Genomic DNA, 72089 nt, shown 5'->3' with positions numbered 1-72089 from the left:
CCCTAAACAGCCTGTGTGGTGTGGCTTTTCTGGAAGTGCAGCGTGATGATCATTTCATCATCCCCTCCCAAAGACACGCTGAAGGCAGATTGTGAAGGAGGCTCACACGCTTCCTGTAGGAGGCAGCTGCAGAGCCACGGACGGACGTGGAGTCAAAACGCTTAGACACTCCCACTCTGCAACTCACCATCCCTACGGCCTTGGGCCAGGCATTAACCCCGGGGAGTCTCAGTCTTCTTAGCTGAAAAATGGCAGCAGTTATCCTTATTTTATTAGATTGTCGTAAAGTGTTATCGTCCAGCAGGAAGGAGAGGAATAAAGGGATGAGACACAGTGCCCAGCAAATGTGATTGGAGGGAAAAAAAGAGGAAGAACCCCAGGGTATTTAGGGTCCCTAAAGAGGAGCAGGCCTCACTAGTATGTATGAGTGGAGAAGGGCATGGAGAAATAAGTTAGAAATTAGCATGAGTCCTGTAAGCACCTGGAAGACAGAAGAAAAGCTCACTCTTTGACCACCTGCTCTGTGCCAAGGACTGTGCTAGACATTTTTGAGTACACTACTTATTCAGTGACTATTTTTTGACCACTTACTGTATGCTGAGCACTGTGTAGGTCTTGGGGATACCCGAGTGAGGAGAGACAGAGCTGATGCTCTGGAGGCCCACCTCCTCCCTTCCCACGGCTTAGGCAGGAGAGTTAGCTCACTGCGACAGGGACCAAAGCAGACAGTCATAGGGCTCTGAGGCTCTGCCATTCTCATGAGGACACTTCTCTACCAGGAAGTTTCTATTGTTATATGGTCACCCCCTCCCACCATTATAAATATGTAAAACTTCAGGAAAGTGGAAACCTCTCACTGGAGCTGTTTTTATGGTGCACCTGACCCAGTCACCCTTCTCTGGGATAATGAACCTTGAAAGACCACATACACTCAACTCCCCTCCTGCTTCTAATATTCCCCAGTACGCTCCCGTTTATATTTATACCACATGATACTGGTGGCATGTGTGTCTATGCTTTTGCTGCAGAACACAGAGACGTTATTCTCATGAAGCTAACATTTCTGTGGACAAGGCAGGCAATGAACAAAACAAAATGTTTTCTGTCGTTGATTCCTCCCAACTGTACCATAACTATCCAGGTTTGAATCCCTGCAGGCGATCTGTGACTCTCACCCAACTATGGCTGACACCCTCACCTGGGTGCTCCCAGCTACTCTTGTGGCTTCCACTATCAACTGTTAGCTTGATGAATCCCCTAACCCTTTATCCCCAGTTTAGGTCTCTCTCCTGAGCACCAGATTCATCCTTTCAGCTGCTTCTCAGACATCCCCACATGCATTCCAGAGACACTGCAAATCCCATCTTCTCCTCCCCTTTCAGTCTTCACTTGTATAGTTCTCCTCGATCCTGCCACCCAGGCTAAGAACCGAGAATCAATCAGCCTCAATCTTTCCGTCACCCTTTCTTCCTACAACCAATCTGTCACCGCGCCCTGTCGAGTCTTGCATTTCTGGCCTCTTCATCTCTCTCTCCACATGCTCTCTGCCTTAGATTCAGCCCTAAACCTGAGCTCACGCTCACAATAGTTTGTTGAGTGACTACCCCCTGTGATTACCCTTCCCTCTTGTGCCCCCTCTGCCCTGCACCACTGTGATCTTACTGGAGTGTACACTTGAGCAGATTCCAAAAGCTTGTAGGAAAAGCCAGACTCCCACGTATTGCTCGAGTCTCTCTCACCTTCCCTCCAACTCCTCTCCCTGGAAGTGGCCTACACTCCCGCCCCATTAAACTTCTCACCAATCTCTATGCATAACTTGCCATTTTGAGATTGTTTAAGTCTGCAAACCCTTTCAAGAATGCCCTGCCTGAAGAACCCAGGTGAGGGTGTCAGCGGCAGTTGGATGAGAGTCACAGATCGCCTGCAGGGATTCAAACCTGAGCAGTCATGGTAATGTTGGGAGGAATCACAAGTCTGAAGAACCCCAACTTTCTATCAAGATCCAGCCTCATGCCACCTCTATTTAAAATTCCTTTCCAACTTCCCCTAGCCTGGGAGTCTGGGTTCTCAAAACTCTTAGAAAGATATATCGTCATGTATCTTCTTTACATGCCTATTTTCCCACTAAACTATAAACTCCTTAAAAAGTTCTTTGTATCCTTAGGGCCTAAGAATAGATACATAATAATAATAATAATAATATTAATAAAAATAACAATAAATAATGATAATATCTATCATTACATAGTACTCACTGTGTTCCCAGCGGTAAGTTTGTGTATCTGAGTGTGTGCGCACATGTGCGTATATTCAAATAATCTGCACAGGAGTTCTGTGAGGTAAATGCTATCATTATTCCCATCTTACAGATGAAGAAACCGAGGCAAACACGTTAACTGACTAAGCAAATATCACAAAGCTAGTACATGGCAAAACTGAGTTTCGAACTCAGGACCAGAATCCTTGGTCTTCTAAGCTTTACTGCATTGCACAGGGCACTCTGAAAATTTTGGTTATGGCTGGGCTGACTGACCAAATGGTTAAAACACAAGGCAAAAAGTGATGAGGATGATGAGAACGATCAACACCAGGAGACCAAGGGCTGTGACACAATTTAACAAAGGCACGCAGGTGATGACATTAGAGTATTTGCCCAGTGGAGAAGATGGTATAGACAGAGGGAGTGGTGTAGACAGTGGGAACAGCATAAGCAGAGAAGACTCTGGAAAGATTGCAGCACTTTTAGAAGAACACAAGGGAGTCAAGTATGGCTGCAGAACTACAGAGCAATATTTAATCCCAGTGAATGAAAGGTCTCTCCTGGAAGTTAAAAGCACTTCATTACTCGATGCTTTTCTCAGGCCTGCATTACGACTTCTGTGGGCCCAAGGCACTTTTGCCTTTGCGGGCTCCTCCTTCATAAACAGTATTAAAAATTATCTTTTGTAACTGCATTTGTGTAAAGACGAACATATTAACATTATATATATTAAAATATTTTATTTCACCTAAAAGTTCATTTTTTTCTTCTGATATTAAAAGAAATTAAAATCAGGCCCTGCAAGTCTTGTGGGCCCTAGATACCATGCCTCTGTGCCTAAGGAATAAATTAGCCCTGAGTTCTCTCTTAATTGTGCAAATCAGCAAGGCCCTCAGATGTTCTCTCTCAGGGGTGAATTGAAGGTGACGCTGGCAGGGTTAGTCCTCAACGATCATTGTTTATTACCAATTTCCTTTTTTGCAAATTGAGATAAATAGTCTCTATCATCCCTGAGGGGCTTTCTGACTAAAATTTATGTGCTATCTGTTGTTTTTGAGGTACTTAACAGGACAAATCTCTTTCAAGTTTATCATCCAATTTAATTCTCATGCATTTCCATTATTGATAGAAAGGAACTGAGGCTGAGGGTGGCAGCCTGCCTGGTTTCACAGCTTCTATGTGGCAGAGGGTGAGGCAAACCTAAGTCTTCTAACACCCATGCACTGCTCAACATCAGTGGGTTTGTTCCAGGAAATAACCTCTGGGATAAAAGAGCTGCTTGTACAGCATCCATGTGCAGTTTACATAGTCACGCATGATTGCTCATGAGCTTGGAGCTGGCCACATGGTGCAGTAGACATTGTCCTGGACTTGGAGTCAGACATGAGATCTTGTCTCAGCTTTACCATTCCACAACCATGTGCCCTTGGGCATGGCGCTTAACCCTTCTGAGCATCATTTCCTGTATTAGTCAGCTCAGCTGTCATAACAAAATGCCATAGATTGGACGGCTTAAAGATCAGAAATTTACTTCTCATAGTTCTGGAGGCTAGAAGTAAAGGTGTCAAGTGACTCAGCTCCTGATGAGAGCGCTCTTTCTGGCTTGCAGCTGGCCGCCCTCTCCCTGTGTCTTCACATGGCCTTTCCTCCAAGTGTGCACATGGAGAGAGAGCGGTTTCTCTCCTGCTCTTTTTATAAGGTCACTAATCCCATCATGAAGATCCCACCTTCATGACCTCATCTAATACTAATTACCTCTCAAAAGTCCTATCTCCAAATACCATCACATTGGGGGATAGGGCCTCAACATAAGAATTTTAGGGGGACATAATTTAGTCCATAATGCTTCTTTAATCCAAGAAGTGGGCATAATAGAATATTTGGGAGAACAAACTACAATTCAATAAGGAAATATATATATATTTTAAGACACCTTCATAAAGAGTAAATATTTGGCTTTAAAAGGATTAGTTTCTTAGATTTTGTCTGTTCCTGTTTCTGTGGCCTGTCCACTATTAGCAGATGCCAAACTGAACTCAGGTACTGACCCCACATCTGGTACTCTCCCGCACCAAATGCAGAGTTGTTGGTCAGTGTGAGGGGTCCAGCCTATTCAAATCCACCCGCATTTTACTTTTAAATACCTACAGCGTTTCAGGCACGGTGCTGGACCAAGCAGGGCAGGGAAAGGAGATAAAGGTACATAACCACACACGAACACCAGTGTTCAGTCTAATGGTGTTTAATCTAAGTGGAATACAGGTCTGATAAGAAGCAAGTGACCAAAGTAACATAGGATGCCGGGAGCCAAACAGAATGAGGAGGAAGGCAAGGCTGTTGAGAAGAAAAGCTGGAGATCTCCCCTCCCTTCCTTAGGGCTGGTCTGCTCTCCCCCTCTTCCTTCTGCACTCCACGAAAAGAGAAATCAGGAATAAAACCACCTAACAGGCAAAGAAAGATTTGTTTGTATAATTTCCTAATAAAGCTGTAAAAGTTGGCCTGATTCTTATCACCTGAACGTTCTCCCCTCCACTGTTGGCCAGGCTAATAAGAAAAGTATTGTATCGAGGATGTTTGGGCGTGAATTTTATCCCTCCCTCAACAGTTCTGAGCAATAGAAGGGGAGGCATTACTATGAAGTTTTAAAACTCATACTACTTTGAAATTATCACGTAAGAATTGTCACAGGGGAATGCAGCAAGACTGCGATTTCTCCTTGTTTTACACCACAGGACTGAAAAGGGAGTTGAAGGAGATTAATTACATTCCCTGCTAATCAATGCAAAGACATATTTTTCTGATTCTCCATCTCATAATTTTTATTTCATCTAGTTTGGGCTTTTTTAGGGTTGCCAGATGTCCCAGTTTCAGTGGGACAATCCTGCGTTTTGAAGGTACGTCCCATCTGCTCTTGAAAATATTCCTGTTCACTGCTCTCTCGTGGACTGTAGGGTTTTTAGAGCTGCCAGCCAGAGTACGGCTGCTGGAGAGAAAATGATAAATTATTGTAACACTATAAAAAAAATCACTCACATCCACCCCCACCCCACCTTAGCAATGCTGTGAATTAATTCTGCAAGAATCTTTGTCATGAAAGATGTCTCTCCAAGTCTCCATATGGGAATTTGAAACTCTTTCCACAATGGCTTTGAGAAGACAGAAGACATAGGCAGGGCAGGAAAGAATGCGTGCAATGATTCCTGGATGTGCCGCCAAAACACCTGGCTCTGCCATTTTCCAGAAGAGTAACTTTGGGCCTGACAGTTAAGAGAAGAAACTGTTTTTTAAGCGCCTACTGTTTACCTGACTTGATGCTAGGCACTTTAGATAAAGTATCTGATTGATTTCTACAATAACGTTGGATAACATAGGTTTTATCCCCATTTCATAAGTAAGGATGTTGCAGGTCTGATCCACTGAATCCAGAACTCCATGGTGCCAAACCCCATGCTCTTTTCACTACAGATAACTCACTTTCTTCATCTATCAAGCAAGAATAATAATACTCTATGCTTTGCAAGATTTGAAACAAGTCGATGAACAGATTCTCTAAAGGTCTCTTCCACGGCTCCAATAACAGGGGTGGGGGAACTTGTCAGTTAACATCCTGTCTGCAGGAGGTTTTAAAAGGACAAGTTCCCCTGAGCAAACATTCTCAGTACTGGTCTAAGTACTTTTTAGCATGACTTGAGCCTAGACGTCAAGGCCGGCACTGTCAGAGATAAGCTACACTATCTCAGGGCCATGCAACCAAATTATCTTCATCCTTTGTATTCTTACATTCCTCATTTCCCCTAATTGAGGCATTGAAACTGCTGCTTCAATTCAGCTGTCATCTGAATAGGGCCACTCATTACATTATGAGCAGCCATTGTAACTTACTGAGAGTAAGTTGACCATATTTATTTTAACAGAACAAGGCCCTAACAGCAGAGGCATGGTGGTTGCCATCCCAGGCAATGGGATAATGTCTGGGAGAGAGACATTCCAGGGGAAGCTGTGTCATCAAGAGGCAGAGGGGAATGTTCTGGAATCCCGTGGGAAAGGCATTGAATGATTTCATTAAAACATGTTGCATGGTTTTCATCACACCAATAGCTTGATTTTTTTTTGCAAGCCCATCGCTTTTTTACTGTCATGCCTTGATAGAAAAGCCTCAATGGAAAGACAGTCGATAATCACCAACGTGGGCCTTTGTCAGCATGTCTAAGTAACAAATGTGCGCGAGGTGGAGGGATCCTAAAATACCGCCAGCACGTCAGCTGTCATCACTTCGGATGCTTTGCTGGCAGCGCATCACGCAGCCTACTCATTTTGTTGTTTTCCTCCTGCCCTTCTCGAAGGCATTTTCTCCCAGTAACGATGAAAATCTTTTTCTTAGATTTCAGTTCCTCGCACTCCTACCCTTCCCCACCTCTCTCTGTCCTTTACTGGGGGTAGGAGTTTTTATCTTATGAACTGTGGAAGTGCTTCAGCGGGTCAATAAACTCACAATTTTTTCAACAGTGTGCATACATATGTACATTCCATCAGATTCTCAAAGGGAGCATCAAAATAGTTAAGGACTAATGCAGTAAAATATCCCTTTCTCTGGGGTTGTAGGGCCAAATACAGCAATCTGGATGGGAGGTAGGAACCCCAGCCAATGTTCTACTAGTGGAGAGAGAGAAGAGTTATTTCTAATCCTGATTCCCTACATTACCACAAGCAAATTACTTTAGCTCCAAATTCCTCTGTTTTCTCAGCTGTAAAATGGGCTCAATCTGTGTCTCACTGACTCCTCAGCCCTCTGTTTTCCCTGCAGCCCATGCTCCAGGCACACGGATTTTCTTACTAGTTCTGAATACTCCACCCACTCAGGGCTCGGGATGAGGCCACATCTTGGTTTCTCCATTTCTGACCTCTAACAGTTCTCCCACCACATTGTATAATAACTATGTGTTGACCTACCAGCATCCTCTCTATTTGAAATATGCTGGAGAGAGGTGGCCGTGGCTTATTCATTCACCACCAGGAGTGGGAATGAAAGAAGGCATTCATCAAGCTGTTGACGAGAGTCAGCTTGTCTGAATTCCCACGCACCCCGCCACCTTGCTATAGAGAGAGAGAAGAAATGAGCTCAGCAGGCACGAGTTTCTAAGGGCGAAGAGAGGGTGGGTGTGTGTGGGCAACCTAATGGCCTCCCAGCTTTTAGTGTGTGGAGTGGCACTCTGCGCTGTTTATTAAAAACACAGATTCCCAGGCACTGCCGGCAGAGATTCTGACCCAGTTTGGGATGGGCACCTGAAAGTGCACTTTTAGCATGTTCCCAGGTCATCTTGCAAGGCTTGGTTTGGTCAGGGTAGGGGGAAATAGGACATTAGTGAACCGAAAGACAACCACATCCTTTTTTTTTGCTGAGGAAGACTCGCCCTGAGCTAACGTCTGTTGCCAATCTTCCTCTTTTTTTTTTTTTCCTGCTTGAGGAAGATTAATCCTGAGCTAACATCTGTGCCAATCTTCCTCTGTTTTGTACGTGGGTTGCTGCCACCAGTGGTGTAAGTCAGTGCCGCGATTCGAACTCATGAACCCCGGGCCCACGAGGCAGAGTGTGCTGAACTTAACCACTGTGCCAAGGGACTGGACCTGCAGCCTCTTTTCCTAAGATCAGAAAGGAGTCTGAAGAGCTAAAGGAACCATTAGATTTCCTTGACCGTCCTCTGGGTGGCAGTGTGCAGAAGCTTCAGTGATACAGAAGGTGGCCCTCCTCTGGGCTCTTGAATATTCACTCCACAGGGCTGGCACCCAGCTGGGGCTTCTGCTGTGGGCTCAGGTTTGCCAGTGCCAGGGATTTATATGTGTGGTAAGTATGAGGTTCTCCTCCAGATTTCTCTGCTCGTCCTGATTTGGGGAGAGAGTATTGTTTCAAAGACAGGAAGGTGTGTCTGGGGCCCAGTGGTGCTTGTCACTTCTCACAGAAAACAGTGAATTCAGAATGGTGGGGGGTTCAGCTACTCCACTAGTTACTTTCCTCCTTGACTGTTATTTTTAATTACAGAGTAATGCATGTTTTTGTAGATGATTTCAAAAAAAAGCATGTAAACAAAAATGATTTTTAAAAGTCACCTGAAATCACACCACCCACAGATAACCACTGTTAACGTTTAGTGCATATCCTTAAAAGGATACTGTTTGGTAACGTGCTTTCTCTAACTTAACAATATAACAAGAACATTTCCAGGCTAGTAATCATATTTAAATAATTTTTAAAAGTTGCATAGTATTATAGTATTTCATTTATAGATGGACCATGGTTTATCTGACCAATTCGACATTGTAGGACCTTAAAGTTCTCGCTCTCTTTCTCTCTCTCTCTCTCTTTCTCTCTCTCTCCTTCCTTTCTCTTTCTCTTCCTCCCTCCTTCTTTCAGTGTCTTTGGCTTTTATGGCCAACTCTGCCGCCAGCATTCTTACGGTTGTCCTTTGTTACACTTGTCCAATAATTTCCTAAAGCGTAACTTCCTAGAAATAGAATGTCTGAGACAAAGGATATGCAATTACAGTTTGCAGTTGCTGCTTTCTGGAAAGGTTGCCCATTTTACACACACCATCAGTGAATGAGAGGGACCAGAGGACCTCCCTGAAGATGCTCTGAAATCTTCTGGTAATTTGTCCTGCTGCTAGTCTGGCAGAATCCAGTGATAAATTAGCTTACAAGCTCTCCATTCTAGGGAGTTAGAGAACTGTGGCTGTAGAATACCTTCACAGAGGGGCTGGGTGATTCTACCTTGTTCTAACAGAGCAGTCTGGATGGCAAGCCTACTCATCCTCTCCACCCTTACCCCCTAGGCTTGGGAGCCTGGAAATTTATTGGAACTACCCTAGAATTACTCCAAGAGAAGATATTGGACGAGGTGGTGGTGACACTGAAAGCAGTGGCTAACATAAATGTAGTGTCAGCCTCACTATCTCCTCATCTCTCTTTGGGACAATGACCATGACTGTCTTTTCTTCCTGCCACACAGAATTCCTCAGGTATGGGCAGTGAGCGAGTGACTGGGACTTCAAGCTATGCCCCAGGGTAGGTTATGAGCAACCCAACGACATTCAAAGGCAAAATGTTGGAATCCACTCCATCCCGACAGGAGGAAGGGAGAATAGGCTCACCATGGCCAGAGTTGAAATTCCAGTATGGCCATGAGAGTAGAACGTAGGAAACCCACGTGGTAACAGAGAACACGTAAAGCTACAGGCGTGAACCAGCCAAAGACTAAGAAGTAAAAAGAGGCGGGAAAGTTGCCAAAGGATACCAGAGGCAGGAATCCAAGGTGGATACATGATCCAGAACCCAAAGCCACGAATCCATTTATAGAGCAAGGAGAGGTGGTTGGAGGGCCTGGGCACAGTCTAGGGCATCTTGTTGCTTTGAGTTTGCTTTTATCAGCCTACGTGGACGTGGCGCTTGGATGGATCACATGCAGCCCCCGCACACAAACTCACATGTCTCCTGCCCAAAGCCCAGGGGCAGAACAAACTGGCCATACAGCCAGATCTTCCAAGTACACAATAGTATGGTCATTATAAAATGGCCAAACAGCAGAAATGAGCTTTGGCACCCAGGGTGGGAGGAACTGTTTCACAGAGTTAGACAAAAACTATTAGGGAAGAAATGTCCTCGGCTAGGGATCTGGAGAAGAGGTGTACAAACACGCCCATTCCATTTCTGAAACTCAGCTACACTACACTGGCAGCAGGGGTGGCCCCAGAGAGAGTCAAGGAGGGACTAACAGCAACAGGCCTGGCAGGCATGTTAGCCCCTGTGCTGGGGATGAGATAGGGCTGGATGTAGTAGGGAGAGACCAGACCCCAGTATACCCCCGAGTTGTTCACCATATGAATATATTTGTTTCACAATTAAAAAAAAACTAATTAAATTTGTTTCCCAAGTTGTTTTCATAAGAACTTTGCATGCCGTAACAATACAATGTTGAGTGAAAAGAAAGCAGAATATAAAATTATGTGCATGGTATAATTTCAACTCTGCAAGAATGTTTATACATGTGCACAGAAAGGTATTAGAAGGAAATAAATCAATATTTTGACAGTATGGGGGAAATTTTAAACTTTGACCTATTTTATCTGTTGATACTGGCCATTCTCTGTCGTTGGTTGTAAGTCTCCAGTTTCAGGAAGCAGGAAGCTGCCACCGCTGTACTGCTGGCCAATCTGTGATAAGAATGGGGTGGAGCCCAGGCGGGGGCATTAGTGGATTCAAGAAATGAAAGAAGAGGCCACAGCACCGCGCAGAGCAGTCAGGTCCTAGCCAAGTCTAATGAGAACTGCTCTCCTTTCTATAGCTTTTTCTCATTTCTTATTTTCGCTCCCTCTGCTTTCCTCTGTAATATTTTTAACTTGTTGAACTGTTTGTGCCCTTTCATAACCAAGGTAGATATCAATCAATTACCCAATTGATTACAAGGAGGCAGTCATGGCAAACAATGTCAGCAGGAATATAATGATTACACTTAGGTTAATTGAAGAGTAAACTGCAGATAGTTCTTATCACATGATACAGATTCAGCCACTTTCAAGTAATCTGTGTTTGTAATTCACTGGTTAAAAAACACCTCCCAGTGCTGTTAGAAAGAGATATCCAAACTAGGGGGACTTGACTGTGTGATGAGAGGCAGTTTGGTTGGAGCAGAAAAATTCATGCGTGATGAGGAATGATAATGGGGTTTGATCCCAGCACCCACCCACCCCTGCCAAAGAGCCAGCTGTGTGACCTGGGATAAGTCACATACACTCTCTGAGCCTTAGGTTTCTCATTTGTTAAACGAGAAGGTAAAACCCATCCTCTAGGTAAATAAAAATTTATATAAAACGATGCTAGACGACCCAGCACCAAGAAGTGAAGTGCCGTTTTCTCTTCCCCTCATATCTCGTCCACACCCAAATCAGGTTACTGCAGTTAAGATTATCCCTAAGAAGATGCTCTCTGTCAAAGTAGAGCTCCCTAGCCCAGAGGCTCATAATGTGAGCCAGTCTTGCCTTCCTTCACGGCCTCTACCTGCACCTGGGTCTAGATTTCTCTCCGTGGAATTCCCTGTGAACTAGTCTTTCCCGCCCCCAGCCTGAAGCTTTAACTTTGCTAAGTACCAGATTTGTTCCCTCATTAGTCCAGGGTGGGAGCCAAGACAGTCATATCTTTCAGATATTTAGAGTGCCTTTTAGAAGAAATTAATTGGTGCTCAGAAACACCGTCACTTAATGTGAATATTTTCTTTACTTGACAATAGTAAAAAAATAAGAGCAAAGCTGTTGTTGCTCTTAAAATATATATTCCATGAACTCTGAATTTCCAAAGATTAATTCATCTGGTTTGAATAACCATGTCCAATAATTAGTCTTTTCTTTTAGTAATTCTTTTTTTCCGTGAAAACTAGGAATTTTCTGCCAGACCATCAAGCTAGATGAGATAAGCTTTTTTCCTTCCTTTTTTTCCCAGAGACCCCAACCTCCAGGAAGCCCTAAATCTATTTGATAACCACCTGAAACTTGAATATCCCCACGAGCTACAGTTCTATTAGTTAATTTTTGATATAACAATTCACCAAACAATCCTCAGCAGTTTCGTTTGCCTACAGACATGCCAAGAGCTGGCCTTACCTGGATGTTCAGGTGTTCAAAGACAGTTTTCCAACTAGAACTGGCCATTTGAATAACAATGACTTTCACAACAGCAGTAGCAGCAACGGTCATTCTATCGCCATATCTAGTACCCTTTAAAGCACAATAGAGGCCGAGCATTCAAGAGATCTCTTGCAATTGTGAACACAGAGATAGAGTCCCCATCACCACTTTCTCCCACATTCAATTTCCATATGCAATTCCTCTTTAGTGACCGTTGTCAAGTCCACTCAGCAGTGGAGAATAAACCAAAACACTTAGATTGTTTTAAGGCTCCAGAATATAAAAAAAAATTAAAAATGTCAAAACAGGGTCACAAAAATGATGCTTTTTAAAAAATATTTACATTTAACAAATTAATATTTCATACCAGAAATATGATGTAATGCGATCATGCTGTTCACAAGCGGCTGTTAGTAATAAAATAATAACAGCTTACATTTATTGAGTTACTATAAGATTACTAAATGCTACGCATTGCTCAAAGCACTTTTCATATCTTATGTCATTTAACTTTTCCAACAACCTGATGAGGTAGATTCCATTACTGATATCTCAAAGACAAAAGAACTGGGGGCACAGAGATGTTCAGTAGCTTGCCCAAGGTGAAAGGGAATGGAGACAGATGTACAGTTTTCAGATGTCTTCCTTCCAATCCTGATAGTGTACTTCTGAAACCATGTGTTGCCTCAGTTAGAGCAGGGACATAAGTCTAAATCTGAGATCTTTGTGATGTGACACCTCTTGTCATTTGCAGTCATCGAGTCACACTTTGCACTAACTCCAGGACCTCGGCACCATGCTCACCAGGCACACAGCCTCGTGGGGGTGTACTCCTGCGCCACATTTACTTTTCAGCTTAAGCACAGGGTCCGTCTTCTTCTGTAAGGCAATGAATACTCCGCTAATCTCTTGGTCTTCTGAAAGGAGGAATGAAGCCCGCTTGCTCAGCACCTTCCGCAGCTTCAAACATCACTCCCAGACCAAGACTTGGAGCAGGGCCAGGAGTCCAGGGAAGTCACCTTTGCTCCTGCCTTTGTCCTCAAACCCTGGAGAAGGTGGGCGCTCCCTGGACACCTGCAAAACATCTCAGCAAAGTGAGTGAGCAGGATGGAGAATCACACGGCTTGATTCTTTGTATCCTTAAACAAGAGAAGGAGCCAGAGGGTAAGAGAAAGGGCGACAGCGAGAGTGTGCATTTTCACATTATCCCATCCCCTTCTGGATCCACCCCGGTCTCGCTTCTGTCCCCTGAACAGCTCTGTTAGTGACACTGACGGCCTCTGTGTTACTTATAATCCAGTGGATACGGTTCTGTTCTCATCTTAGTGCACCTGCTAGTAGTTTTTGGCACCAGTGGCCGTTTCCTCTTCCTAAAATGATCTCTTTCCTTGGCATCTGTTCTCAACACAGTGCAAGCTTTCCTCCCACCTCTGTGGCCCCCTTCTCAGTCACACAGCAGGCCTATCCATTCTGCAAGGATTGGCCATGGGCATCTTCTTCTCTTTCCCATTTATCTTTGCTCAGTCTATGGCCAAGACTTCAATCACCAATTATACACAGATGACTTTCAAATTCACGTCTTGAGACCAGACATTTCCTTTGATCTCCAAATTTGTGTATCCAAAAGATTACTTAATACAGCTCTTTTTAGATATCTCAAAGGCACTCTGGATTCAACTTTCAGTGTGCTTCTGAAATCAAACTCATGATCTTCCCACCATGAACCTGGTCCTTTTACGTTGTTTCCTTTGTCAGTGAATGGCCAGAATTTACCATGTTCCTTCCCTGCTCAAGATGCTTGGCACATGATGCTCCTTTTTTACATTAATAAGTGTTATATATATATTTACATATATATGAATAAACATTGTGTATATATGCATATATACAAAATGGCAAATATGTAGAAATGAATCCCATTTTATCACTTGCTAAGTTTCAGAGTCTTAATGATCATTTTCATTTATGTACAGAGGTAAATAAAAATCAAATCAAATAAAAACTTATTATAAATAAAAAAATGTATGTAATAAATATTACAAAAAAAGATGGACTTGGTGTTGAATTCTGCATAAGTAAAATATTTAACTCAGCACAAACTGCAATTATTTCCATCTCAATTACTGTAATTATAGCCTAAGTTGTAATCTGCCATTCAAACAACTGATTGAGTTTTCTGTTTCTATTTCTTGTTTTCCCATCGGTAGGCAGCTGCTTACATTGATGTTTGGGGCCCTTTCAAGCGTAGGGCACTGGTCACACATCCGTGAATCAGGTTGTACCTATAGCTTTTACAGAGTTTTCCTTCAATTCTTTGTACTCCAAACACTATGTCTCTAATTCTTCTGAAATTTTTATACCTTCGTCAGCTTTTTCCTACATTATCATCCTCACATTTTATTCATTCATTCAACAAACACTGAGGGAATGGCTCCGATATGCCAGGACCTGGGCTAAGTGCTAGAGATGCAGAGATAAATAGGTGATGAATCTTACCTTCAGGGGCCCAGAGGACTTTGGGTACCAACCTTGGAGTTGAAGTCCCTTCACGAGATACCAAAAGTGTTGCTGCCCTTTGCTCTTTGATGGTCAATAAATGTGTGACATGAAACTCAAATGCATTCATAACAAAAAGCAAATTTTATCAAATGAGATATCACTGCTCATGAACCATATTAGCAGAAATTATAATTCCCAAGATAGTCAAGAGTGACTTGCTCTTTCATATTTTGGATGCAATATGCCAACATTTATTAAAATTTTTAAAAAGCACTATTTGATTATATCTCCTTCTTTTACTTTCTCACACAGATGTATTCACACAAGTGCATCAAGACTTATAAAGAATAATACCTATGTGGAAGAGAGGGAAAGATGTTCATTACAGTATTTTTTGTAACAAGGGAAAAATACATAGAAACAACATAAATGCCCATCAAAAGGACATTAGTTAAATGAATTATAGTTCATACAAGCAGAGGGATATTATGCAGCTAATAGGAAGAGTAACGTGGATTTCTTCTTGTTGACAGGATGCCACAGGCATATTGTAAAATGACAAAAACAAATTACAGAATAGTTTGTAGAGTATGATACCATTTGTGATTTGAAAAAATAATATTCAATACGCAGATAAACATATCCATAGCTATCTCTATATCTGATATAAACATTGCAAAGCTCTGGAAGACAAAAGAAACTATAACAGTGATGCTTCTGAGGAACAGACTTGGAGCACTTTGGGCAGAGAAGGAGGAGACTTTTGCTTTTTACTTTATTTCCTATTGAATGGTTTAAACTGAAAATGAATGTTTACTTCTTTCATAATTAAAAAAATACTCAATTAACAACAACTGAGTCAATAACTCTATTTTTCCTTTCCCTCCTTTACCTCTACTATCATTTTGGATAAGACGTGGAGAAAGTGGTTAAAACACTTTAGGAATTCAAAAAGTAGTGACATCTTCTACAATCAAGAGGGCTTGACACAGCCTATCTCCTAACAGCCAGCATTAATTTTGCCCTATCGCCACATGATCCTTATTCACTGCACCGTCTGCCTTTGAAGACCTTATAACTATAGCTATATGAGGCAGAAGTTGTCTCTTTTTTCCTGAGAAGAAAACAAACTCTACGTAACCATTGTAATCTTAAAGAGGACTCCTGAGCATTGAAAATCCTTTACTCTTCCTCTAGCCCTGGTGAAAATCATTTAGAGGGGATATTTTTTTGCCAAGTCCACAGAAACCTCTATAAGGAATAGAAAAACTTCCTTGTCTTCCTCTTCCTTCTTCCCAGAATGGTCTCTTTAGTCAGATAGTTTTTTTAAATCTTATTTTAACTTTTGTTGAAAACCTACATACCAACTTTTGCAAAGATAATGGAAGAGATAAGAAAATGTTCTAAAGAGGCAGCATAGTTCAGTGGAAACATCAAGAGACCAAGAATCAAAAAACTAGATTTGCAGTCTTGTTTGTTTTATCCTCTAGAGCAGCACTATCTAACAGAAATATAATGTGAGCCACATATGTAATTAAATTTTTAGCGGCCACATTAGAACAAAATACAAAGAAACAGGCAACACAAATTTTAATATATTTAATTTAATTTAATATATCCAAAATGTTATTTTAACATAAAATCAATTAAAATTTATTGATGAAATATTTACATTTTTTTCATACTAAGTCTTTGAAATCCAATGTGTATTTTACACTTGCAGCACATCTTGATTTAAATGCTAAATTTTCCTCAGAAGTAATTTGATCCATATCTAGATTTCATAAAGTTTACAGCTGAAAAAGTAGATTAACGTAGTCAAGTTGCTCTAGACATACTTAAAATTTTTCAATGACTGAATCAAATATCAGTTTTTAAATTTACATTAATTAAAATGAAATAGAATTTCTCTAGTCACATTTCAAGAGCTCAACAGCCATGTGTCGCTAGTGTCTACCATATAGGACAGTACAGATTTACAGTGTGACCTTGGAGAGGCCAGTTACTATCTTAAAATTCAGGTTTACCATGTGAATCATGAGATGATTGGACTGACTTACCTCTTATGTCACTTGGAGTTATATCACTTAGTACTTTAAAATGACAAAAAAAAAAAAACAAGGCAGAATAACAGAGCATCTGAGAATCTCCCCTTCCCATCCTTGAACAATTTCTGGGCTGGTTTCAACCTCAATGAGTTTTAGACATTTCTGAGGGTATTTTAAAACCTTAGTATGCTAATCATAAGTGAATAGACCCCATAAAAATTTTTTTTTAAATATTTGCTAAATTAACCTTGAAGTTATACTATCATATTCCTCAAATGCCTTTGCTTTTTTTGTTATATGTTTGTGTGTGCCCCTAAATTTTTGGAAATGTGCAAGGTGGCCGTGCCAGAATCAGTAAGGCCTGGGAACATAACACAACCCACTGCCAACTGCTTCTCTCTATCATTATTCATCTGCTCAAGGATGGTTCTTTTCCGTCGCCACATGAGCTTGTTTTCTACTTCACCTACCTGTCCATATGAGTTAAAGTTAACTTCTAATTTTTTACATTATCTAAGAAGCCAAGAAAGTAAGTTGAGAACCGCATGTATGCTACTTTCATTTTAGATAACTGCATACAATAACAAACTATATATGGATCATACTCTATAAATTTCAAAAATTTTTACATAAATAATTTCACTTAAACATTCATCATTCATGTCAATACAAATGAAAGGAAAAGAGGAGTTTAAAATCATGCAGCCAATAGGTAGAACACCTGTATTACAAAACCAGTTTTCTAAGTCTTAATTGAGTACTCCTTCTAATACATCACTCGGAATACCCCATATCAGATTTCTGCTGGGGCTAACGTGACATTAATTCCACTTGGTATATAATCACCCTTCAACTTAGGCACTTTTCCTATGTGCTCAGGATGTTCTATGATTCAAAGGGCAGCCTAATGGAAAAGTAGGATATTATTCCACTTTTTCAGAGATCAGACTTCTGGCAAGTTCTTTCAACTTTCTAGAACACAGTCCTGAATTCAAAATCAAGAAGAAATAAACCAAAAAAATTCCATTACTTGATACTGAGCAATAAAGGTGATTAAGTGGGTTGTCAGATGCCAGTGTTTCCAAGGAGATGTTACTTGAAAGTTTCCATGGTGCAAAACAACAGGGGTTCATTTTCTGACTCAGATTCCAAATAGGAAGGTCACTCTTCCCTCCCACTGGATGCTTTTCCCACAAAAAAAGAACATGAGAAGGAACAGGGCACAGAGGTACAATCAAGGACAACAAACGGTCCTTTATGAGCACAAGGAATAGGATGAGATGAGGTTCCCTGGAGGTCATGGAGTGATCCCTAGTGGGGAGACTGACCAAGCTTTCGGCATACTTACGAATATGTAATGCAATACGTCAACAGAGAAATAACAGCAACAATGTCATCTCATTGTCACAGTCACTTGAGAGAACATGGACTTAGAAAATTCAGGTTAACGAGACAGAGAACTACAGCTTCTCCCAGCCATTTCAGGGCAATGAAGCACACTAAACTGACATTAATAATAATTGCCTTGAAGCAAGAAAGGAATATTATGAAAAAAATGATAATCACAATAACGTTGATGACATCAGTAATGATGATGCTAGTAATAGTGAAATGTTGATTTACTCTCTTCTTGGTTTTGCTTACTTACAGTTAGTGAACTAAGACAGGCCTGAGAGGGAAGGTCTAGGGCAGGTCATTGTGACTACTCTGGCCTTTGAGACTACTTTGAGACAAAGTCCTGCTCCTACCCTCTATGGCTGTCTGGTTCGTCTTCAGACTGGCCTTTCCTAGCCCTTGGTGTAGGAAGATACTGAGGACCTGAGATTCGGAGGCTTAGGAAGAAGGAGCAAAGGAGGTTACTCCAGTCTCTTTATTCTAGACCAGGGTCTTCTGCATGGTCCAGTCTAACTCCCCAGAGGAACACATTGTGATCCTGGTCCCAAACAAGTCACTCTACAATATAATATCCAATGCAAATGTTAGCTTGCGTTAAGGTGCTCCCTTTCCTGGCCTCGGTGCAGATGGTATACTAGGGAGCAGTGCTCTTGCAGAACAAACCTGCAACCTTTGGTTAACCTCCAACAGACCAAAGCAGTATATGCACAGAGGACTAGAATGTGGGCAGCCAAGTCCCACATTGTGGCAGGTACAACTGGCATTAGGAAAGGTCTCCAGTGCCCTGTTTCCAAGACATTATCCATGGATCTCTAGGATTCCCTCAAGAACTACCCAGGAAAAAGGACAGAGAGGCTATGTATTCAAGTCTTTGGGCCTACGATCCTTATTTCAACCAGAGCAGCTCTCCATTAACTACTTTATATATTGGTCATCTAAGGGAGATTTTTTTTTTTTTTTTGAATAAAGAATTCTGTAGCCTAAAACAACAGAAAAATGGTCTAATAACCACGACTTCAATGTTTACACCCCCAATGGCAAACTGTATCAACCATGTCTTTTTATTTTCTGTGTTCTGATGCTTTGACATCTGGTGCCTTGCTGACCCTGGATGGATTGCACCACCCAGGGGTAGCCAATTCCTGGAGATAGTCAACAACTCAACCAGAAGCGTGCCTTTCATATGCAAACCAACCAATACCACCAATCAGAGGCTTCATTAGGTTCTCACATTCTAAGCTACTATTGCCCTGCCCTAATCACCCCAGAGCCAGGTACCAGACCACTAGGTACAGCCCCTATGCCTCAGAGCCAGCTGAAATTATTCAAACTAACCAATCCTAAACCTGCTTACCCGGCCTTGCCTCTTCCTTCCCACTGAAATCATAAGAAAGGCTCTTGTCCACAGTCCCCTCCCCCCACCCCGCTCCTTCTGCCTCCTGTCCAACCCCAGTGCTTCTTCGTGTGGCCCTGCATGGTACACCAAGCTTCCTGTTTCTAGGAAACTGATAAACTTCTTAGCTTCGTGACGGTCATTTCTGTATCTGCGTGTCCTGCCATACTTGATTAAAATAAATCTCAGTTACTCTTAAAACACAAAATGCAGCTCCTCCTAACCAGCAGAGCTCTGACATGCAGCTTTGGGCCTTTTGGATTGAAGGAGTCAGATACAGGTGAGTGGCCTGAGGCCAGCTACTATGGGCTGTTTTTTCTTTCTCCTATCTCTCAGCCGTGGTCAAAAGGCTGATGTGCTCCTTTAGAGATATAGAGTCAAGTACTATGACAAATGGATGTTTCTGTTGCAATTAGATTAGTAGGGTTATCCAAGGCAAGGACATTTAAATCAGCACAGGAGATCTTTGGGGACAGGGCAAATGACAAAGCATATAGCTCTGCACTATTGTTCCTCCTCTGTGTTTTTATTTTCCATTAGAATTAGAGGCTGTGCCATGGATGGAGATGGTGAGGTTCAATAGTGCTGATATTGCATTTTTTGGACCATATTGGTCTTTGATGTACAATTTATTTTCTGTTGAATTTGGTTGGAAAATATAACTGATTATAAATCAAAATTGAAAACAAAATGAGATTGACTTCTCAGATCTGATCAATTGTAAATTCTCTGATTGGCATAAATTTTATTAATATCCAGTACAAATCCATTTCAATGCTAGAAGCAGTATTTAAGAAACATTGATAAAGGCTTTGGGAGTTCAGCCATCTACCCCACAGATCCCAAGGGAGAATAGGAATAAAGGTGAAGATTTAGAAGAAGGGAAGGAATTTCTAAGGACGCTCAGTAGCTTTCCTCTCCGTAGGAGGACAGCTGCATCTCTATTTGGCCACAGGCCTGAACAATAAGGTCATTGAGAATGGGGAAAGAATAAGAAGTGGATAAATGCTGTTTTCTATAAAGGTTCAAGGCTCCACTTGGCTCCATTCTGCCCACTTCCAACTCCATCGCTAGAAGAGTGAGGTAGAACAAGAAGCTAGGGCATTTTATTAGGTCACAGTTCTGGGGATAGAAATTTTCACTGGGATAAACAAAAGAGAGAAAGGTCTGGTCCCACACAAGAATTGAATCTTGGTCATTTGTCTCACTGCCATCTCTTTGCTCTTCTCAGGAGGTAAGATGACTCTCCCCCAGCAAGCAGCCCTGCCCTAAGCCAGCCTGGGTTGGGCAGCCCAGACCAACTGTGCTCTAGACATCAACATAAATACAATCTCACTTTCTTGCTTCGCCTTGTTGACTTGTCTTCCTTTCCTAGGACTGGACTTTCCTCACCATGTGATAGTGCATTCATTAGGTCTGTTTTGGTTGTAAGTGACTCAAACACAACTTACACGAACTCAGTGTAATGGAGAGTGTAAAGCTCATGGAGGCAATTCACAGGTCTTAGAGCAGATAGCACCAGATGCTCAAATGCCACCAGAACTATGTTCTGTGTTATCTCTGCCCCTTAACTTGATCCCTTAGAGAAGCTAAGGGTATGGCTCTTTGCATGGCCACCAACAGCTTCCAGGCTCAGGATGTCCACATTTGTGCCTGGAAGAAAGTAAGAGCCTCCCCAGTCCAATGAGAGCGCCTAGAAAGTGCTTCAATTGCAGCAGCTCAAGTCAGGTATTCAGCCTCCATAACATTTTGGCCAAGAAGTGGTTGGAGGTGGAGGTGTCGCATGAGACCCAGAAGCCCCCATCAAGGTCACATTGTAATGTTGAAGAAGGAAAATGAGCATTTACCAGAAGAAGTGTATTTGTATATTTGGGTTAGAGCAAGGGTTCTCAGCTGGGATGATTTAGCCCCCATCCCCACCCTTGGAGGACATTTGGCAAAGTCTGCAGACAGTTTCAATTGTCACAACTGGTGTGTGTGTGTGTGAGTGCTGCTGGCATCTAGTGTGTCAAGGTCAGTGATGCTGATACACATCCTATAATATGGAGAATTGCCCCCACGACAAAGAAGTATCCAGTCCAAAATGTCAATAGCAGTGAGGCCAAGCTAGAGGGGAGGGAAGTGATGGGGAGAATCTTGCATTTACTAGAAGGGGACGGAAGTTTGGGCTTATTTGACAGTAGAAGTTCCTACAAATGGTGAGTTATGGAGGCTGCTATTCAAGCCTGGGAATGAAGGACAAGACGGTCCGGAGGCCGCTTGACCAGCTCTGCTTCTCATGTTTTACCTGCTTGGGTCTGGGCAGGAGCCTTCTGCGTGCTGCAGCCTCGTTGGCAGGCATTTCATTCTTTAGAGGGGGCAAGATCCTCACATTATTAAAGGGTTTATCTTAGTCATGTTTCTGTAGCTATAGTTCTTGGGAACCACGGTAGGTGGCTGGGTATGCTGGGAGCAGGGTTACCTCTGCCTACACAGTCTGTCTGCCCACCACCCTCTCATGCCCTCCCTCACAAGAAACTGTGTCCCTCATTGCATGAGCCTTTCTCTCACCTCTGCGCCTCTGTGTAGGCTGGTCCCTTTTCCTTTGACTGGCTTGCTACCCTTTGTCCTTTAAGGCTTGGCTCATGGGTCACTCCTCTAAGAAGTCTTCCGTGAACCACACACACACACACACACACACACACACACACACTTTCACACTTTCCCAGGGGAGATGCCCCACACCTGTGCTCCTATGGCATTCTAGGTTCATCTCCACCATAGCAGAATCGCACAATACCAGAGTGAGATTTTTGGTCTCACATCTCAAAAAACCAGCAATCTCCTTGAGCAAAGTGACTGTTTTAGTCCTTTCTGGATCTCCAGAACCTAGGACAGTGCCTACCAAGATGAGTATGACTTCACCTACCTGAAAGGTGGAGACTGGATAAAATGACCTCTAAAGGCTCCTTACTACTTAAAGATTTTTGACAACATAATAAATTGGAAAGATCAGAGGTGAAAGTAGATCTTTAACCTATTTCTGTGCAGTATGAATGAAAAACTCTCATATAAAAGAAGAACCAGAATGACAATAAAGAGAAGGGCAAGCCCTATCTTTGCCCTACCTAGCAAGGCCTCCATCCAAAATGCCGGCCTGAAAGCCATTTTTCCTGAGGATGTGTTGAGAGCTCTTGTTTCCAACCTGGCACCGACGTAGTTAAAGCTGCACCATTTGCTGTGTGAGGCTTTGATTCTGCTGACTTTATTTCAAGCAATCAAAAATATCTAATTTGCATTCACATTCACATCAGTGGCCCATATGTTAGCCCTGCTTAAAAGCTATAGGCTTGCATTCATTATGAAAGACTTGGCTCCCCTTCCTATCTTTTCACTTGAAAATTATTGAGATACTGTTGCTACAAAGGGTTATATTTAGCGAAGACACAGTGTTTCCGTGTGTGTATGTGTCTCTGCCCATCTCTGTGTGTCTGAAAGGGATCTGATATTTGTATCTTCCTCCAAAATATATGATAACTTTCATAATGAGAAGAGGAAGAGCCGTGTCTTTCTCTAGCCATTTCATATGTGACAGCGCTGCCTCCTACCTAAGGCATCATTAAAATACCGCGTTGCAATATGTCAGCACACATGATTCTAGACCACACACTGAGACCCGATAAGCAGGCCCCTCTGGAGAGCTGCAGTGAGAAATTCAGTTTCTTGAGAAGGAGCCCAGCCAGGGTTTGCTCCTGGGATTCAATCACATCTCAATTAGATTCCACTCACCAGTGGGAAGGGCTTATCTGTGTCTTCTTCTTTTACTTATCAAAATTTACCGAGCCCCTACTATGTGATAAGCACTCTTCTGTGCAAAGTCACAGAGATTTGTAATGAAAGGTTTCTGCTATCAAGGAACTTACAGGGAGCAAGGACAGAAGAGGGAGAGCATTCCAATAATTATGACTCTGTTGGAAAATGCTAGAATGCTGGTATGTGCTAAGTGCTCAGGGTACATTCAAAGGGGGTGATGGGCTATTCCTGGAGAGTCAGAGCAGCCGGCAGGATGAGGTGGGGAGAGAGGTCATCATGGAGCTGGGCGCATTTGACCTGGGTGTTCATGAAGGAACTCACGGTTGTGGAGAAGCAGAGGCAGGCTAGGACAGCAGGAGCTAGAGGAGGGCATGAGTTCAGTAAGCCTTTGTCCCACTCCCTGGCAGATTCTGATGCCATGAGCACCCAACCCCTGACTGTGGCATAAATAAAAGATGCAACAGCTGGAGTGTGTCAGCCAACTACAATAGTTTCTTTGTTCTCTAGAAGTATATGCAAGAAACTGGCAAAGTGGTTGCCTAATGGGGAGAAAACCAGGAGACTGAAGACCAAAGTCAGGAGAAGTCTGTGTCCTTTTGACCCACTTGGATTGTTTTTCCTGCTCTGCATAGGTGTTACTATTTAAAGAAAAATTCGAAATATATTTTGAATTGATGAATTCTAAATAACACTCCATTTCAAATTTTTATCATTAGAGAAGACAATCAGAGAAGTTGTATCATGACATCAAGTTAGAAAGACCAAATTGAGTGAAATGATTTAATAGCATGTGTGTGTATTCAGTACTTTAGTTATTGGTAGCAAAAACTCTGGACTGATGGAGACCACCTAAAAAGTTGGGACACTTGGTTGAGAAGCCCAAGGCTGGACGATGTTGCTCACTGGAGGGTGCAGTGCAGGGAGCAGAGAGGTGAGGTGGGAGGGCAGCTTGGTTCCAGTGTGATGATGGTGGCATCCTTATTAAAGGGTCAGCCGATAAAAATCTACTCTCCCAAGGATGGATCAGAAACACTCACACTGCAATGTAAATTGCTAAGACTTGCTCATTTCAATAGGAGAGCAGGCTGAAAGAAAAAGGAAGCTAGGCCACTCCAGAGCCTAGTCTGGGATGTCATTCATCTCAAGGTATTGGGGAATGATGTCCCCTCCAGCTGTGCAGGGCAAACCTGTGCAACAGCCCTGGAAAAGAGTATGGGAGAGGGAAGCTTCTAGCATGATTTGGAGGGTGGAGATTTAGGGGTGGAGGTAGGACAGAATTCTCTTTTGGAATTCCTGAAAATCATGCTTCCTAAGTGGCCAGCTGTATACAAGTGTCCCCTCATGCTCTTGAGCCTTTTCTGCTTTTTAGTAACAAAAACATTTTAACCTGGTATGTGGCTGTCAACTAGAAACTACATTTCCCTGCCACTCTTGCTGGCATTAGGCTAATGAGTTATGAACGAAAGTGGTTCTGTAACTTCTGGCTCATCTCCTTAAAGACGAGCTGCTTGTCCTGGATCCCTCCCTTCCTATCCAGCTGTCTGGGAAATGGTGATGCTAGAGGCAACCTGAGAGGTTATGTGTCAAGGACAGCAAAGTCACAGGTGCTACTGCATTGTGGAGTCTCTTTGTTACAACAGCTTAACATGTACCCTTACCAGTACAACAGGACCACTTAATATTCATACAAGTGTTCCATGCTACCTGAAAAAACTAGAAAATAAGGAAAAGCACTCTCTCTCTCTGTATATATATCCCAGATCTCAATACTAAGAGATATATTGTGATGTATATGCTTCCGATTTTTCTATATGTAATGTATATATATGTATTTTATATATCTAATATATTTTAACATATATATTTTTAATATATGTGCATTTCTTTTTTTGTGGTGAGGAAGATTAGCCCTGAGGTAACATCTGTTGCCAACCCTCCTCTTTTTTTTTTTTTTCGCTAAGGAAGACTGGCCCTGGGCTAACATCTGTGCCCATCTTTCTCTACTTTACACATGGGACGCCTGCCATAGTGTGGCTTGATAAGCTGTGCCTAGATCTGCACCCAGGATCTGAACCTGTGACCCCTGGACCGCCAAAATGGAGCCTGTGAACTTAACTTCTACACCACCAGGCTGGCCCCTATATGTGCATATTTTAATAAATACATATGTATATATATTTATTCCATGCATACTATGCTACAACTTATTATTCTCACCTAACAATGTATCATGAATTTCCATATCAGTAAATAAAGAACTACAACATCATTTAATGCCTGCATGATAGTCCATGGTATGGGTGTTTCATAAACAATTTAGACAAACCTTTGGGACTGCAGGTTTGTATCTTATAATGCAGTGACTAAGAGAATTGGCTTTTGAAACAGAAAGATGTGGGTTCTGCCAAGTCAAGTCTTTGGACTTTGGACAAGTCACTCTAAGCCTCAGTTTTCAATTTTGTCAAAAGAGGATGATAATGGTACCTACCCTATGAGGTTGCTGTGAAATTAAATGATCCAATGTATATAAACATGCTAATGTATATAAAGGGCTTAGCTGGTGCCCAGTACGTAGTAAACACCTAGTAAGTATTAGCTGTAACCATTATAAAGTTCAGAAACTTTACAAGGGCCAGGCAGCTTGTACATTTGGTGGCTTGTCATAAGGTTGCTGGTAGGAGGCCAATTCAATCCACAGGTCATTAAGTGAAGGATATTGCTGATGTGTTTTCTCTGTTTCCCCCATTTACATCATCTCAAGCCCAGGGTCCAATCAAGGCTTCTGAACTCACCTTGCTGTTCTCCTGCTTTGGTGCCCACTGTCCTCCTTTGTTATAAGAAGTCATACTCATCCTTCAGCACCCTGTTTAAATGACTCCTTTCCTCCCTCCTTCACTCTGCATCCCTATAATAACAACCATCTCAGCCGGCTCTGGCTGAAGTGAAGAGCAAGAAATGACAGGTGATTTGCTGGGTATGCTCAGATTGCCTGTGAATCCTGGCGTTTACCATTTATGGTATGACCTTGGGTGAGTTATTCAGCTTCTTCCTGCCTCACTTTCCTCATCTGTAAAATGGGGTTAATAGTACTATCTCATAGAGTTGCTGTATGAAGCAAATGGGATGATGTTTATAAAGTGCTTGGTGTAGTCTTTGCAACACAGTAAGCATTAAATGTGTTAATTATTAGTAGTGGTAGTAGTATATTAAGTGGTACCTCCCACAGCCCCCGCTCAGGGAAACAGCCCCGGGCTGCTATTTGCATTGGGATGGCCACTAAGATTGAACAAGAGATTAGACCTGGCACGTGGCCTACACATGGACTTGGCATGGACATAAGACCTGCGTGGCCTGGTTCGAAATGAAGATGTATATGAATTACATACTCTCCCTTTAAATCTGAACAGAATTACAAATGGAAGTTGCCAGTGATGGAAGGGCAACTTCACCTTACATCTTGCAGATGAATCAGAGGAGTTAAGAGGAATTAGAGAGCACAGAGTGAAACAGATGCCAAGAGAATGTCAGAGACAGAGAGGGAGCAAGCACAACCTTGCAGCAGCTAGGAAAGGTAGGCCAGGTTCCTGGGCACTTTCCAGTCCTCAGGAGTCCTGGCTGCACTGTGGTCTCTGTCCTTTGATTTCAGTGTGTGTCCTTTGTGTGACTTTATAATAAATGTCCCCTTTTTGAAACTGGATTGAGAGACTCTCTGTTCTAGTCATCAAAAAAAGCTCTAAATACAAATTAGTTGCAGGCATGTCACACCCCACCTCCAAACTGTAGACTGTGAAAATCTTTAAGTGAAGTGCTAAATCACTTTTTTGCTTAGAAAATATTTCAATCATATAGAAAAAATAAGAAATAATTAAGGTGCATCTGTCAACCCAATAATTAATGTTAACAATTGTTGAATTAAATAGTTTTGCCACGTTTACCTCATAATTTTTTAGAAGAAATGAAACATTTCAGTAGAGATGAAACCTCTCAGATACTCATCCTCAATCCTATTCCCCATCCTTCTCAAAAGGAGCTGCTATCCTGAACTTGGGATTTATCATTCACATGTGGTATTTATCATTCATATATATATATATATATATATATATATAATTTTGCATTATTTAAACTTGACAAAAATGGTATCATTCTGCAACTTCAATATATTATGTTTTTGAAAGTTATCCATGTAGACAAATAAGACTCAATTCCATTGTATGACCAAATCATAATTTGCCTGTCCTGTTGATCATTTGAGTTTTTCTAGATTTTTTACTACTACAGTTAATGCTTCAATGAACGTTCTTGCACACGTCTTCTCATGGAGATATTGAAACTTTCTCTAGGATACTTGCACAAAGGTAGATATTGAGTCCTACCATCCGTGAATGTGGTTTACATCTCCATTTTTTTTAGATATTTCATGACCTTCAGAAGTATTTTATCATTTTTGTAAGGATTTTTTACATTGTGACAGTACATGAATAGGCTACTGAAAACGATTCAGACCCCTCTCCTTCCTTGCTTTCCTGTGTCTTGGAAGATGGAAACCAAAAGTTCTCAACTACCCAGTCTCCCTTATCTAAGAATAACCAGAAGACATAGTTCTGGTTCTTGAGATGAGAAACCTCTGGAAGTGTTGAAAACAGGAATGACAGATCTGACTTAGATTTTTAAGGAGTTGTCCTGGATGCTGCGTTGAGAGTAGACTGTACGTAGGGGACAAGGCATAGAACAGGGAGAATACTTCAGAGGCTTTAGCAATAATTTAGAGCAGAGCTAATGGTGGTGTTGACCAGAGTGATAGTAATATAGGTGGTAATAAGTAGTCAAATTCTCAATATATTTTGAAGGCAGACCTGACAGGATTGGCTCATTGGCTTGTTGGATGTGGGGTGTCAGCATATGAAAGGAGATAGTGACAAATGCCAAGGTTAATGTCTTGAGTAACTGGAAAGATTGAGTCATCAGTTACTAGGGTGGGGAAAACTGTAAGGAAAGCCAATTTGGGAGGAATTTAGGAGTTCTGTTTTGAACATATTATGTTTGAGATGTGTCTTAGACATCTAAGTGAGAAGTCAAGTATAAAGTTGGGTTTATAGGTCTAAAATTTAGAGAAGAGATCCGTAACAGAGATACAAATTTGACATTTATAAACATATGATCAATATCTAAAGCCACAATACATCAGCAAGGGCATGAGTGTAGACAGAGAAGAAAAGAGGTTCTAGGACTGAGTGCTGGTGCACCCTACATTAGGAGGTCAAAGAGATGTGGAAGAACTGGCAAGGAAACAAGATTGGCAAATAAGGAGAGAGGAAAGGCAAGAGAGTGGTGTGTCCTGGAGGTAAAGTGAAGAAAGTATCTCCAGGAAGAAAAAGTGATTGTTTCAAGAGCTATTACTGGGACAAGTACAATGAGAATGGAGAATAGACCATTGGATTTAGCAATGAGAAATTCATGGGTGATGTTGATGAGGGCAGTTTTGGTGGAGAGGTGTTGGCAAAAGTTTGACTCGAATTCAAGAAAAAATGAGAAGTGAGAAATTGGAGAAAGTAAGTAGAGACAACTCTTTTAAGGTGTTCTTTTGAAAGGGAAGCAGATAAATATCCTGGTAGCTGAAAAGGGATGTGGGTTGAGGGAGAATTCTTTTTGATTTGGTAGAAATAAAAGCACTTTGATATGCTGAGGGAGATGATCCAGGAGAAAGGAGAAAGTGGTGATAAAGGATATTGTAGGGGGAATGAGGGATGACCACCAGAGAAAGGACAAAGGGGTGGAATCTAGGGTACACACAGAGGGGTTAGCTTTAGCTGGAAGCAAGAGCAGAAAAGGCAGCATGAGAGGCAGATAATGTAAGCACTAATGGACATAGGTGAATAGGTGTGAGAGGAGTGAAACTTCTCTTCGGGTTGCTTACATTTTCCCTGTGGAATAGGGAGTAAGGTTAGCAATTAAGAGAGTGAGGGAGGGTGATGTGTTAGAGTTTTGAGGAGTGAGCACTGCTAGTGGCTTCAATAATTGATCTAAAATGAATTGCCACCCTCTTCTTTTGATCTGATAAGGCTTTGGAAATGGAAGGCCAAAGTGAACCAGGAAGAATGCTCCTATTGTTCCGACATGACCTGTGGTTTAGGATACCGGAAAGTATGAACCAATTTCTAGGTTAATTGAGAAGAACTGTTTTACTGATTTGTAAATTCCCTATTCCCGTAAGACTACTTCCTATAACCCGTCATTCATCTTCTTTCCACAGGTTTCACTCCCATACCTCCATAATCCATCTCTTGCCTTGCAGTCAGTTTTTTTTAAAAAACACATGACCACTTTATTCCCCAAATTTGTTGGGTGGATGAGAGACCAAACACTCAAGAGACAATATACCATTAAGCTTGAGCTTTGTGATCAATAGACCTGAGTTCAAATACCACTACAACCATTTACTAGCTGTGCAAATTAGAGGAATTTACTCAGGGTCAACAAGACCCAGTTTTCTCATCTGTAAAGTGGGAATAATATCCACTTCATAAAGTATCAATTAAAATTCCGAGTTTTGCAGGATAAGTCTTAGCACAGTGCCCAACACAAAGCAGGTGTCAATAACTGGTAGCTATTATTAATCTTGACCTGTCTCCTCAAACTTTTCAAGACACACAACCTCTAGTCACACAGAACTACTTGCCAGTTTTGAAACATGCTGTTTGCTAAATCCCTGCCTTTGGTCATGCGTTTCCCTGTACTCGAAACAGCACAACCTCTTCTCCGCCTGGTGGACAATCACTGGGCATGCCTGAACTTAAATGTCACTGCTGTGAAGACCTCACTAACCAAACTCCCATCTCTCTCAGCCTGAGTTGGTTTAGTCTTCCTCTGAGCTACCGTAACACTTTGTGCATACAGCCATAGCAGTGCTTATCACATGGTATTTAAATTATCTGTTTGTATGTCTATTTCACAAACTAGACCGTGAGATCTACAAGAGCGGCTGTTCCTGGTGTTTGTCACAAAGTATATGTGAATTGAATACTTGTTGAATGAATAAGGAGAGGAGAACTATGTTAAAACGCTCCACCAATCACTTTGCAGAGCTCCTGGGTGAAAATGGGCTAAATATAAGAGTCATGCTGGTTCCTGAAAAACATATGTGTGGATTTAAGGCAGTCGCAGTATGTGCCCATGTGGCGGCCACCAAAGAGTGTTGGAGGGAATAAAGTTCCAGGGCATGCACCCACTACCATCGTTTTTCCATCTCTTTGGTGCTTTCAAGACAAAGCCTGGGTTTCTGAGGAAAAATTCAAGGCAAAAGTTCTCATTGGCTGATAACTGGTCAAGTTTGCACTCTATTTTGTTTGTAACATTCTCTCTAGCAACACACAATGAAGAGAGGAGAGAGAGCTGTAGTCAAAGTTAGTACATTTTAGGAACCAGTTATTCAAATAATCAATATTTCTTGAGCACCTATTTTGTTCCCAGATCTGTGTCAGGTACAAAGATAGGGTCCTTTAGCCATTGGATGTCCTGTGGGCAATGTTTAAGCACATGGGCATTGGAGTAAGAAAGGCTTTGGTTCAAAGGCTAGTTCTTGCTCTACAGCAGCTATATTAACTTGGATGAGTGCCTTAAGTCCTCTCAGAATTAGTTCTCTCATCTGTGAAATGGAATATTGTAAAATGTAGATGACAGGATGTATATAAGGGACCTTGCTCAGTGAATGACTCTAAATAAGTGGTAGCAAAAAAAACTAAAACAGAAAGTGCTTATAATCCCCGTTGAAGTTTGAAAGGCAAAAGTGAACTCAGAGTATCACCATCAAGAGTCAATTCATTGTCCCACAGTCTTACAAGGTAGAATTTTTATCTTAGTGAATTTATATGGTGCAGAAACTTGCTTCTGTCAGTGCAAAGTATATGCACATCTCAGGGAAGAATTTACATGGTCTCAACTCACAAGAGTCTAAATAAACCTGGATGAAATGTATTAATTTGTACTGAGAAATATAACCATTAGATGGATCTTAATACATCATATCATTAGTTCATCCTCCCCATGGATAAAAAAAATCTAGGGAAACTGAGTTTTTCTTAATAAAACTTAGTGTTCTTAATCAAACTGAGTTTTTCTTACCAAAACTGAGTTTTTCTTAATAGTTTATCTGTTCTTTAGGTAAGCTAGTTTGTAACATTCTGTTCCAGTTATATATTACTGTGTAACAAATGACCCCAAAGCTTAACAGCTTAAAACAACAATCATTTTATTTTATCTCATAATTTTATGGGTCAAGAATTTGAGAGGGGCTTCGACAGGCGATTCTTCTGTTCCAAGTGGTGTTGTTGGAGGTCAACCAGTGGTATTTAGCTTGCAGATATCTGGTCTGGAGGGTCCAATATGATTTGTCTCACATACCTAGTACCTTCATGAGGATGACTGGAAGGCTGGTCTCGGTGGGACTATTGACCAGAATACTGCAATGTAGTCCCCTCTGCATGGTGGTCTCAGGATACTCAGACTTCTTACAAGGCAGCTTAGGGTTCCCAGAGAGATCACGCCAAAAACCCTGCACTCCAATTCCAGAATATTACCTCTGCTGCATTTACTAGGGCCAGCCTAGATTTAAGGGGAGAGAAATTAGATGCCAGCCTGCAATGGGAAAAGTAGTAAATAATTTGTGGCCATTTTTATTCAACCACACATTCTTTCCCAGGACAAAAATTGCCTGTCAGTGGCCCCCGATTATCCAATATCTCTTGGTATGAAGCTCTCTTCCTTGGACAGTGCTTTGATGGGCATTGCTCACATTGCTTTTGAACTTGAGTTTTTTGTGTGTGTTTCTGGAACTGACTTTCTGAGAAACACATTCCATCTGTACAGCTGTCAATAGCTGCAGTCTTATCTTGCTTTTGTCTAATGACCTATCCGTCTCTTTCAGGTGAATTCACTTACATATAGATTTCCACAAATTCTTTCAGCACTTTAACCGACTTCTCTCTACTATGTTGTACCCACCTTGCATTTTCACGGCTAAATGAATGGAGAAGAAAAGTAACAAGAACAGAGAAAAATGAAACAATATTACTGTGCTATAATTCTGAAAAATAGCAATAAAAACAAGCAAAAGCATATTGAAATGCAAAAGTGTATGGAACATATCCCAAGGCATTCTGATAGATGAGATTAGGAAAGGCTTGATGAAGTTGTGATGTCCTCATGGAAAACATAAGATTTCAAGCTCAGTCTTGAAGGATGGATAAGATTTGAATAGGCCACAATGATCTTTTGGGGGAGGAAGAAATTGAGTGCAAATCCTGAATTGAGCAATTTTAAATCAGGAAGTGACTAAGTGATCCTTCCAAATGGTAAACCTGTTCCTTTCACCTCTTGCACAAAGCCTTTCAGGGACTTAGATCTACGGGCCTGAAACACACTGTTCAGAAAAGCACTTGGGAACTTTCAAGATGCTGCATCTAAGTTGCTTTATCTCCCGTCCCTCTCTTTTATGTAGTCAACTCTACGGATACATGGAAACTTTCTCTCCTTCCCCAAATCGTGCCTCTCTCTCTCCTGCCCTCAGAACTTTGGCATAATGTTCTAGGGCCGTTCCTGCATGATCCAAATGTTGAACATCTCTTCACCTTCCATACAATTCAAACATGACTCTTCAGATGCATTTTCTAGTAGGAGCTTTATCCTCTCCTGCTATTGTTTCTTGTGTCTACTGCCACCAAATTAGTCACCTAAGTTTATTGTAATTAACTGTTTGCATGTCTATCTCACTCACTAAATGTTGAAATTTTGGAACAGGGGTCAGCAAACTTTTTCTATAAAGGGCAAGATAGTAAATATTTTAGGCTTTGTGGGCCATAAAGTCCTGGCCACAACTGCTCAACTCTGCTGTTGTAGTGGAAAAGCAGCCATGGACAGCACCTTAGGCAATTCTTGGGAAGTTTCTGGGAAAGAGTGTGTGGTCGAATAAAAATGGCCACAAATTATTTACTACTTTTCCTATTGCAGGCTGGCATCTAATTTCTCTCACTTTGAGTCTAGACAGTACTTAGTAACAAATGGTCATGTCTATGTTCTAATAAGACTTTATTTATCAACATTGAAATTTAAATTTCATATATTCTTCTTTTGATTTTTTCTAATTATTTAAAACATAAAAACAATTCTTAGTTCACAGGCTGTACAAAAACAGACGGTGAGCCATATTTGGCCCATGGGTCATAATTTGCCAACCCCTGTCCCAGAAGGCTGTGATCATATCTGTTCAGCTTTGCATCTCTATTGCCTATCACAATATTGCCTGGTGCCTCACACAGTATACGCTCATTAAACTTTATTCAAATAGATGAATAAAGAGAGGAAAGAGAAAGGGCGATAGGAGTAAAAAAGCATGTCTGTTCTCTGCACGCACGTGGTTTAGGACCCAGGAATTCCAGTCTGTGGGGTGATGAACAGAGCATATACTGAGCCCAGGACCAGCACCCTCTCGGGTTCTCTTCTCTACAGGGCCAATAGAATCACTGAAAACTGTTTGGAATCAGATTAGCATTCCCAAAAGTGTCAAAACAAGAAGGCGATGCCAGGTTGTGGAGCTGAGCTGGGTGGAGAAAGAGGGGAGCCCATGGGAGCTGGCCATGAGCAGGCTCAGAGCAGTCCAATGTAAGGTTAAGCCTGGGAGGTTAATCTGCTCCTGCATCAGCAGCTGCTACCAGCCTTTATTTCCTTCCTACAGCTGCAGGCAACAGTGTCCTGTGTCCTTGAGAGAACAGCTTGGGAGGTGAGGCTTATGCGACATGACAGGAAGAGTTGTTGTAACAGAGGGATGGGACAGAGCAGGGAAAAAGTGTGAGACGGCTGACATGGCGCCAGATTGACAGGAGTTTTATAAACCAGGCAGAGAGTGTTAGACATGAAATATTATTAGAGAGTTAGAGCTATGAATGTTTTTTATTGGGGTGAAGATGGGATTTAAGAAAGTTTTGTTGCCATTTATAGGATTGGGAGAGACAGGAGTAAAAAAAGAAAGTTGAGAGTCTCTTGAATAAATTCAGGTGTGACATGATGAAAATTGGCAAGGGAAATGAGGAAAAATGGTGGTTTTAAGAGAAATTAACTGCCATTGAGACTCTGCATACACTCAGTGGGTGGAGAGAGAGAAAACAATGGTGATAGAAGATTTTATGCATAGCTGATTGAAAAATATGTAGCTCCTTTCTCAAAAGAGACAAGAGACAGAGAAGGAGAAGGGAACAAATTTGAGACTCAAGTTTTAGTTTTTACCAGTAGAGTTTGAGATGGCCATGATAAATTCAAGTAGCCATGTCTCTCAGGCTAAGTTAGAATTAAGCTTGAGAGAGGTGTAGTGGTGTACTGATAAATGTTTAACAATTATCTCTCCAGGAATTAAAGCACTCTGATTCATTGTATTTGCCAACTTCTGTGGTGTAAATTCTGCTGCCATGTCTGATTTTAAGCTACCAATCTGATGTCACTGAATGCAGAGTTGGGAAGAACTGCCAGTGGGGACCCATAGGAGCTGATCCCAACATGCCACTGGAAAATGGTAGAGATGGAGACTTGAAAAGCAGAGAAAAAATAGAGCTGGGTGAGCCCTTAGAAATCTGGGGTGTCTTTTATTTTACAAAGATGAAACTATAACTAAAAACAGGACACAGAGGAGAGCTGAACTCTTGAAAGTAGTAGGATGGTTTAGAGGTGGAAGAGAAAAGTATCATGAACTTAGCCTTTATCTATGTGGACAGAGCATGGTGCTGCAAAAACACTCTATTTGAAGATTAAGAAAAGTATGACATCTACAGTAAGAGAAATACAATTCCCTATGGTTATCAGGAGACAGAAAAAGGATAATGCTCATAGGGTTGGCCTAGTTTTCTATTCTAACTCCTGATTTGCCTATTGTCTGTTTTCCTTAGTTATCAGCACAAACTACTTCAGGTGCTAAGGCTCTTAGTTTGCGTGCACATTCAATTTGACTTATTCCTACAATAAATCAAAAGAAGGAAATGATCCTTGTGGGTGTTTACCTGGGCATTGTAAGAGAAGGCTATAAACCCACTACCTCTAAGATCCCATTGAGAGTATTGGAGCATTTAGGAGCATGGTGAGAGCTCATCTATTGTCTTTGGGGTGGTGGGGGTCATCTTATTTCCTCACTAGGACTCATAAAACCTTACTTTTAAGGAGACTGCGCTAGGAATGCTGATATCACACACACCACTTCATTCAGTATAGCTTTATCTGCTGAGAGAAGTAAGGGGCCGTTTAGACATGCAGGGCTCATCTCAAGTTCAAGGAAAGTTCAAGAAATAGTCTTCTTTTGATAACTTAAGCGTCAACGATGTGACAGTTCTCAATAATCTCAACACATTGAGCATGCTCAGCTCTGGTCTTAGGGAAATATAGGTTCATTCAATTTCACGGTGTGTTGCTTAATTTTCCCAAAAAATTCTCATTGAAATGTTTCTTCTGCCTCCCTTCATATCCTAAGGTTTTTTTAATCAGTTGAGATCCTGTAGGAACTTAATTTTATGGAGAGGAGAGGATCCTCCTATCTATAAGTATTCTATAGATTTCTTTCAATTTTGTGGAAATGAAGAAAATCATGTTTCTCTTTAAGACTTTGACCTAGGTAAGATCAGACTATGTAGTCCACTAATAGATCTCAGAAGCCAATATTGATATTGCCTTCAGAAACTTACAAGGCCATTTTAAATTTTTAAATCTGTGAAGACCACATGATTCACCAGGCCAACTTTGATCTTGCTGAGAAAATGTTCACAGGGAAACATTTGCAGTCTGGTATGCAAATACTCAAGTGTAAATCAGATGTTTGTAACCCACTTGTAACTCACTCATTCTTCCTATTGGATGATCCCGTCAATTGCTCAATCAGCAAAGAGTCAACTTATTAGTTAAGGCTATTATTTCACTTTATTTCTTTAATCCAATTAATCTGGCCCTTTGGCTGTGGCCTTAAGGCTCATTTATCACATACAAAATACACATACACGTCTACTAAAGCTTTAAAGGATAAAATAGCTCTTTTCTAAAGGTTTTCTTAGAGTTAGATGGTATGTCAAGAGAGGAATTATACTATATTTGATATATCCAAATTTTATAGAAACGTTCTTAACTGCAGAGCAGATTTCCCAGTCTCCTTTCCTTCTTAAACATCCTCTGCCCACTCTTTCTCCTCTCCTCTCTCCCATGTTGGTCCTCTGGCCTCCTTTCTGTTCATTTCCCTCTCTGCCTGCTACGGTCTGAGTGTTTGTGTCCCCCCACAATTCACACGTTGGAATCCTAGTGCCCAATATGATGGTGTTAGGACGTGAGGTCTTTGGGAAGTGATTAGGTCATGAGGGTGGAGCCCTCATGAATGAAGTCAGTGTTCTTATAAAGAGACCCCCACAGAGCTCCCTTGCCCCTTCTACCATGTGAGGACGCAGCGAGAAGTCTGAGACCCAGAAGAGAGCCCTTACCTGACCATGCTGACACCTTGATCTTGGACTTCCAGCCTCCAGAACTATGAAAATCAAATTTCTGTTGTTTATAAGCCACTCAGTCTGTGGTATTTTGTTATAGCAGCCCAAAATGGACTAAGACAGTGATCATCTTTTTTGTTAAGGAAAGCAATCTGGCCTTCCTTAAATCCTCTCAAAACCTTCTTCATATAAAGCCCATGTGAGAGAAAATGTAGTAAATATTTTTACTTTAATTTTTTGTCCTGTTATAAAAATACTTTGTCATGACTGTTGTGCAAACAAATAGTTTGCTCTTATCTACCAAATCACTGGTGCAGCCTATGTGGCAGTTGTGACTGTTGCTCCCTCTCCTCATTTCTTCTCTCCCACAGAATGTGTCTTCCAGGTTCCCTAGAGAGGGAGGAGAGCAGAATCACTGTATTATCTCTGGGCTCTTGTCAGGCCAATCAGGTGTCTACACTGAAGACAAACAGTCCTGATCTCACTGAAGACTGGGGAGGAAGGGAGTCCCCATCTTAACTTGTTTCCTACTTCCTTCAAGTGAAAACAGACTACATTAGTGTATTTCCCACTGTGGGTCATGGCCCATTGGAAGATCATGAAGTCATGTTAGTAAATCACCCTAGTATTTGTTTTTAATGAAATATAATAGAATAGAATAAAATATCAGAATTTGCATAAGATAGCAATGGTGAGTACAGTTTTATGAAATATTTATTTCAGTTATAACTAATGTAAAATGTATTTCTTACTGTGAATTGTAAGTCATAAATGTTTGAAAGTTTGAAAGCCACTACTTTAGGTAATGTTTTACTTGAGAGTGCAAAGACTGTTACCAACTCTGCAGAGTAGACTGGGGTGGGGGAATGATGCATTATCCTGCTCTGGCTCTTGTGTGCCCTGTCCCAAAGCAAAGCTTCCCCTCAGGTCTTTGGGGCAGGGGATTCTCAAATATTTCTTCCCAGGCTTTCAGAGTGTGTTCCGCCTGGGTTTTTCTCATTGCTAAGCTCTCTTTTCCGCATCTACAGCCCTCTCCCTTTAAACCCTATCCCACAGAGAGTTCAGTTCTGCCTCCAATTTTGTTAAACCAGAACTCACCATTCCTACCTACAAAACCAATTAAAGCTCAGCCATCATTAAAATCTTCAAGCAGATTACACTTTTAATAGCCTCAGCTGTTGAATATCTGCTTCTCAGGAGTTGGTGAGCTCTGGTGTCCCTGATGGTGTGTGTACATGTTTGCCTGGAAGGAGAAAACTCTCCCCAAGGCAGTGCTTCTCAGGCCTGGAGATGTTGTTATACTGCAGATTCTGATGCTGTGCATCTAGGGTGGGCCCTGAGATTCTGCATGTCTCTCATGCTCCCAGGTGATGTCAGTGCTACTGGTCTTTGGACCATGCTTTGAGTAGCAAGGCTTAGAGTACTCAATATCAAACATTTAGCCACCACTAAAATTAACTTCCCACTAACACCCCTTTCTTCTCTGGTATACATAAGTGACCCAAATCCCTCATATTAACATAGCTTTGATTCTTTCTCAAGAACTAGTACTTTGACCTTATTAGGCTAAGAAGATATCTTCCCTATTAGGAGTTATCCCTCTGAGGACTAATATATCTCCAGTAATTTAATAATGAGGAGCACTGTGCTCAATATACTTCTTCCTGGGAATGGAAGCTGGGGAGGAGTCTGGTTTGTCATGCCACATTTATGACTGCTGTTCCAATTAGTAGCAGTAGGTTAAAGAGTCTTATTAGGCTGTTTTTCATGCCATTGTTTACACTATGAACTCACACACATGCACACACACACTTTTTAACATTTCTGAAAACTGGGTGTCTTCCAATTATTGTTGGCCAGGTGGTAAGCTGGAAACGGTTGGGATGGCCTGTGCATAAGAAAACATGTTATTACTGGTAGGATAATCAAAAAACTTCAATTCCTGGACCTTTCAGTCAACAAAGCATTTGAGGTAGGACTGTGAGTTCTAGTAATTGCCTGAAAACCACCAGTTGATACGTTCTGGTGAGACCAAGAAACTTCCAGTGTCAAAACTTGCAGAATGGATATCAGTAGCTTAGAAAAAAAAGGCCCGAACCCAAAGTGGCATGCTCTTTCAAAGAAGCACACATCACCAGCATTCTTGGTGATGCAGACAATGATATTGAGGGCAAAAGCATGGGCATCGACAACAGTGAGTTGAAAACTGACTGAGAAGACTCCAACTCTGAAGAGGTTTTATCTTATTTTCCTTAAATTTTCCTTTGGTGTATACAAAAAAAGATACACAATTTTAGAAATCTATGTTTAAATAAGTCTAAAGGAGCTATTTCAGTATATAAAGTAAAAATTCCATTTGGATAAGATAGTGTTTTATCATAGTTTGGTAAGCAGTTTTTGATTTTTCTTAGAGGTACATAAAATAGCATTCATCTTACACTCAATGGCATCTTAAATTGATGAGACACGGAATTATATTTTGAACCATGTTTCTTCAATTATGACATGCCCAGGATCATAAAATATGACTAAAGGTGGACCATAATCCACCTTTCCTAATTCTTGGCCTACTCCATCCCCTACTACACATCAGAGTGCTTGTACTAAACCACCAAGCCCTTAGAGACAGACTCTGTCTTTTATCAGAATCCAGTAGAATGTCTGGCATGTAAAGCCACTCAATTAGCATTTGTTTTCTGAATAAAAGAATGAATGAATGACACTATTTAGCATTTAATTTAAGTATTCAAACTGACATGATTTTCGCTTTATGAGAAGAAGTGATGCCCAGTAAGTACCAAACTCAATTTCAGTAAAAAGTGAATGTCTCCCTTCTTCCACAACAATGGAATGTGACCGAAATGTAGGTCGAAAGGCAGAGCAACTCATCTTTCATGAAGACATCATTGTTTCATGCCATTTGAATAGTAAGTATGAAGAAAAAATAACCCATTCTTCAGCAAACCCATCTAAACTTAATTAGTATAGCAAAAAGAAAGGTACACTATTTGTGCAGGATTATTACTCCTTTTACGTGGAGTAGTGCATTTTTTCTTTAATTTGTGCATGGAATCTAAAAATGACAGGATGTACAACCTCAGCTTTAGATACGTTCAAGCCAGCACCCAAGACACTCTCTGAGTCTTTCAGGAGGCTCATCAGTGATGGAAATGTGTCACTTCTGCCTAAGGCAATACGATTGCTCAGGGGAAAGCAAACTGCAAGTGTTAGGTCAAGGGAGTTGTATGCACAGAACACCCACGGGCATAAGAGGTTTCTTCAAAGAAAAGTGTAAGGAGAACTATGAGTGAAAGTATGCAAATTGTGTTGAAAATGAGATGAGAAAGTCTTTGAGAACTATGTGAAGCCCTTGATATACCCATAGCTCCAATGCCTCATTTACATGCCAATTAATTAGAGCACCCTTCTAGGGAAGACAGAAACCTTGGATTAAAAACAAAATTGCAGCCATCCTTGGGCCCTAAACAGTAAATAATCAATAAGATGTCTGGTGGACCAACATTATACAGAAGATATTTCAGCTTTGGATTTGGGGAAAATTGTTTTTATGGGAAAAGAGAAAACATTGCAAGTCATCAGTTGAGGAAAATAGAATACTCAACTCAGGAGGAAAATAGAATACCTAATTCAAGAAGAGACTTTTGGTCAAGGCCTAGCTTCTTACCTAAAGTAGTCAGCTGGCCATTCATTCAATCAAATTTGAGAACTGTCTTGTCTTTGAGTCCTGGGGTGGGAGTAGGGGACAATTTTTACCCCTCTATTGTACTTCTTTTCCCAAATGGCTGAATCATCACTAAGGTGAGGGTAAGAGACTGATAAGGAGAGAGAAGAACAATATTTTACGGTATTGTACGATAATGAAATGGCCAAATAAAGACTCCACAACTCAGTAGAAATATCTACTTAACATTCACAGAGCTCATATTTCAACTCCCAAACTGCTACTCCACTGGCTTCTGATGAAGGAGAGCCCTGGACAGAGAATTCGAGGAGAAAGCCTGCAGCAATTCATCCACTTCTACTGGTATGAACCAATGGAAAAAGTAGTCAGAAAATCCAATTCTAGTTCTGGCTCTCCCTCCAACTAAACACAAGACCCTGAGATACCAGTACATATCTCTGAGTCTCAGTTTCTTTAAAGTGAAGATGCATGAGTAGATTGCAAGACCTTACAGATCCACCATGCTATAGGTTACTCCTGCTCTCAGGGAGCAGTAAACTTCAATTTTAGGCAGTAAAAATTATTGATACAAAGCTCAATGGCACATTAAAAACTGATGAGTTCCAAATGGAGGAATAATCAGTTCTATAAGTGTGCAATGGAAGAAGAAATACTTCAAGGAGAAGGTTCAAGTGAAATTCTATGGCCTGAGTGCCATGTAGAATGAGTAGGATTTGAACTTTTAGAGAAGTAGGGAAAGGCATTTCAGGTAGAGGGTAGAATTACAAGAACAGTTTTGGATAAGGGAGAGATTCCTGTGGAAAATAGGAAGGAAAACAGGAAAAGAGAGTAAGAAGGAAGGAGAAAACTAAGGCTTATTAATTTCCTTCTGTGTAATGGACTCTATGTTAGGAACTTGATATATGTTCATCACTTAATCCATAGAACCATAATAAGTGTCTATTATTGAGCTTGTTTTATAAATGAAGAAATTAAGGCTCAGAAAAATTAGTAATATGCCTGAAGTCACATAGCAAGTAAATATGAAAGTAATGGTATGAATTCATGTCTGCTCAGCTCAAATCTTCAAAGATGAGCTGGAAGCTGAGTGGAGGCCTAAAAAGTATCCAGGAATTGAATGGGTTGAGAGAAGATAGGAATTAGCCTTGTGAGTAAGATCTTGATGTTGATGATGTACCAATTTGGAGACTGAGTTGAGCCTCACTGGAGAAGGGTAATGTCTGCTTTGCCATGACACACACCCACGACAGCATCACAAGTCCCCAGTGGGTCCCATTGCATGAGAGGATGGGGGGGTGTGGGGTGGGGGAAAAGATCCCAATGTGGAAATAATAAGTTTCCTAACGTCAGCAGTGCATGTATTTTTCACCTACTTCTTCCTAACAATCCCGGGAGACAGTACAAGAAGCTGTTATAATCCCTTTAATGGAGGAGAGTCTTTGTGACTGGCCTGGACCACTACTGTAGTTAGTGACAGAGATAAGCTGGCATGCTCAGCTTACCTCTCTTCTCCCTCCTTTCCCACTGTCTCTGATAATCCTCATGTGACCTTGCACTCTTTCAAATTTGTACAGTGTTTACATTATAAAAGTCATTTATAAATGACTTTATATGCAGTCCTCCCAACAATTTATTCCCATTTTTGCATGTGAGAAAACTGAAGTGTAGACAGGCTAATCACAGAGCAAGTGATAAATGATGTAGAAGACTCTCTATGAGGAGCTATGAAAGAGACACAGCTGATTTCTTTCCTTGGGAGCTTAAAGAACAGAGGGACATGGAATTGCAGGTAAAGCCACAACTCCTGGCTGGCAGCTCTCTTCAAATATTTGAAGGCTATCATAGAAAAAAGAGGTTAGATTTGCTCACTTTTTCATCCCTATAAAGGGACAACAAGAACCAGTTGACTTGATAAGAGTGAGACAGGTTTTAACTCAATTTAAGGAAGAATTTTTTTCAATGTTTTCTGTTTGTAGAGGAAATACATGATAATTTAGGGGAAATTCCAAGAACAAAGAAAAAATAATAATAACTATTCATAATCCTATAACCCTCAGGTTATATTAATATTTCAGCATATTTCTTTCTAGCATGTTTCGATGAGCATGTATGATTAAGTAATTGAGATCATACTGTACATAAAATTTTGCATGCTATTTTTTCACTCTTTATATCATTTTTCAGGCATTTTTTAGATCATTAAAAGCTCTTCATAAACATAATTTAATGGCTACATAATATTCAATTGTATGAGTGTATCACAATTTATTTAACTAATGCCCTATTTTTGGACATTTATGCTATGCATAATTTTTGGCTATTATGATATAATGCTCCAATGAAAATCTCCTGTGCATAAATCTTGTGGCACACTTTTTCAAATTTTATAGGCTAGATTTTTAGGAGTTGAATTACTTAATAAAAAGTGTGATTATCTTTAAGGCATTGATACATATTGCCATTTTCCCTCCATAAAATTTATATTAATTAACCTCTGCAACCTGACTTTTTTTCTCTTTGGTATTCAAGACTCCACATGCTTCTGTTTTTATTTTTCTTCTTCACTGACTCTTCCTTTTCAATCCATTTTGCTTGCCTTTTCTGTTTGGCCCCTAAATGCTGGAAGATCACAGGACTCTGTCTGACCCTCTCTTCTTTTTGTTAGTAATATATTTTCCTGACATTAATTAAAACAGCTCCTTGGTTTTGAAAACTATACAAAACTCCCAAATTTATATCTCCACCATGACGTTTCCCTGCAAATTGAACCTAGTATATCCAATTGCTTACATGACAATTGCACTTGGATGTCTAATACACATCTCAAACTTAACATGTCCTGACTCTTCGTGTTCCTCCCAACCCACCCAACCTGCTTCTCCACAAGCCTTCTTCCTACCTCAGTAAACAGAAATCTTATCCACTCAGCTGTTCATGATGAGAGTTCTCCTTGAGTCTTCTCTCTGCTTCACCTACCAAATCAAATCCACGAGTAAGTCCTACCAACCTTTTCTCCAAAACCTATCTTTGTATGATTCTCCCATCTCGTTTCTCCAACCTAATGCAAGTTACTATGATATCTTGCCTCCTCACAGATCTAGCTTCGTAAATGCAGTCCTAGTTTTCAATCTTGCTGTGGCTGCAATTCGTGGTCCACTTAACAGCCATCTTTTCTCATTTATGCATTCTTTCCACAAATATTTTTGGGCACCTGCTACATATTGGGTACTCTTCTAGGCATTGGGGGTATAACAGGAAGCAAAATAAAGTGTTGACCTCAAGTAATTCACATCCCAGCTGGGGAATACAGAAAATTAACACATAAAACATAGACTATAAAAAGAGAGCTGGGGCTGACCAATCACTATTTCATTTTGTGTGGTGAGGGAAGGGTTTCCTAACGAGGAGATGTTTTAGCAGAGACCAGGAGGAAATGAAAGAATATACAATAAACAAGTCTTGGGAAAGAATATTACAGGCAGAATATATACCAAGTGCAAAGGCAGGAGCTCATTTGGAATGTTCAAAGGCCATGCACATTGAGTATCTTTGTGTTGATATGGGATTGTTCAGCTGGGCTCAGGAGAAATTCCACAACATCCCAGAAAACACATAAGGAACAGGCTTTACTGGGGAATCATACAAGTGAGAGATTCACAAGATTAGAAGAGGCATGCAACCCCTTATCCTCTTCATCCCGTGGTGAGGCATGCTGGGGTTGGACACAGTGGGTTTGTGCTCCAACGGAAGGACATAACTCTCTGTGAAAGTGACCTTCTCAGAGGGGTAATAAACACTGCTCGGAGTCAGGCAGGTGGGATTTGAGGTGCCATATGTTTATAGAAGTTATTTGGGGATCTTGAGTTCCGTGAGAATTTATAGCCCCTCCTACCAGGGGAAGGAAGCCATCAGCCCCATGTGGAGCTAAGTATTAGGCCAGCCCCTCCTGCCAGAACCAGGGTGGTCCCAATTAACTCATTGTCCAGGTAATCCCAAGAGAGCATCCAGGATTGTTTTTGAACATTTCTGCTTATCAAAGAACAGAAGGAAGCCAATGATTTTGGAGCAGGGAGGATGAGAGGGAGAGTAGTAGGAGATGAGGACAAAATGGCAGTGGGAAGGGTGGTGGGGATCCTGTGCCCACATGTGCTGCCTTCATTCTTGTCACTAGATAAACAAGTCCATGCTCCTCTCTAAGGCTTCTCACAAATGTCTTCATTTCTCCTAAGTTATCATTCCTCTCTCTCTCTCTACTAGATCATGCAAATGTGATTATTTTCCAATTTTCAAAATCCCTCCTTTAACTCCAGATTCCCTGTGTCTACCCAGCTCCGTGCCCTGAAAAGCTTTATGGACTGAAACTCTTACTATCCCCTGCTTTCTGGCTTCTGGTTAAATTTGTCCTTGGGGATAGAGTTGCCAGATTTAGCAACAACAGCAGCAAAATACAGGACATCCAGTTTGAATTTCAGATGAACAAGGAATAATTTTTTAGTAGAAGTATGTCCAAATATTGCACTTATACTAAAAAGAAATTCATTGTTTATCTGAAATTCAAATTTAACTGGGTGTCCTGTATTTTATCTGGCGATCCTACATAGGAGCCACTGAGGAGCTTGGAGGGCAAGGCAGAGAAAGGGGAGACTCTATCCCCCACCACTCCACCCCTGCAGGGCCCTGGTGTAGCCGTGTCTGCCTGAGGCCGCAGCTCCTGTCAGGGTGCCCTTCTCCCAGGGCTACAGCTCTCACTGTTTCTGTAATAGCTCCCTGCCCTGCTCCTCAGGCCCGGGGGGTGTAGGGGAGGGGGTGGGGGGAGGTGTGTGTGGGGGGAAGCTTCTTGCTCTTGCTAATCCCTGGGTGCCTCACATCCCTGTGGTTCCGTGAACCCTGCCCACACCACTGTCAATAGTCTGCCTTAATCTTTCTTCCATTTTCCACTCTGAGTACCCTGACTGTTTTCTACTGGCACACTTATCCACACAGTTACTTGTTTATCCTCCCCACTTAAATGTTTCTTCTCGAGGCCCGGGGATGGTGTCTGACTTGTGTACTGCACCTGGCACTAGTACACACTCAGTATTTGTTGACTAACTGATTGAATACAATTCCTTCATTCGTGTATATTTATTGGTCAATGGTTCTCATCGTGTGATCCTTGGACCTTGACTAATTTAAGAAGCATCATCTGGGAACTTGTTAGAACTACAAATTCTCAGGTCCACGCTAGGCCTATTGAACCAAAGGCGCTCGAGGTGGGCCTGGCAATCTTTGTTTTAACAAACCCTCCAGGTCATTCTGGTATGTGTTAAATTTGAGAACCATCGGGCTAATAAAGGGGATTTTGTAGTGAACAAAAATGACAAGGCCCCCAGACTCATGGTAGTTATCAATATAGCAGACATATCTGCACACATTAGTCTTAGTGAGTGATGTAACAGACTCAGAAAGCATCTGATACATCTTACCTATTCATACCTGTGAACGGTGGCCCCATGTGATTCATAGCCTAGGCTTGTCCTCTGTATGAAATCCCTGGAAACTTCCAACAAGCCTTTTTGAAAGTGACCTGAACACAAGCTGAGCTTTGTCAGTTTAGAGAAGCTGAATTCTCTACCTCAAACTAAATTTAGTGCTGGCTGACATAGGAGGCAGGAGATTTGACAGAAAATAAGAGAAAGTCTGCATTATCCTGCACTATAAAGTATCCTACCTGATATTCAAACTTCAAAACCTAAAACCTGAATAAGGTATAAAACCTGTTTATAATTATACAACCCTAGAAACCAACCTTCATTTTACATGTAAATGCAAGGTATTTTTGCACCATTTATTATGCTCTGTATTTTCCAGGAATGCAGCTATTATGCAAATTGAGGGCACATCGTACTTTGTTGTGTTCTTGTTTCAAGCGTTGTTCATCAAAAATCATAACACCAGTGGATGTCTGAGTTGCCAAAACAACACATCTATCCAAGTCACATTTGTGGCTGTCATATTCACCATGATTCTACAAATAGGGGGAAACATCTGACTACATTATGTCTTCTAGCGCAGTATGTCTCAGACTCATCAGTCACCCAAGGATGGTGTTACAACGCAGATTCTCACTCAGTGAGTCTGGGCTGGGGCCTGAGATTCTGCATTTCTAACAAGCTCCCAGCTGGTACTGATGCTGCTGGCCCATGGACCACACTTTGAGGAGGGAGGTTCTAATGTAACTGTGCCCTACCAATGGCATATTGAAATATATATTATTTTATTATTAACTCCTTTCATTTCTCTTTTACATTATAATTAGACATTATATCAATTATGTAGTTAAATTTAATTATCTATGGATTTTATTTCATGATAATAAAAGGAGCAGTACAAAAATTCAATATTAGAAAAGGAAGTGCAAAATCTGATAGAGCTGAGAATATTGGTCTAAGCTCTTCAAGCTCATCCTGTATGCTTGCCACATGAATAATTTAGGGATGAGAAGGCTAAACCAATCTCTGCGTGGGAATTGTTCTGGAAGGAAGGGTCAGGAATGGGCATGTCCCAGTTTAAAACAAGGAAACTCAAAGAAAGCTTTTCTGGGGATTTTTGGGAAAGAAGCTGCCTCATTCTTATGAGAGGGGATCCAGGAAGCATTCTTCTGTCTTCCTTTGGACATTGTGGAGTGAGGGCCTAAGGTCAGAAACTGCAGGAGCCGTCTCACCACTGGCTGAAAGACAAAGCTGGCACATGGTGTGGGCAGGGGAGAGATGAGAGAAGCACAGACTAACAGAGCCATAGCCTCTGGATTAAGTCAACCCTGGGGCCCATCTGCTATTGTTTGCATGTGATGTGTAAGCCAATAAATGTCCTTTTGTTTAAATCATTTAGAGGTGAGTTTTCTGTGTTGATGGGGCATCAAAGTAGAGTGTCAATGAGATGGAAACCAAGGGGGTTATCTGGGCTAAAGATGTGAATTTGGGAGACAACAACACAAAGATGGTTTTACATCCATAGGATAGAACGAACTCACCTAAGGAGAGAGAATCGCTAGAGAACAGAGGAGTCTCAGGACTCAAACCCCGGGAACCACAAACTTGAAACTCTGGATAGAGGATGCTAGGGAAGGAGCAACCAGCAGCGGGCCAGGAGGACCAGCAACTTACTGCCATTGACGGCAAGGAAAACTTGTATGAGCACACTTGCCTCCCTAAGCTCTTGCCAACATAGTGCAATGTTTGGTTTCATTTTTTCCCCGCTACTGTTTATAACATCTTCCCCAGACTCAAAACTTGCCAAAGCTCTCATGCAAATGGGAATTGTTCTCATGTAAAACTTAATTAATATGCATGAAATGGATTATTTTAGTGTTTGAATTGTATCCCCCCAAAATACATTTTAGAACTCTACAAAGCAAAGTGAATACAAATTCCTCTTTCTTTCTCTCACATGGGGAAAGCCGCCGTTGAACATTAAAAAACACAAACACATGTATAACATATCAAGAATTCACTAAATATGTGTACAGGATGCTTGCTCCTTTTCAGTCTACGAATATGAAAAGGTGATTGGCCAAAATGAGCTTGTGGCCAGGACTGAGTGGTGAGGCCATGGTGAGCTTGAGGAGTCTTCTCTACCCTTCTCTAGGAGCATAGGAAAGTGGGGAGCATGACAGACAGCTAGGGTGAGAACAGCAATCAGCAATTGCTAGGGGGAGGGAAACATTGGGTCTTTTGTTCAATCAAGTTTTACGTGGCCTGTCCTGAATAGAAATGCCCTGTTTAACATTTGTCGATATTAAAAAGTCATCTCCAACAGTAGTTCATCTTTGACAGGTCGCTGTCTCACCAAAATTTAGTACCCTTCACCTGGACTAGCATCGCTTCTTAAGCCCTGGCATCTTCCCTGGGAGCTGCACTCGGTCCTCAGGGAGGAAACCCTAGTGCCCTTCCGCATCCTGTGCGGTGCTGTGGCGGCTTCCACGCTGCCTTCTTCCCCACTGTCTCCAAACACAGGCCTTCAGTCCTCAACATTCCATCACAAAATGTGACGTGCTTCATATCATGTCCCATCCAACCAAATAGATCTCCAATAGCCTGCTGTCTACACACACACACACACACACACACACACATACACACACACACGGCACCTCACGTTTCTCTTGAAAGACTAACAGCTCGTTCTAGAAAGGAACTAGTCTTCATATCAGCCACCTCAGTGAAATTGCTTGCCCTTACCTTTTTTGTGGTATTTTTCTTCAAGGCAGCACTTGTGAACTTGTGTAGCTGAATTCCGTTAGCAGTCATGTTTTATTTGTCCCATAAATTGTTTTTAAAAAGATATATTTTAAAACTTAGGACATTTCAGCATAAAAATCCAGACTGCTTGTTTCCCTTGCAAACTCTCAAGATCTGGCAACCCTGGGCTTCATTCCCATGTGCCAACAAATGGACATACTCTGTGGTTTTCCGTAGTCCTCACCATTCCCTACCATCTCCATAACCTAAATCACATGACATATGACATTTATCATTATGCTTGTACTGTTTCTTTTCTTTTAGTAGAGAAATATTTCTCTGTATCTACATCTCTATCAAAACTGGTAAACAATGGGGGCTGGCCTGGTGGCATAGTGGTTAAGTTCACATACTCGGCTCCAGTGGCCTGTGGTTCTGGGGTTCAGATCCCAAGCCCAGACCTACGCACCGCTCATCAAGCCATGCTGTGGCGATGTGCCACATACAAAATAGAGGAGGATTGGCACAGATGTTAGCTCAGGGCCAATTTCCCTCAAGCAAACGGAGGAAGATTGGCAACAGATATTAGTTCAGGGCCAATCTTCCTCACCAAAAAGAAAAAATGGTAAACAATGCACCACACATTTAAAGAAAAATGAGTTTGGGCCTCTTTCTTTGTGGAAGTGAAAACTATTCCAATGTGTTTTAAAGCAAATGCAATGTCACTTCACTTGTTTTTTTAATCACCTCAGTGTCCATTTGAATTTTCAACCCCTGTGTACAAGACACTGACTTTCAACCTGTCTCTAATTACTACAGAGGGAGCCATAAAATCCCCTAAAACAAAACATTTCATTAGCTTAAATAGTAAGTATATATTCAACACATTTTCAAAGCGTGGGTATAAACAAAGTTAGGGAGTCATGAAATCAAACAATAATATTCAGGATTACCCCTGTTATAGCTCAGAAACAAGGCTGTCTGAGAATAGGTAACTTCTCTCATTGTTTCACAACTGTATACCCAAATTTACTTGTAATTTGAATTCTGAGGGTATAACAAATGTGAATCTACTTATTTTTTGCGCAGAAAAGAAATTCTACTGCTATAAAATATTTTAATGAAATGAGAATGGGTTTCTTTTAAAAACAATAAATCTAAACATTTACCTGTATTTAAAGTAATATTTTCTAAATTGGAAAACACCCTGCAATTAAAAAAAAATTGGTGGTAAATATTTTTGCCTTTAATTTCTTTGCAATTCACAGACTTCAGTTTAAAAGAAAAAATAAAGAAAAGAAAAAAATAGGAAAGTAATTGCTATGTTTCATTAAGAATTTTAATAGCAACTCTTCTGTTCAAAACTTACTCGTTTGAATTAACATTATGAAGAACACATTACTTCTAAATGGTGGCATGTGACAGTTATCTCTCCAAAAGAATGATTTCATTCAGGCACATGCTTCCCATTAAATATTGGTTCTTATATTGACTTTATATTTTTCCTTGCAGTTTCCTCAAATCTCTTTTATGAGAAGGAGGGGTATCAATTACAGGAAAGGATGTATTGCAACTTCTTTCTTTTTTTTTTTTGTGGGGATCAGCCCTGAGCTAGCATCCATGCTAATCCTCCTCTTTTTGCTGAGGAAGACCGGCTCTGAGCTAACATCTATTGCCAATCCTCCTCCTTTTTTTTCCCCCAAAGCCCCAGTAGATAGTTGTATGTCATAGCTGCACATCCTTCTAGTTGCTGTATGTGGGACGTGGCCTCAGCATGGCCAGACAAGCAGTGGGTCGGTGCGCACCCAGGATCCGAACCCCGGGCCGCCAGTATTGGAGCGTGTACGCTTAACCACTAAGCCACAGGCTGGCCCGCAACTTCTTTCTAAATGAAGATGGAAGGAAGGAAACTAAGATCTGAGTTTCCATGAAATGGAAGAAATTCTGTTTCCTATTTTCATTTAAGTAATTTAATTCTTTCAATTCATTGAAAAACCATGTGAAGTAAATAGTGTCCCAACTTTTTTATATAAAGAAAAACCTTGCCCTTTAACACACAGTTAATATTTAGAGGAGACAAGATTCAATTCCAGGGTCATATGGATTTCAAACTCCCTACTTTCCATTTCATAGAAATAAGACGCTTAAAGAGAAAATTGGAAACTTGCCTTCCAATGTGATGAATTTGGACGTGAAAAATAATGACGGAAAGAAAAAGAGATGCAGATCGAGGCATATAAGGAAGCAGAAGCAATGGATTCAGTCCACAATTAATCTTTTGTGTGTGTGTGTGTGTGTCTGTGTGTGAGGAAGATCGGCCCCAGCTAACATCCATGCCCATCTTCCTCCACTTTATGTGGGACGCCGCCACAGCATGGCCTGACAGGTGGTGCGACGGTGCAGGCCCGGAATCCAAACCGGCGATCCCCGGGCCGCAGCAGCGGAGGGCGTGCGCTTAACCGCTTGCGCCACCGGGCCGGTCCCATAATTAATCTTTTTTTAAGTAAAAAAAATATTCTGTGTTATTGAAAATGTTTCCTCTCTAGTTTGTAATTTAAAATACAGTCTTAAAATAGGAAGTTCCTAAAAGAACCCGCTCTGATAATGAATCCCAACAGAAATAGTTTTGAAAACTATTTTGAGAGCTCTGGCCTGATGCTGGGCTGATGCTGGGCTGGCCCAGGGCCTCCCCTTCCTTGAGAGAGTCAGCTGGAAAGGGCAAGATTCTCCATAAAACTTGTGAAAGGAACCATTCTCTCCCTCCTTGTAAAGCAGTGGTTCTCAACCTTGCCTGGTCTTTGGAATCACCTGGGAAACTAAAAAATTCTTGAAGCCCTGCCCCCCAGAAATTCTGATTTAATTGGGCTGGAATGTGGCTTGGGTCTAGGGATTTTTAAAAGCCCCCCGGAGGATTCTAATGTGCAGCCAAGGTTGAGAACTTTATCAGAAAGGAAGAACATCTTTACTAACTGCATGGTCCTCCTTAGTCAGAAATCCTGTCCTGGCTGTGGAAGGTGGCTGAAAGTCGATCACACCCAAGAACACCTTTGTTTCCCAGATGTACATAAAGATACAGAAAATTTGTGAACCTTCATCAGTGATTCTCAGCCTACTGTGGGCATCTCTCTCTCCTCTGGGGAGCCCTGAAGGTCTGATTGTGCAGTCTTCTCATGTGGGATACAGAGCCTTGCATCTCAAAGTGTGGTCCTGCCTCAGCAGCAGCGTCGGCCTCACCTGGGAGCTGGTTAAAGAAGCAGACCTATTGACCGAGAACCTGCATTTCAACAAGATCCCAGGTGACTCAGATGCACATTAAAGTTTGAAAAGCACTGTCATAATAGAAATAACATATATTCATTTGTTATTTTATTTGTAAATTATTTAGGGTTAGCTATAAAACCTACATGCATTAACATGATACGGGAATGAATATTTAAAAATCAAGATGATATAGGAATAAATATTTAAAAATCAAGACAGGAAAAATTGCACATTAGAAGAGGATATTAAGAAAAGGAGCAAAAAATAGTACATAATTAAACCATAAGGAAGATTGAGTTAAATGGTTAAGTGCAAATTTGAATCTAGTTTCTAGACTCCAAAGAGGACAATATATAGTTCATATTGCCCAAGCAGAGAAGCAACTATGGTTCATGGGGCTTCTTGAAGGGATCTAAGTAATCTGGTGGAAAATATCTTTGGTAAGCATCACAAATTACCTAACATCACCAACTCCTAGTTTCATCACCTCTAAGATGGGAATAACACTTTCAAGCCTACAAGATTGTTTCAAGGACCAATTACAGACAGCTTATGATATGTCCTACTTCCTCGGGGTCAGAGTAAATTCACACCTTGTTTTTGATTCAAATAAAGTTACTCAAAGCCCAATCTCACTACCTAAATCACAGCTTTCTAATTTTGAAGGATAAAGGTGTGAGTTACCCTATCAGATACCAAATCTAGTTTAAGTCCATAATAATTAACAGACTATGATATTGGCTCAGAGACAGAGATACAGATTAATGGACTACTTGAGTGGTCAAAAACACACCTATAGGCATATTAAGCCTTGAAACAGAAAACAGGAGGCATGACAAAAAGTAAAAGAAAAGATGTTCTAGTCCATAACTGACACTGTGACATGTGGAAATCCTACCCCACACATTATATAAAAATAAATTTTGATTTAATTTAAAAATTAAATGTGGCAATGTCAGAAATTAGAAACAAGCTGAACTTCCTTTAACAGAAAAATGGGTACATTAAAATACATGAATATAATATAAAATGCTAGAGACAGAGAGAGAAAGAGAGAGAAGTTAAAACAAATGAACTAGATCTAGTTCTGTATCAAATGGATAACTTTAAAAAGTTAATTTTGGATTAAATTGGAGGACTCATAGAATATGATAACATTTACGTAGATTTTAAACTCATCAATGCTTTATATTGTTTATGGACACATACACATGTAATAAACATGTAAAAACATGGATGAGAAGGTTCATGCCATCTGTAGAAGAGTAGGAGGGAGGAAGGAGGGAGGAAGGAGAGAGGAAGGGAAGGGAACAAAAATAGAATCAAAATAGACTTTAACTGGATGAGTAACTTTTTTGTTTTTAATCTGAAGTAAATGAGACACAACCTCAATATTTGTTAAATCTGAGCATTGGGTGTATAATTATTTATAACTTTATTCTCTGCACTTTTGTATATTTGAAATGCTTCTTAATATTTTTTTTTAAAAGTGCCTCTTCCAGGGGCTGGCCCCGTGGCCTAGTGATTAAAGTTCTGTGTGCTCTGCTTCGGTGGCCTGGATTCTCGGGTTTGGATCCTGGGTGCAGACCTACACCTCTCATCAGCCATGCTGTGGCAGCGACCCACATATAAAGTGGAGGAAGATTGGTGCAGCTGTTAGCTCGGGGCTAATCTTCCTCAAGTAAAAACAAAAGAGAAAAATTGGCAATGGATGTTAGTTCAGGGCGAATCTCTCTCAACAAAAAAATAAAAAATAAATAAAAGTTCTCTTTCATAGGCCTCATATTCTCATGATAAGCCCAAAAACTTTGGAGACTTACCTCCTTCCAGGACAGTCCGCGGCAATCACCCCAAAGAGAGGAAGCGGGACAAGCGTGCTTCTTCCCTGCAGGAACTGCATGTGACAGTTGCCACGGTTGCAGCCACATGGCGTCCCTGACAGCCCATTGGGCCAATTCAGAGTAGTTCTTTGCAGAGCCCAAGGCACAGCAGGTCTGAAACTCAGGCCCTATTCAGCTCAGGCGTCCACTGCCGCCACCCCATCACTTGCCACGTGCGTGCGGAGAGTGATGGATCCCAGGTTGCAGAGGAAGAACAAGTGCCAGTTCCTCAACTTCCCCCTCGCTCCTAGGCACAGCCCAGCCAGTTTGCACACACATGCACAGCCCTGTCCCCAGCATAGGCCCAATAGCCCCAAGATATGTCCCTCGGGGAGGGCGGGTGTTCTAGTCTGTCTGTCCTTCTCTTCATCTAACTGTGGACTCATCTCTCTGTCTATCCATCCCTGCATATCCAGATACCTCAATGGAATCCTCTGCTCCTGAGCGTCCCAAGCCCTATCTCAAGGCCTGCTTCCATTTCTTGTCCTGTAAGAGGTGGCATCTCTTCCGAGAAAAATCCCGATGGGTTATAGTTTGCTGAATGAGAAACGTAGATATTCTCTCAAAGGAGGAGGGGGTATATTAGCGTAATAATTGTGAAAGCGGTCCTTACATGTGAAGCCAAAACCTTTTAAAAATGAGAATACACAGAAGCATAGAATCAGATATAGAACCACAGAGTGAATTTCATCCAGCCATAGGTGGGATCCACAGACCTGTTGTGGGGGCCCTCAGCCTCTAGTCATCCTATTCGTCTCAGCCTTTTCTCACCTGGAAGCTGAAGCAACTTCGGAATCTTAATTGAAGGAAGCTTCGGACTGGCCCACAGACAGCTTTGCTGACATGCTCAGAAAGTACATCCCAGTGGCAGCCGGGTAGAAGGCTCTCAACTTCTCTGGCCATAGCCCCCTGTCACTCAGCACTGGTCCAGGCAGCTCTTCCTTCAGTCTCAGCCCCTCAAATCAGGAAAGCAGGTCCCTTCCTAGCCCCTGGTGCTGTCCCCAGAGACTGATGCAGTTCTGCAATGAAGTGGAGGTTTCTGGGGCTTCTGCCCAGTGGAGCGTTTGTATTTTTCTCTAATCTATTCCTTTCTTTCCTGTTTATCTTTCCCAAGGCATGTCCACTGTAGGGTAGTTTTATGATTGCATTAGCTGCCATGTGGCCTCTAAGTGGGCACGACGGACCTGAGCTTCTAGCCTCAGTCCAGCCCTGTGTGTGAACAGGGTTCTCATTTCTTCTCTGCCTCAGAGCTTGTGACCCACGCTCAGCCACCTACTGAATTCCCTTTGCTTATTTGATGACTGCCTCTTATTCACAGTTCATCTGCAAAGAGAGCCAGCCCTAGTTCTGACTTCAGCTCCTTCTCTCTTCTCAGATTCCCTTGGATGACTTCCCACAGCTAACCTCCAGGGTGTAATGAGTAAGGATCTTCTCACCACCATCTCACAACAGAACAGGACTTTGCACACATAACCATAGATGTATATGTTTCATATCAAAGTAATTTTCTTACTCACTTATATATTGTTGAATATATATCAAGAGGTAAACACATAAAAGCCTGCCATTCCTTGTTAACTAGCTAATATTGGAATCATCAGTATCAATAAGATGTATGAGTGTCAATAACATGATTGAATGTTAATGAGTCACATACAAATATAAATAGTGATTTGGTCATTTATACTTTGATAGGAAAATATCAGTATGTGCAAGAATATGGCATATGAGCATAATTGCAATCCAATCATTAAACAACATTTGTACATCAAGAAATGTAATTAGAATGTAGAAAATACCATTGAAGTGTCAGCAGATTGGAACCTAAATTTTACATTAATCACAACCATTTTCAGGTTACATGGAAGCCAAACTATTTTTTCATAAATCAGTTTACCTGGAAGATGTTGTGTTCGTCTGAAGCATTTTAAATGTTTGGTTCCTTAAACCATTTGCAACATTATTTTGACATCACAGCACAGCGTCTTCGTTAATCTTACCGACTATGGGTATGCATCTGGCTTTGCCACTTTCTAGCTATGTGACCTTAGGCAAGTCACTTAACTTTTGTCTACGTCATTTCCTCTTATGGAAAACAATAGACCTACCTCCTAGGGTGTTGGGAGGGCAGTTAGTACAAGTAAAAGCACTTAGAATACTGTTGGCAAATAGTGCTCAATATATCCCTATATTCATTACCATCGCTGAGGTTTTCATTTAAAAAGAAGTTACTGGGCCGGCCCCGTGGCTTAGCAGTTAAGTGCGCACGCTCCACTACTGGCGGCCTGGGTTCTGATCCCGGGCGTGCACTGACACACTGCTTCTCCGGCCATGCTGAGGCCGCGTCCCACATACAGCAACAAGAAGGAAGTGCAGCTATGACATACAACTATCTACTGGGGCTTTGGGGAGAAAAACGGAAAAAAAGGAGGAGGATTGGCAATAGATGTTAGCTCAGAGCTGGTCTTCCTCAGCAAAAAAAGAGGAGGATTAGCATGGATGTTAGCTCGGGGCTGATCTTCCTCACAAAAAAAAAAAAAAAGAAGTTATTAAAGCATCTCCAATACCTAGCCTCACTGTGCTCTCCTTGGTACAAGGAATAGGAATCCAAGCCCCGGAGGAAGGGGACTGATAAGAGCAGGGAGGAATCTCTTCAGCCCCAGATAGTGGGCTGGCATTCAGGGAAGAGCTCCAAGCCTGGTGAGGACCTGGCAGGTTGGGCCAGGAAAGGAGGCAGAGCTCCCGCCCAGAGGAGGAGCTGCAGGTAAGCGTCATTGCACATGGAAAACTGCCACCTGGAAGCGACACAGGCCTCCAAGGTTCATCTCTGACACAGTAGATATTGGCTCTATGGATAGAGAGACCAATTTCAAGCCTCACTGGATGGGAGGTTTTGCTCTATTTTCTGCCTTGACTTTGGAGCTGGGCTAAGCTTTCTTCCAGAGAGGGGGGCCCAGTTGTAGACAAAACTCTAAGAGTGATAGAATAACATATCGTGGAAAAAGTCCTGTATTCTGGTGCCCAACATATGGAAGGGTGAGTGGAAGCTCAGCCACTTTCTAATGGATGGTTTTTAAATTGTTGTTGTGAAGATTAAATGAGATAATCCATGGAATGGCTTTGGCCTTGTATTCGGCCTATGGAGGTGATCGTAGCTAGTGGGCTAGCTATTATTACTATTATTATTTAGATGGTCTGATGATGATGGTGGTGATAATGACGATGAGATGAGATGATGAAGATGATGGAGGAGAAGACCAAGGGAGGGGGAAAAAAGGATGAGACTATCGCTAGTGATGGAAAAAGAGGTAAAAATTTAATCAATTTTTTTAATCAAATAAAATGAACCCCCAAAAGAGGCAATTATACTTAAATTGTAATGGGACATGGCTAGTTTGTCTTGCATAAGCCATCTCTCCCAGACACAGGAGTCTTATGTTTGTAAATTGGTTTATGGGGCACATTTATTCCCACAGCCACTTAAAGACCTGTTTAGCCACAATAGGATAAAAACCCACGTCAGACTCTGTGCACTCAGGAAACAGATTTTAAAACCCAAGGAACAAAGGTTTAAATAACAGAGCTGACAGCGAAGAGTTACAATCCCGCACCTTTGTCAGTGTGTGCAGATCTCTGACATTTCACCAAAGCTAAATGTTCCATCTCTAGAACCTGACTTGTTCTTTACTATTTTTATTGTGTTGCAGCTTCAAAAAAAAATTGCCAATTAAGTTAAACTAAACTGTCGCACAATCAGCTCCTATAATTACCAGCAATGGTTTATGATAGGTTCAAGCAAACAGAGGGTTTGATTTTTTTTTGCCAGAGTTGTAGTTTCTTTCTGTAGAAACAATTATCGTGGCAATGCTTCCCAGCTAAGGGAAAACATAGCCCGAAGCCATCACATATTTCATTTTCAGTCCAGCAGTTTTAGAGTTCTTGCTTTTCCCAGTGACTATTCAATGGGAGGAAAACACAGCCAAAGGCTCTGGGTAAAGCATGGTCTCTCACGAAGCAGGCAGCGAGGCCACCAGAGGCTAGATGGGAAGAACGCTGCCCTGTTCTGGTGCTGCCAGCTTCTGACCACACGCATTCATCCACAGGATGGAGAAATGATGGGACTGGCACCACATATCACAACCAAACTAATGCACTGTCTCCCCAGCAACAGACGTAGTGATGCACAAGGATACAACTCTGAAGTTAGATTTATTAACAATCAATACATGGCAAAGACATGTAAAAACTAGTTGGTAGGTGGCATAGGAATGTGTCTGGGTTTAAAGCCCTGTTCCATCACCTACTGGTTGAGCAAGTAACTTAATCTTATTCATTCTCAGTTTTCTCACGTGTACAATAGAGTTACCAGTAGCATTTAGCTCAGAGAGCTGTTTTGCAGATTAGATAAGCTAATAGTGGGTTCACTCATTTATTCAACAAATATTTATGGAGCAGTTACTATGTGTCCAACATTGTCCTCTGTGCTGGGGATACAGCCATGAATAAGACAAAAGAAATAGTCCAAAGGAGCTTAGAGGAGAATTGTCTAGCTCAGTGCTAGGAACATAATAAGCACATGTAAGAAGTTAGCTATAGTTTTTATGTTTGTATTATTTTATTGTTAGATGTGGTTTTTGTTTTTGTTATTGTTAGCCATTACATTCTATACTCACGATGGGATGATATTTTATTATTCCCCCTTCATGATGGGAAAATGGAAGTTCAGAGCGCATAAGTAATTTATACAAGGTCATATGACCAGTATGTTAAAAAGTCAAGTGTCAAACCTAAGTTTATGGGACTTGAGTCCATATTCTACCCAAACTCAGGGCCCAGTGTTATTTCTAGTGAGTCCAGAATTCTAGGCCTCTACTCTGGGATCAGGCCATGGATTATGTGTTCCCCTTGCCTCTAGATCCTAGTATGATCCTCAATCATTATACGCTGTGATCCATGGCTTAACATTGTGGGCAAGCTTCTTTCCCTGGAGAGGAAATAAGGGCAGTGAGCAGAAGTGAAGAAATGTTAATTTCTCTGTTAATCACAAAGAAGCACATTTCAATAATTATGGTGATTACACTTTGGTATGGGTTACGGTATAGGCAACCGTAAGAGGTGGTGAATTTTTTGTCTTTGAAATGTTCAAGTAGAAACTGCAAAAACACTGAATGAGAATGTAGCCCTGGGGGATTTAAATACCCATTAGGGAGCTGGTCCAGATTTCCTACTTCCCAAATCTGGCCTATCTTAAGAATCTCTCAAAGAGCTTGATAAAAATACAGACTTTCTGGGCTCCTTCCCAAAGTGTTAAGAATAGCTAAGATATTTAGTATTTAGTTCAGAGAGCTGTCTTGTAGATTAGATGAGCTAATAACGTATTCATAATTTTTTGTGTGTGTGAGGAAGATTAGCCCTGAGCTAACGTCTGTTGCCAATACTCCTCTTTTTTGCTAAGGAAGATTGGCCCTGGGCTAATATCCATGCCCATCTTCCTCCACTTTATATGGGACGCCGCCACAGCATGGCTTGATAAGCAGTGCGTCGGTGCGCGCCCAGGATCCGAAACTGCGAACCCTAGGCCAGCCAAGCAGAGTGCAAACTTAACCGCCATGCCACCAGGCTGGCCCCAACACATTCATAATATTTATTGATCAGTTACTATGTGCCAGGCCCTGTGCTGAGAGCTGGAGATACAACCATGAACAAAACAAACAAAATGGTCCCTAACTTAAAGGAGCCTAGAGGAAAATTTTCCAGCATGGTGCTTGGCACATAATAAGCATGCCATAAATGTTAGCTATGATTTTTACGATCGTATTGTTTTATTATACAGACTCATGAGTCATCTCTGGTCTTCTAATGTAGCCTGTCCTTAGACAGGTTGGACTGAAGGATCAGCTTTGAGACGTGACCATTTTGGGTCTCAGGAATGGTATCTTGCACAAACACTCCACAAGCATTTCTTGACTGGCTGATTATTGAATACACCACTAGTGCTTATTTATCTGCAGCACTGAGTTGTAGAAAAGCGGAAGACTAAAGGATGAACTGGTAGCTTTCTGGAAGTGCCACAAACTTCTTCTAGACTGTAGACTCCTGGAGGGCAGGACCCATGTTTATTTCTGCTCTGTCCCCATAGTGTCTAAGATACCACCTTGTACAAAATTGCTTATCAATAGCAGTTTATTTAGAAAATGAATAAAAAAAATCGGGCAGTGTTTTCTGACTTGCCTGATCATAAGGTTCATTCAGAACCACTTCATATAGTATAGATTTTCATTACCCACCCCAGGCTGACTAAGTCAGAATTTCTAGGTAAAAGGTCTCTGGGAATCAGTGTCTTTAACAATCCACCTCCCCAGTGGCTGTGATGTCAGGAAGGTCAGGGGTACACTGAAGTAGGCTAACCTTCTCTGACTTGGCTAGACCTGAGACTTCTCTGGAATTCAGGCTCAGGGGAATCTCAGATGGGTTGAGCATCGGGGACCCTGGCCTGGAGACGAATTCTCATGCTTGCTTTTCCCCAGTTCATTTCTGAAACTGCCCTCCACGTGAGCAGCAGTGGCTTGTGCTGGATTAGGCTCTTGAGGTTAATTCACCTGGCTTTTCTGCCTCCTTCTTCCCTGTGCTAAGCATCTATTTCAGAAGAATTTCCAAAGAGTCCTTCTAAACGCTCATTTTAAGGAGAGAAGAGAAGCGACAAGAAATGCACCTTTTTATTTTTTTTTGCTTGCTGAAATCAAAACCTGCACTTTCTTCTTCTCCCACTGATTAGAATCTCAGCATTCCACTAAGACAATCTCCAAAAAAGGAAAGGCAAATGAGCAGGGCTGTTTCTGAGGATATGAAATACTTTACAATTAAATAAGGTACGGTCGGGCTCGGGGCTGATCACCGGTGATGGGTAGGTTTCTGTGAGGCTGCAAATGAATTCAGCGCGGCACAGCGTTCCAAATGGCTCCTACAAGCTTTCCCTTTATTATTTTTATTTGGTTATGTGCTGACTCTCATCCAGAATTGCACTTAATGCCCTAGTCTGAAGTTGTTGAAATGGCCCCCCATGGCATAGTGTGACAGTGAAAGGATATTGCCTTTGGAAGCTGCTAATGGTCCATGAAAAGGAAACAGTAGCAAACAGGAAAGCAATGCTCCAAAATAATGTCAGATAAAAATATTCACATCTTCACTTTCATGTCCATTTATTGAGAGAGAGGCGTGATCACAGGGAAGGCGAGGATTTCCAAAATAGGCAAAGGTAGAAAGAATGCAGGCATCCAAGGTTAAAAATATACCCACATTCACACATATATTTTTTTACAGTTCGTAATTAAAAGACAGAATTTACATTTGGAAGCCTAATTGAGCTCCATACTCTAAGCACAGAAGGGAAAGATCTCTGGAGCCATAATGGTGTGAATGGCGGTCAGATGTGGGCAGGGTTGGTAATTCATTGATCTAACCAGTCTGCATGGGCACTTATGTCCCAACCCATGTGTTAGGAGCTGGGGATATGGAAATGAGTAAGATAGGTCCCTGCCCGGAAGGAGTCCACTGCTGGCAGGGAAGAGAGACACAACACATATCTACAGGAATATGACAAGTCAACACACAATGCTGGAGGAGCCCAGAGCATTTAGGATTCAGGGCGGGGCTGGCATTGGGGTTTGTACATTACCAAGAAAAGGTGAAGAGAGGTGTTTGGTGGGAGGAGGGGGGAATGGTAAGAATGTTCCGGACAGAGGGTAGGTTAGGTGCAAAGACACAGCATGGATAAGGGGTTGATGAGTTGGGAGAGCTTTTGGAAGCTCAATGTGGAAGAAACAAGGGGTGCTCATGGGAAAAAGGTCCAGGTAAGGCTAAGGCGAGGGTTGGGGGGTAGTTGGGCAGCAGGGAGACTCAGAAAGGCCTGGTCAGATGTCATACAAGTCTCACTGGCTCCTAGTGACCAACAAACCCCTCAATATTGACAAGGATCCCCACATACTCTCCTTTTGTACTTAGGGAGTGTTTAGCTCTCAGGGTCTTAAGTGAGAGTGTGAGAGGAAACATCTGTTGCCTTTCGGCCTCTAGAACTTGACCCACATTACATTTGCCTCCCACACATACACTCAAAGGGAAGATGAGAAGACATTCCAGCCAGAAGCAATCTTTCTAGAAGAAAATAAGAAGTAATAAACATCATCACTTGAAACTCAGTTACGTGGCAATTTTATCCATCCATAAGAACTGACATATATTAAATGTTTAATATATACCAGATTCTACTGTAAGTGTTTTTTAATGTCTTATATTATTAAATCCTTTCAGATACACTATGAGGTAAGTACCTCTTTCCTTCTCCTTGAAAGGTTGAGGAAACTGAGTCATAGAGAAGTTACAAGCCCAGACGTCATAGCTAGTCCATCTGGCCTCTAGGATTCCAGAACATAGCCTTCACTTAGTCAGAATAGGGGAGAGAATTAAAGAAAACATAAAAATACTCCTAGCAGCAGAGATAAATTACTACATATTTATGTTAATTAATTAAATTAATGAAATTCATTCATTCAGATTCCTTCTCTCCTTCTCCCCCCTCTCCCCATGCATGATTTACATGATTTGTATATGTTGCATAATACAGTTATTTTGGTAAGGGTTACAAAGGCCTTTTGGTGTCAATTCAGAAATGCCATGGTTTAGTAAAGATGAATGGATAAAGACCTGGAAGACCTGGTCTTAGTCTTAATTCTGCTACTAATTGACTGTAATTTAGTCAAACTGATTGCTTTCCTTTTCTGGTTTCAATTTCCCCACCTGTGAAGTGGGTTGAGGTGCGTGGCTGCGGTGGCGCTGTCCAGCTTGGACATTGAAGAATCCTATGACCATCCTTGCCTGCCTTGCATGCAAGAACAACTCTGAACTCAGCTGTGCTACTTCCTGGGAGAGGTTTCCTGGGAAGGGTAATCAAGGAGAAAGATACTAGTCAAGACAGAGGCCCAGGAACAAAGGCCACAAAGCAGTGGTCCCATCTGTACACCTTGCTTATCCCACCTTGGAAGCCAGAATTTCTGCAAACCAATCTTCAGTCCTAATTCCATCCCCACAGACATGGATCCTGTAACCTCATCAAGGCACAACAGGGAAATAATAATAGCTAACATTTACTGAGATCTTACCATGTGCCAGGCATTGTGCTAAATGCTTTATCATATTTCACCTTCATAGTAAAACTATGCCCATTACACAAATGAGAAAGCTTCAGCTCGGGGAGTTGTACCTTGCCCAGTGGATCACAACTCAAAATTGGTAGAACCAGCATTTGAACCCAGGCTGCCTGAATGGTGCACTGGTGCACTTGACTCCAAGCAATGCTGCAAGATTCCCCCAACTTGCTCAGAACTACCATAACCATCAGGTATCAGAGTTTATTAAGAAGCTGGGAACCAGTTAGCTAACAACTTATTAAAACTGTTCTGATGCGTTTGGTACAGGGCTGAGTGCCTAGAGAGTAGCAGAGGTATAAAATGTGGTACCTGATTTCCAGGAACTATTTGTAATAAGTGGAGCAAACACTTATGGAGTGCTTACGAGATGTCAGGCTTTATTCTAAATGATTTACATGTATTAATTCATTACATCCTCATGGCAGTTCTATGAAAGAGATGCTATTACTTCCCAGTTTTTGCAGATGGGGAAAGTGAGAGGTTAATAGCTTGCTCAGTCACATAGCTAATAAGTGGCAAAGTTGGGCATCACACCCAGGCCCACTGGCTCCAGAGGCCATGCGTTTAACCACCAGGCTGTGCTGCCCACACATCCTCAGTTCAGCTCAAATTGAGAACTGTTTTGAGCCAGGGACCTATGCCGACAATCTACAGGCAATGCCCTGGGCACCAGGTTATGGAGAAGAGCCCTTGAACAGTGCTAGGCAGCATACGGTGGAAAGGGAGAAAGTGTGGAAGGGCAGAGGAGGGTGAGCTGGGAGGTGGGGATATCTAGGGATGGTAATCTTAGGGACAGAAGTGTCTTCCCTTCCAAGACCACAGCCTTGCCCCCCATTCTCCTGCCCACCCCTGTTCTGCACCCACCTCCAGGCTAACCCTTCAGGGCCTCCTTTCCCCTTCAGTTCTGCCCTTGGGAGTGTAACATGGGCGGGGAGTGGCAGGTACCCAGTGTACTCTGCAAAAGAACCTCACTGGAGAGTCTGGCCTTCTTCTGGATCTGCTCAAGTGAGGGCATCCTCAGAGCCTGAGGAGTAGTCAGGGGAGGGGGCATTTGGCCTAATCTAGACAAAAGCAAACCCCAATTCCGCTCTGGTGCAGACCCCAGGCCGAATCACACACCTTCTTCTGGCTCTTAGTTCAATGTTCTTTCCTGGGCGTTGAGAAGTGAGAGCAAAGAATCAAGGGTTATTTTTTTTTTATTACACAAACCATGCAAAATTGGGGAGTAGGAAACATTTGTTCCAATCCTTCCTTTTGGGTCCCATGAATCCCAGACTCTGGCAGCTCTATGACTGTCTGAACGAAGCACACTCACCTCAGTCTAGATCACAGCCTCTTTCCCCATCGTGAGTTTCCTCTCCTAGGTTGCATTTCCTAGAGGCTTATTCTTTTCCAGGCAACAATAAGACAAAATGGATTAATCAGATCAGTTAACTTTTGCTAAATCCATAATGTATTTAAATGGAAAAAATCTCCAGCAGATGAAGAATTTAGAACCCAATAATCAGACCTTTGGGTATCCTTCACCCACATCATATGGTTTTCTTCTTACCTATTCATGAAGACAGCTGGCTGAGGGGAACCATGAGACAGCATCCTTCCCTCCCTCCCTCTCTTCCTTCTTTTTCCTTCCTTCCTTGCTTCCCTCCCTCCCTCTCCCTCCCCCTCCACTCTCCCTCTGACCTTCCCTTCTTGCTCCTCCTTTCCTCTGTCTCTCAAATAAGTATTTACTGAGATCTGATTATGTGCAAGACTTCGGTATAACAATGTAAAATTTTTCCTGTAAATACCCAGTCAGTGTGGGCATTTAGGATAGCAGACCATGTTTAATGGAGCAAGAAAACTGTGAAACATTAGTAGGAACCATTTTATAGGTTAAAAACTCACTATGACTGCCCATTGTAGATCATGACAAGTAATATATTTTCTTTTTCCCTTTAGTTATAGACTATAGTTGGTATGATTCAATATATGTATATTTAAAAAGACCCAAGAATTTATTGGCCGGTCATTTGACTATGCTCTTATAGATGTGGTAGACTTATTCCATATTACTTTTGCATGAGATTAATTTGAATCAATCTAAATTTGCATCATCCAATATGAGAGCCACTAGCCACATGTGGCTATAAGCACTTGAAACACAGTTAGCCTGAACTGAGATGTGCTGAAAATGTAAAATATACACCTGAGTTTGAAGATTTAATAGGAAAAAAGAATGTAAAATATCTCAGCAATTTTTATATTGATTACATGTTGAAATTATTTTGGATACACTGTGTTAGAGAAAATATATTATTAAAAATAATTTCATCTTTTACTTTTTTTATAATGACTACTAGAAAAATTTAAAAAGATATATATTTCTATTCGACAGTGCTGGCCCAAACAGGACCTCCTCAAACCCTCAAGCCTCCAATTGATTTTCCAGCTGTGAAAAGACAACACTATGCATTCAAAATGAATCAATAAACAAAAGTAACTGAGGAACAGTACACACAGGTGTTCATATGCACACGGTTCAGAGGGTTGAAAGCATAAAAGCCTTTATGGTCTTTAGTGGGTGAACATCAGTAATATGAAAATGCCTTTCAAATTAAATTTAAATGTGAACTCTACTGACCCACTGTCTTTGTCTGCCCAGGCTGTCAAAACAAAACACCGCGGACCGGGGGGCTTAAAAAACAGAAATTTATTTCTCACAGTTCTGGAGGCGGGAAGTCTGAGATCAAGGTGGTGACCAATTCTAGTCCTAGAAAAGGGCTCTACCTGACTTGTGGTTGGCCACTTTCTTGCTACGTCTTCATGAGGGCTTTCCTCTATACTCACACTGGGGGCAGAGAGAGAGGGAGATGTCTCTCTCTTCCTCTTCTTATAAGGACAAAGTCTTATTGGGTTAGAGCCCCACCTTTATGTCCTCTTTTAACCTTAATTACCTCCTAAAGACCCCATCTCCAAATATGATCACATTGGAGGTTAGGACTTCAGCATACGAATTTGGGGGTGGAGGGCATTTTAGTTCATAACGCTCAATTTGGCTATCCTTTGTTGAAAAGGGCAGGAAAATTTACTTTGTAACTGTCCGTTACAAATAAAAGTTCTAACTTTCCGTTAGAAATAAAAGATTTAATTTTCCAGTGCAATTATAACTTGGCTGTTTTCAATCTTGAGTATTTTTTCATCCTCTCTTCTTCTATACAGCAACAATAATAATAAAATAATAATAATAAAATTTAGGAGAAAAATATTACCCTAAGAGACGGCCATGTTTACTGTGTAGTGATTTCCCAACAGAAATTAATTCCAAGCAAATTTACATTCTACATTTAAAGAAGATATAAATAATTCATATTTTCATATCATCAACACCGTGCATTTCCTACACCAGGGTACCTGTAATTTTTTCAGTTTATCTGTTCTAAATTTTGGTTTCATAGCTCATTATCACGTTGCTTGTGCTTCTATTCCAAGGTGGTAATTTAATAATCTTCCTTAGAGTTGTGTTCAATTAAAATGTATTTGGTTTTACCATTCAAAACCTTTTTAGATTTTCACGTAATTGCTGTAGGCTTCGTTTTGCTGTACCATTGACATACCTTATTTGCTCATTACACTCACACAAATACCAAACCTTCTAAGTAAAGGAAATCCTTGACAGCCATGGGTCTATTGAGCTGCTTCTCCCTCCATACGTGACTCATTCATGCCAGCCTCTCATAAGGAACTGATTCAGCAAAGTTTTCTTTCTAGCATCTTCAACATTTTGATTACACAGTCTCTTTAATGGGCTGCACAGTGTAGAAAACTGAGTAGAATTTTTTTTTATCAACTCCTGTTGCTGTTTTGAAAAGTCCATATTGTCTATTTATATTGCAATGCTACATTCAGCATCAGTCTGCATATTACATATTCATGGCATATATCTAGAAAGATTTACAAGCAAGGACCCAGGGAATCCCAAACTGTAAATTGCAGAAACCTCACTGATTTCTTCACGAAAGTTTGCAAATTGTAGATCGTGTGTTTTGTCAGAGAAGCCATCTAAAAGTTGCAAAAGCATTCTATCTACCATCTATAATACTTTCACTTGAAAGATGATATAATATGCTTTAAGTTATTTAAAAAAGTCAAATAGGATATAAAGGGTAAAATATAGAATTTTAGGTCAAATTTCACCTATTGCACCAAGACATGATGAAAATTTTAATACTATCCATAGTGGCCTATGTTTCAAATAACTCTGGCAAAAGTAATATAATGGTAATTTGGGGAAGCAAGTAAGAGCCACTTACCAGGGTTCGGAGGCTGGCAAAGCCACTAAACTACCCAGTGGTCTCTACGAAAACAACACAAGAGAACCTGCAAAGAAGATCACTGACCTGAGAGTTCTCCTATTGAACCAGAGAACCCTCTAATCACCATTCACCCCCTTGGATTTTGTCCACCTCTGTTGAAAGGTAAAGATGAATGAGAGAAACAGAGGTCAGATGTGTGGTAGGACAGGTGAACAGCTGAAAGTCAAGGGAGAAATGTGATGGTGGCTGTGGCCCCAAGACTTGGGAACAGTCCCTCTCCATGGAACGCCTGGATCAAGTTGCTCACAGGGACTGAAGAAGTCTTTTCATTCTTGCTAAGTTGCCATTTTATTTGAGTGGATCAAGAACCCACAATTTATGTGGATATAAATACAGACCTTTGAAAATATGGGGAGGGTGAGCTTAAAGTACGGTAATAATTCCATTTTCTTAATCCAAAAAGGAAAATGACTGTAATTAGGCTGAGATGTCTGCCAAGTTTCAGCCTAGAGGGACTATTTTGGCCAAGCTATAAGCCCCTGAGAATAGAGGCTCATAATGGACGCATCAAATCACACTTAACTATGGCAGAACAAGTAGCTGCTTTGTAACGCAATCACTCAGTGATCATGCCTCATGTTAGCATTTTAATTAAAATAAAGAATACTTCCTCCTTTTTACTGTCTGTCACCCTCTTCTCAGATATTATTAACAGATAAGACATTTAGATTAGGGAAAAAATCCATAAAATACAGAAGTGGAAACGAAACATCAACTTCCTCATGCCCCTGTTCACAAGATCCCTCCATTAAGACAGGTTGGGAGGCGAAGAACATAGATAAGATAAGATAAGCCTCACGAAAGACCCAGGTTTTGGTGTATTGGTGCCTCAGTCTATTCAGGGTGAACCTCAAATCCATTAGGGATATAGGGAATTTCATTTTTAGAGAAGTTGAGTATAGTTTAATTAATTATAGTTGCAGAGGACTAACTGGAACCTTAATGACTTGAGAGAATGAATTCGCCTCCCAATGAGCCTAAAATCCTCTCAGGGAACATTTACACAGAGGGAAAATCAAAATGATTATTAAATTAAGTTAGCACGTTCAGAAACTGCAGCTATGCCATGGATTTCATATCCCATCCAATGGAGACTTCCAGAGCAGAGTGGCACCTGGCTTAAGATCCAAGTCCAGCTTAGATGAAAACTCATAATAGCAGCAAAGCTTAGCCTGAAAGGTAATCATATCTTGGTATCTAGGGGTAATTGACATGTGTGATGAACAGGGTGTTATTCAAAATATTTATCATCCAGACATGAACATAAACCAACCAAGAGAGGTGTTGGCTATGAAGAACTCTAATGGTCATAGTGGAGGGTACTGACTGAACATCAGCCTCAGTTACACAGAAGGTGAAATGGGGAGAGGAGAATCTACCCAGGCTTCAGTAAACGAGACTTTATGAAACTATATGAGACCAGGAAGAAAGAGGAAGGAAAAAGATGCTTGTGTCCTCCCCACCAATCTGTTCCCTGACCTTGAGATGTGAGGCCTACATCTGTAAAGAGATGAGACATCCATGCATCTTCTGTACTTCTTGAAGTATGCTGGAAGCTGGCTGGAGGATGACTAGCTGATCTTTTTCCGATTCCAGTCTTCCCACATCTGTATGGGGGCTGAAAATGCCAGAAAACAGCAAGACAGGAAAAGGAGCTGAGGGAGGGCTGATGGTGGTACAGTACATTCTGGGAAATGTCCACCCAAACAAAGCACTTCAGTCAGAGACACAAGCAAGAATAAATCTAGAAACAGCAATTGTGAAAAAGAGAAACAAAGTTGGAGGACTCACATTCACTGATCTCAAGAAGAATTATAAAACTTTAGAAACCAAGACAATATGGTAATGGTGTAACAATAGATATGTAGACATACTATGTAACAATGAAATAGAATTGAGAATCCAGAAATGAACCCTCACATTTATGGTCAATTGATGTTCAACAAAGGTGCCAAAACAATTCAATGGGGAAAGGTTAGTCTTTTCAACAAATGGTACTGGGACAACTGGATAGCGACAAGCAAAAGAATGAATTTGGACCCCTACCTCATACCATACACAAAAATTAACTCAAAATAGGTCAGGGACCTCAATGTAAGAGCTAAAACTGTAAAACTCTTAGAAGAAAACATAGAAGTAAATCTTTGTCACCTTGGGTCAGATAAAGGTTTCTTAGTTACAACATCAAATGCTTAAGTGACAAAACAAAAAAGACAAAGTGGACTTCATGAAAATTATAAATTTTTTCTCTAACAAATGACATCATACAGAAATTGAAAAGACAACCCACAGAATGGGCTAAAATATCTGAAAATTATATGTCTGACAAGAGACTTATATCCAGAATATACAAAGAACTCTTACAACTCAACAGTAAAGAGACAAATAACCCAATCAAAAATGGGCAAAGGCTCTGAATAGACATTTCTCCAAAGAAGAGATACAAATGTCCAATAAACTCATAAAAAGATACTCAACATTATTAATCATTAGGGAAATACAACATAAAACTACAATAAGATACCACTTCATACCCATTAGGATGGCTGTAATAAAAAAGATAGACAATAACAAGTGTTGACAGGATGTGGAGAAAATAGAACTCTCATATTCTGCTGGTGAGAGTGTGAAATGTTGCAGCACTTTGCAAAACAGTTCAACAGTTTCTCAAAAAAGTTAAACATGGGGTGACTCTAATATCCAATAATTCCATTCCTAGCTATATACCCAAGAGAAATGAAAACATATGTCCGCACAAAATTTTCACATAAAGATTCATAGCAGCATTATTCATAATAGACCAAAAATGGAAACAAGCCAAATGTCCATCAATTAATAATTTATGGAATACACAACAAAATGTAGTATAGCCATACAATGGAATATTATACAGCCATAAAAGGAATGAGGTACTGATACATGCTACCACATGGATGAAGCTTGAAAACATTGTGCTAAGTGGAAGAAGTGAGTCAGAAAAGGCCACATATTATATGGCCTTTTCCCATTTATATTAAATGTCTAGAAGAGGCAAACCCATAGACATAGAAAGTAGATTAGTGGTTGTCAGGGGCTGGGAGGAAGAGAGAATGGAGAGTGACTGCTAACGAGAATGGAGTTTCCTTTTGGGATCATAAACATGTTCTAAAATAGATTATAGTGACGGGTGTACAACTCCATGACTATGCAAAAAATCACTATACTATGTAATTTAAGTGGGTGAATTTTATGGTATGTACAATATCTCAAGACAGCTTAAAAAAATAAACACAGGGTTTTGAGTGGGAAAGTTTGTCATCTAAGGGAAATTTGGAGTTTCACATCCAAAAGCAATTGAAATATAGTTTCAGATGCAGAGGAGACTGAAAATGTACCATTTAAAAATATTAATTGGTGATACATTTCAACTAATGTAGAAAGGGATCAAAAAAGGTAACGTGGCAAGACTACAGTTGTCTATCCAGTATCAATTTTCCCTTTCTACTGTACTAATAGAACCCCAGTTGTGTTGGAGTTGGCAATGCGTCCATCTAAAAGCCACAAGTCTCCCTTATAGCTGGGTGTGTGTGGGAGGAAGTTCTGGCCAATGAGATGTAAGCAGAGTGTGCTGGTGTTTCTGTGGAAGTATTGCTTTCTTGATATAAGCACAGTCTTCCTTTCTTCTTAGGGCCCCTCCTTCCTATCTCCTGGCCCTAACGCAGTCATCTTGTTAGCAAGAGGGAAAAGACCACACTGCAGGGATAGCACCAAAGACCCTGGGTAGCCAACAATGTTATGAAGCTGCTGTACCTGTCGTGCTTGCTCTACTCTTAGACTTCTTGTTACATGAAAGAAAATAAACAGCCATGTTGTCTACACAACTTTTATTTGTATTTCTGTTACATGTTGCTGAATTCAATCTCTAGCCAACAAAGGTTATGAAATACTGGGTTTAAATATTGCAACCAGTTAAGTTAGACGTACGTCTAAAGAATATTCAAAAATCTGACTATAAAACAATGAAAATATCAAACATTACCCTCCAAAGAGAAAAAATGTGAAGAAAGAACTAATGATGTAATGCATTATTATATATTTCTTTTTATAGTCATAAACATGTTCTAAAATAGATTGTGATGATGGGTGCACAACTCTGTGAATACGCTAAAAACCAGTGAACTGCATAATACAGAATGTTATATTCTGGATCTAAATCTCAAGTGTTAATACAGATCAAGTAAGAGGAGTGCAAGGAAGTATAACAAAGGGAAATTTAGAAATTAATAACTATATCTCTTAAATAATAGGATATTAAAGATATTCCATTCTTGAATTTTATCACAAGAAAAATATAGGTTAGAATTTTTTTTCAACAAATGTTAACTACTAGTAGAAATTTAAAACAGAAGAGAGAAGAAAAAAGTAAAGAAATTATCCTCTATATAATACTAAAAGATTTTTTTAAAAAAGGAGAAGCATGATGAGAGGATTAAAGTCAATTATAATAGTAAATTGAAAAGTCACATTTCAGACTGGGTAAAAAAAATATCATCTTATTTCCAGTAGACATATTGCAGCAGACAAATGTTAGTTGGTTAATCACCCAGATATTTTCAACTCCTTCCCCTCTGCGTTGTCTACTACAGAGTCTAGAACAGATTGCAGCTAGGGGTAGTCGTGTGATACAGTTCTAGCCAATGAGCTGGAAGTACGTGGTGTCTGGGAAAGCTTTTGCTTTTCATATAAAAGGAACTGACATAGCTGGTGCCATCTTTTTTTTTTTTTTTTTTTGAGGAAGATCAGCCCTGAGCTAAATCCATGCCAATCCTCCTCTTTTTGCTGAGGAAGACCGGCCCTGAGCTAACATCTACTGCCAATCCTCCTCCTTTTTTTCTCTTTTTCTCCCCAAGGCCCCAGTAGATTGTTGTGTGT

Source organism: Diceros bicornis, chromosome 3 (assembly GCF_020826845.1).
Source record: "Diceros bicornis minor isolate mBicDic1 chromosome 3, mDicBic1.mat.cur, whole genome shotgun sequence".
In the NCBI taxonomy this organism is placed as follows: Eukaryota; Metazoa; Chordata; class Mammalia; order Perissodactyla; family Rhinocerotidae; genus Diceros; species Diceros bicornis.
Note: the sequence above shows the minus strand (reverse complement) of the source record.